At 44.8% G+C, this 71522-nt stretch overlaps 2 protein-coding genes, 1 long non-coding RNA gene and 1 other non-coding gene across 6 annotated transcripts; 2 read left to right on the top strand and 2 right to left on the bottom strand.

The window, feature by feature from the left end:
• Window positions 1-24977: 24977 nt before the first annotated feature.
• Window positions 24978-37977, bottom strand: C7H5orf15 (chromosome 7 C5orf15 homolog). The gene is made up of 3 exons (XM_027546504.1): window positions 37795-37977; window positions 28683-29206; window positions 24978-26452 (listed from the first exon to the last, which is right to left on the bottom strand). Exons 1-3 carry the CDS (start codon window positions 37931-37933, stop codon window positions 26321-26323), a joined length of 795 nt encoding a protein of 264 aa, XP_027402305.1. The 5' UTR covers window positions 37934-37977; the 3' UTR covers window positions 24978-26320.
• Window positions 26755-26826, top strand: TRNAC-GCA. The gene has a single exon. It is a non-coding gene; the product is annotated as a tRNA-Cys (tRNA).
• LOC113895373 lies at window positions 37881-41128 on the top strand. Its single transcript, XR_003511823.1, has 2 exons — window positions 37881-38141; window positions 40352-41128. It is a non-coding gene; the product is annotated as an uncharacterized LOC113895373 (long non-coding RNA).
• On the bottom strand, window positions 40800-66540 carry VDAC1 (voltage dependent anion channel 1). Of its 3 annotated transcripts, none has more exons than XM_027546501.1 (9): window positions 66425-66540; window positions 54976-55048; window positions 54388-54437; window positions 53334-53486; window positions 53186-53238; window positions 47083-47310; window positions 44374-44524; window positions 42662-42719; window positions 40800-41744 (listed from the first exon to the last, which is right to left on the bottom strand). In XM_027546501.1, the coding sequence occupies exons 2-9, from the start codon at window positions 55040-55042 to the stop codon at window positions 41653-41655; spliced, it is 852 nt and encodes a 283-aa protein (XP_027402302.1). In that variant the 5' UTR covers window positions 55043-55048; window positions 66425-66540; the 3' UTR covers window positions 40800-41652. The 3 variants fall into 3 exon arrangements, with proteins under 3 accessions (XP_027402302.1, XP_027402303.1, XP_027402304.1); XM_027546502.1 differs by having other exon boundaries at window positions 54976-55045; window positions 66425-66481; XM_027546503.1 differs by lacking the exon at window positions 66425-66540 and adding an exon at window positions 55141-55245.
• Between the last annotated feature and the right edge of the window lie 4982 nt (window positions 66541-71522).

Raw genomic sequence — 71522 nt, 5'->3', positions numbered from 1 at the left:
TTTGGCCACCTGATGCAAAGAACTGACCCATTGGAAAACACCCTGATGCTGGAAAAGATTGAAGGCAGGAGAAGGGGACGACAGAGGATGAGATGGTTGGATGGCATCACCAACTCAATGGACATGAGTTGAGCAGGCTCCAGGAGTTGGTGATGGACAGGGAGGCCTGGCATGCTGCAGTCTATGGGGTCACAAAGAGCTGGACGAAACTGAGCAACTGAACTGACCTGACCTCTTATCTAAACCTCTACCAATTTCTGATCTTGTTCTTTCCCAGTCCCTGACCATCCCGTCAAACTGTCGGCCACTGCCCATTAACTACAGTAGATTCACCCTTGTGAACACCTCTGAGCCCAGAGAAGATGGTCAGCCACAGGAGGTTCTCGAAGCTCTGTCCTCTTGGAGGATTTCTCTTCACCTCTTTCTTTCAGAGACATTCCTACCCTAGCAATCCTCTTCCACAACGTGCCAGCATATCCTGGAGACCCTTTAGCAAATGAGGCCCTTCTTTTTCTCTCATTCAAGTAGTTATAAAGAAACTCCCCCATTTGGCCATAGGTGTGGACTGAGGGAGAGAAGGCAATGCACTAAGAGCATCTGCTCACTTACTCATGTACCTTACCTGTACTTGCTGGTTTCCTCAGCAACCACTTCCACCTGAAGGACTGCTGCTATGGAAGCCCAGGCCATGGCTGTGGTCATATAGAACCCAGTGCATGACAGGTAGTTCAGGGTACATGTTCACTGACATTAGGAATTTAGTTTACCAGGGCCTGAGAGGAAATCGGGAGTCTTTTTCCAATGGAGAACAGTTATTTGCATTAAAAAGTATGGCTTTTTTTTGTTTTTTAATTCTAAGTGTCTCTGCCTTGATTATTATCCTTTTGGGGTTTACTAGAGTCTCTGTGAAGTGTCCTATTTACCACAGACACTTGCTAGGTCCTAAAGCCCAGTCTCAGAGCCTCTGTGCTGCTGCCTGGACCTCCTGCAGAGTCTTCTCTTGCTCTGGGCTCTGTGCAAAAAAAAAAAAAAAAACCTATAAATTAATAAATAGGTCCAAGTAGCACACTCAAATTTTTTTTCAAATGTTGTATATATTGCTTCCAAGATCTAAAGAGGCCCCTCAAGCATTGTGCCTCCTTAAAAGCAAGGGGCAACTTTCCTTTCACTTTGAAGAGTTTTCATGAGGTTAATCTCTCATCCTCTGGCCCATATGTGTCTTTCTAAGGGTTCTAAGATACTAAGTACTTCCTGCTTATTTGGTCCAATCAGCAAGCTGTCATCAGTGAAACATATCTGTGTGATGCTCTGTGGAATGCTATGATCAAGATCTCTACTATCTATATTATGGTAAGTAGCAGGGAAGATGACATAATCCTGAGATGACACTAGAAAGGTGCCCTGTTGGCAGTACCTGACAGGTAAAATCCAAAGTACCTGGCAGATCATACCAAGTACCAGGGGCTGTGTTGATTTGTTCCAATAAAAATGCCACAACTGGAATGGTGGCTGCAACCAGAATTACCAGCAAATCTACCTTTATGATCATCCATAGTAATTTTCCAAGATCCCCTTGCTTTCTGCATGGATCAAATATACGACCAGTTAAATGGGCATATGATAGAAACCACTGCCTCTACATCTTTCAAGACTTTTTGATGCTAATCTCTGAAATCCTCCCCCTACCCTCCACCAACCCCTCCAAGAATGCAATACTGGTTTTCCTACCATCCTTGCAGGAAAGGGAAACTGTATTAGCTATCACTTCACAGGTCAGGGAGCTAGTGTGATGATTCTGCCAATTGCTGAGTATACCTATGCCAATTACACATTTAGAGACCAAGGCAACATCACAGAGCAGGGCCATGGACCCGGTGTGAGATGAAGATTGTCCAAAACCTCACTGATCACCTGAACGTCATAAACCTTTTCTGTGACTGGTAGACTATAGCGACATGTTGAATCCCCAGGAATTAGCAAAGATTAAGTTTCAGTTTCATGAGAAACGCTGGACTGGAAGAAGCACAAGCTGGAATCAAGATTGCCAGGAGAAATATTAATAACCTCAGACATGCAGATGACACCACCCTTATGGCAGAAAGTGAAGAGGAACTAAAAAGCCTCTTGAGGAAAGTGAAAGTGGAGAGTGAAAAAGTTGGCTTAAAGCTCAACATTCAGAAAATGAAGATCATGGCATCCGGTCCCATCACTTCATGGGAAATAGATGGGGAAACAGTGGAAACAGTGTCAGAGTTTATTTTTTTGGGCTCCAAAATCACTGCAGATGGTGATTGCAGCCATGAAATTAAAAGACACTTACTCCTTGGAAGGAAAGTTATGACCAACCTAGATAGCATATTCAAAAGCAGAGACATTACTTTGCCAACAAAGGTCCGTCTAGTCAAGGCTATGGTTTTTCCTGTGGTCATGTATGGATGTGAGAGTTGGACTGTGAAGAAGGCTGAGTGCCAAAGAATTGATGCTTTTGAACTGTGGTGTTGGAGAAGACTCTTGAGAGTCCCTTGGACTGCAAGGAGATCCAACCAGTCCATTCTGAAGGAGATCAGCCCTGGGATTTCTTTGGAAGGAATGATGCTAAAGCTGAAACTCCAGTACTTTGGCCATCTCATGTGAAGAGTTGACTCATTGGAAAAGACTCTGATGCTGGGAGGGATTGGGGGCAGGAGGAGAAGGGGACAACAGAGGATGAGATGGCTGGATGGCATCACTGACTCGATGGACATGAGTCTGGGTGAACTCCGGGAGTTGGTGATGGACTGGGAGGCCTGGCGTGCTGCGATTCATGGGGTCGCAAAGAGTCGGACACGACTGAGCGACTGAACTGAAGTTTCAGTTTCAAGTTGCCCCCAAAGGATTACATATTTCCTTAGTCCACATCACCCCAGTAAATGGCTCTGGGTTCCCTTGGGGAAAGTACGGGAGCACAAGGCACTGCTGCAAATTTCTTCCTCAAAAGGACTAAGGATCCCTCTTCAGTCATGTAGTTTCAGGTATGTGACCTGGCATAGATCTGAAAAACTGTAAGAGAGACCATGGCTATTCATGGTGCGTTCTGCAGTCAGGCTTCTGGCCACTGGACCTCATTTTTCCTACTATGCAGAATAAGTAGTATTTGAGTATGCTGCCCATCTACTTCATCTCTAGGAGCACCATGATAGAGCAGCTATCAACCAAAATGTCCATGAACAAAATATTCTGATTAACATACTGAATATGTGGGAAAGAGGAAGACACCAGAGTCACGAATGCCATCTGGCATTGGCTTTCTCTGGTCCCAACTGATGTTGAAAGCTGGTGTTCTCTGGACACTACCTTCCTCTCATGAATGCTTTGTGGATTCTTTAGAGACCAACTTGGGAACATTTAGTTGCATTTTCCTTTAGATGTCTTCTGATTTCTTCCCTCCCTCAATCTGTGGGAATGTGTGGGTCTATCTGTCTCTAGGATTGCCTTCCCCTCCTAGTCTATCTTTTTAGACCAGCCCTCTGCCCCTATGCCCACGTCTGGTCTTTAAGAACATTTTCACATCAGTGGCCTTGATTGTGGCAAAAGCATTGTTGTTGCTGTTTGGTCACTAAGTCATATCTGACTCTTTGTAGCCCACCAGGCTCCTCTGTCCATGGGATTTCCCAGGCAAGAACACTGGAGTCGCCATTGGGAAGTTGCCATTTCCTTCTCCAGGGGATCTTCCTGATCCAGGGATTAAACCCATGTCTCCTCTGTTGGCAGGTGGATTCCTTACTACCGAGCCACCGGGGAAGCCCTGGCAGAAGCACAGCTCCAAATGTACCTCACAGCTCTCTCTCCCTCTCCTTCCTTCCCTTTCTCTCTCCCATGTCTTCTCCTTTCCTTGTGATTCCTCTTCACATCCACGCCTTCTATCTCACATTTAGACTCTTCAGGTGTCTATCCAGACCCCCAACTCCAGAGACCACACGGAGGTGATTTTCCTACAAGTGATCTTAGCAAAACCCCTCCTGCTAGACTTGCTGGGCTTGGGACCCAGGATGAAACTTAGATAGAAAACCCATTTCAACAACCTGCCACATATCCATAGATGATTACATAAGCATGAACTGTCTCTAGAATGATACACAAGAACAGTGATCATACAGGGGAGAGGAACAAGGGACAGAAGTGGGAAAGAAATTTAGTTTTCACTATTCACCATATTATACTATTTGAAAAAAAAAGTAAGATCATGGCATCCAGTCCCATTACTTCATGGCAAATAGAGGCAGAAAAAGTGGAAGCATTGTCCTGGGCTCCAAAATCACTGCAGATGGTGACTGCAGCCATGAAATTAAAAGATGCTCGCTCCTTGGAAGAAAATCTATGACAAATGTGGACAGCATATTACAAAGCAGAGACATCACTTTGCCAACAAAGGTCTGTATCGTCAAAGCTACAGTTTTTCCAGTAGTCATGTACAGATCTCAGAGTTGGTCCATTAAGAAGGCTGAGTGCCAAAGAATTGATGCTTTCAAACTGGTGCTGGAGAAGACTCTTGAGAGTCCCTTGGACTGCAAGGAGATCAAACCAATCAATCCTAAAGGAAATCAACCCTGAATATTCACTGGAAGGACTGATGCTGAAGTTGAGGCTGCAACACTTTGGCCACCTGATGTGAAGACTTGACTCATTGGAAGACTCTGATGCTGGGAAAGATTGAAGGCAGGAGGAGAAGGGTATGACAGAGGATGAGATGGCTAGATAGCATCACCAACTCAATGAACATGAATTTGAGCAAACTCTGGGAGATAATGGAGGATAGAGGAGCCTGGCATGCTACAGTCCATGGTGCTGCAAAGAGTCGGACATGACTTAGTGACTGAACAACTGTTGTTAATTAATCTTTCATGTAGATGACTTAGCAAATTTTTTAAATGCAAATTAACCTATCACATTTTAAAATAAAAAAATTTTTAAGTGACCTCCTTGCTTCTGATCTCACTGGACAGTCTTCTCAGACAGAGACATGCAGAGTCTCAACTCAGGAGCTATGTGGTCTTGGAGAAAGGTGCTAATGAACCAAAAAAAGCCCACTGTTGACTCGAGAGGGCCCCTGGCCCAGCTTCCCCATCTGCTAGGCACTTGCCTGGCCATCCTCCCTGAATTCCAGGGAGTCAATCCATCCATCACATCCAAGTGTGGCAGAACACCTTTCTCAAGCCTGAAGGGCACGGTCGTTCCTCCCTCCTCTGACTGTGCAGGGCAGGCGATGCTATACTTCCCAAGCTTCAGGGCCTCCAGATCACGCAAGTAGCTGGGATACTAAGGGGTCTGAAGCGTGTCTCCTGCTCCCCAGCCAGCCTCCTCTGAGCCTCGTCCCCCAGATTCTGCCTGAGCAACATCCTCCCTGAAAAACCTCTGACTGAACCTCTCCACACCTCCGAGTCTATCTTGCATCATGGGGACACTGTCGCCTCAGTTGCTCGGTCACGTCTGCCTCTTTGCGGCCCATGCACTGCAGCATGCCAGGCTTCCCTGTCCTTCACTGTCTCCTGGAGTCTGCACAGATTCACATCCATTGAGTCACTGATGCTATCTAACCATCTCATCTTCTGTCATCCTCATCTCCTTAACATTACAAATAGTATATAAAATACATGTATAATATCATATGTATATATATATAGCAGTTATATCATAAAGTCTCTTGTGAAAATTCAATTGAATAATCTATGTGAAGAACCTAGCTAGTGTTATAGTGGTCAAAACTGTCAGTTATCATTATTACCCTTATTACTATTATTATTTTAATACACAGAGTACACGAACAACCCCAACTCATCTACCAGGTAGGACACAAGTGCTCCTCAGTAGCAGCTCAGGCAGCGAAAGGCAAGTCTCTCAAAATGGACTTGGAGTGAACAGGCATGCACACAATTTCCTTGAACTCAAGCCCGTCTACAGTAAAAGCCAGTTTGGGTGGGGCCTGGTGGTACGGAGCAAGAGGTCTCAAGTGTGGGCACTGCCTTGAACGTGCAGACATTTTACCATTACAACACTTCCTGATTGATCTCTTCACTCTGGCTGCCAGGAGGTAGATGGTTGAGGGGTGGAGGGAGCAGGCTGTGATAGATTGGCATTTTCTTTTCACAGGGGCCTAGAGAATAGGCATGGGATTTGGAGAAGCTACAAAGATAACTCAGGGCGGCTTTGAACATCTGAACTGAAAGCACTTCTGAAGCCAAGAGGTTGGGCAGCGACACTGATCTTTAAGTTCATCAGAACTAATACCTCCGATGTGGGTTGTACTGAGGGACCCGGGATCTGAACTCCTCAGGGAAGTCAGCCAGGGATCTCCCAGCCCATCTTTGCAGGGGACCAGAGGGACAAAAATCCTTCCCAAAGCAATGAGTCAGCGTTCAGAGTCCGGAGCAGATCCTGGTGTTGGCAGACCTGTCAGTGGAGTCATTTCTGGGAGGTTCTTGCCTGTTCCTCAAGCAGGAGACAACGGCCAGAGCTGGGTCAACAGAAACTTCTCAGAGCAGAAGCCAGCTCATACGTTACGTTCTCACCGAGGTCTTCCACAAGTAAGAAAGGTCAGGCTGACACAACTACATCCCAGGCTATGAAAAAGATAGGGTTTTTTCACAGGCTTTTACCTGAGCAACCCTTGACAGCTAGAGATTTGCCTACTGAAACCAGTGCCCCATGTGGCCAATTGGTCTCTCAAAAGCAGTACCATCCACTAATGCGTATAACACATCTGGGGATCTGCACATCCTCAATCTCTAGCTCCTAACAAGTGGCTGTCTGATTTGGGAACCATCTGCATATCCCTAAGGAAGCAAGGTGTCAAGGACTTGCCATGGAATCAGCACAGTCCACTGAGGCCCAAGCCATCTCTCCAAGCTCCTGCCTGCCGTTTGCTCTCCTTGGAGTCAGTAGAGCTGCAGACCAAATACAGAATGACTTGACATTGAAACCAATAGACCCCAAGTGCCTGAGGCTGGAGGGAAAGGGGAGCGAGAGTTGCACAGCCTTTTACTCTGTCAGTCGGAGCCTTGGACCCACTGTCAAAGCCAGAAGCCCTCTTCCAGGATCTTCAGAAACTGAAGCTTCAGTTTTCCTGAGAACACAGGTGAAGGAGGGTCCCCTTTAAGGTGTAGTCACACTGCCCCCTGCTGGACAAAATGCAGAATGACAATAAGGCCAGCCACAGCCAGCGTTTGTAGACATCGGCCTACAAGAGTCAGCTGTGGGCAAGTCACCAGGTGTACAGTAAGGGCTCGATACATGTTAGTCATTGTTACCATAGCTGTTTAGTTTCTGTCATTGTTGTCAGTGTTGGCATACAGTAAGCACTCTGGGAAGTCAGAGTGGCCTGAGACGGGTGGTGAAGCAGGGGTCCAGAAGGACTTCAGATGTGTGGGAGTTAGAAGAGCTGAAGGGGGACCGTGAGCCAGGGCAAAGTTGGGATGCTTCAGGTGAGGCAGCGTGACATGCTCCACTTCCTGACCTTGCCTTGGCCATCTCAGTGACCAGAAGGACAGCTTCCGCAAGCGTGAGCCCTGCGTGCAGGGCCCCTCCTCGAGTTTAGAGAAGTGGCACACGCCTGCACACCATCACTTACGACACTGTTGCCTGCAACAGCACTTCCCACTCCAGGGACGGCCCGGCCCCAACCAGCCAGGGCAAGCACCTGTGGGTGCAGAGTCCCTCAACCCCTTTCCACGAGCAAACCCTCTGCAAACTCGGCTGTCCCCCGTACTACACACGTCAGCTGAGCTGACCCAGCGCAATCTGAGCTGTAGCAGACCAAAACTTCAAGTGAGCTAACATGACCTTGCTGTTTTCATTTCCATCAAGATAAGAAGATGCCAAGATAAGTAACTGTCAGAGTTAATACTTTAACAATGCAATAGGCCTTGTAATTAAAAATAAGCTGAAGGAGACCACAAAGTGATTGTAGTATTGTTTCAAGGGCCAATTATATTTTTTTTAAAAGCTGCCTCTCACTCTGATGGGAGAGTGAGAAGGGAGAAATTGAACTCATTAGGGCTGAGAGCAGTTCATGTACCATGAAAACCCAGTCCTCAAAGTCTGATCTATGGGAAAGCTTTGGATCCATTTGGCCAATACTGGCTCATAGCTCCATATATTTTTGCCATTCATTAATTTGTCATCTTTGGTTTTGTTTGTTTTTGTTTTGTTTGAGTCAGAACTGTGAACTCCCCCTTGTCTCCCTGTCCCCAACTCTCCTCCCCTTCTGGTACATTCCTGGAGAGTCCAAAGCTCCGTTTCTAAGCCTTGGTCCCATTACTCCCTGGTGATCATGGCTGGTGTTACCAAAGAGCTTACTTGTTTTGTACAACAGAGAAGGTTATGGAACAGGGTTCCCTTTCTTGACTAGCACTCACACCTCTTCTGAGAGAGAACTCGCAGGCGTTATAAACACCGCCCCGGAATGCGGCAACTGTGATTTCTGTCACCACCTAGAGGTGGTGCTGACTAGCTTCCCTCTGCTCCTCTGGGCGGTCTCCAGTTCCTGTTGTTCAGCTGTTCAGTCATGTCCTACTCTTTGCAACCCTATGGACTGCAGCCTGCCAGGCTTCCCTGTCCTTCACCATCTCCTGGAGCTTGCCCAAACTCATGTCCATTGAGTCAGTGATGCCATCCAACCATCTCATCCTCTGTCATCCCCTTCTCCTGCCTTCAATCTTTCCCAGCATCAGGGTCTTTTCCAATGAGTCAGCTCTTCGCATCAGGTGGCCAAAGTATTGGAGCTTCAACTTCAGCATCAGTCCTTCCAATGAATACTCAGGATTGATTTCCCTTAGGATTCACTGGTTTGATCTCCTTACAGTCCAAGGGTCAGAGCTCCTGAGTCAACCCCATTCCAGCCACAGGCTATATACCACATAGTCCACTTACTTCCACCTAGAGAACCTCCTCTAAGCTACCTTTTCCAGACCTAATTGTTTTATTTTTAAATCCATAAATTTCTATCACAATTAATTCTAACCATGATATTATAGACTTTTGTTTCCCTCACACACACAAAAAAATATCTGTTTCCTTAAAAATCTAAGCCTGCCTGTGGACAGACACCATGTTGGTAAGCAGCACCATCATGCCAGGACATTGGACATATGGGAAAAGGGGCTGTGCAGCCTGGTGGGAGGAGCAGAGAGAGAAGATGGGGAAACCAGGACAAGGAATGGTAAGGGTATTGTCCAGGCGCACAGGCCTGGGCAGCATCTGACCTCACACTGGAAGGTTTATCCACCAATGTGGCCAAGAGAGCCTCAAAACTACACCCAGTGGGCAAGAAAGCCCTGCCTGCCTTCCCTTACTCTACAGCTCCAGACCCGCTAAGCCAGAGGGCTCACAGAACATGACAAGGATGGAAGTCAGGGATGTATTTGTAAAACTAACAATAAGCAAGCCCAGAAATCATCTGTGGAAACATAGGAAGTCTCTGGAGTCTCAGGACCCTTAGATGCTGCAGAGACCTCCCTTCAACAGAAACTGAATTTTCAGAGAAAATATCAAGACATTATTTGAGGATGGAGATTCACTTATTCAAAGAACACACAAGCAATCCCACTGCTGGGCGTACACACTGAGGAAACCAGAAGGGAAAGAGACACGTGTACCCCAATGTTCATCGCAGCACTGTTTATAATAGCCAGGGCATGGAAGCAACCTAGATGTCCATCAGCAGATGAATGGATAAGAAAGCTGTGGTACATATACACAATGGAGTATTACTCAGCCATTAAAAAGAATACATTTGAATCAGTTCTAATGAGGTGGATGAAACTGGAGCCTATTATACAGAGTGAAGTAAGCCAGAAAGAAAAACACCAATACAGTATACTAACGCATATATATGGAATTTAGAAAGATGGTAACAATAACCCTGTGTACGAGACAGCAAAAGAGACACTGATGTATAGATCAGTCTTATGGACTCTGTTGGAGAGGGAGAGGGTGGGAAGATTTGGGAGAATGGCATTGAGACATGTATAATATCATGTATGAAACGAGTTGCCAGTCCAGGTTCGATGCACGATACTGGATGCTTGGGGCTGGTGCACTGGGACGACCCAGAGGGATGGTATGGGGAGGGAGGAGGGAGGAGGGTTCAGGATGGGGAACACACGTATACCTGTGGCGGATTCATTTCGATATTTGGCAAAACTAATACAATATTGTAAAGTTTAAAAATAAAAAAAAATAAAAAAAAAAAGAACACACAGATCCACAAATGTTCACCCTGGCCAATGGTCTCCCTGCTCCAGGGTGAGGCTAAATAGCACCTAAAATAGAGATTCCCTGTTTCTACCTGCCGGAAACCTACCTACAGACTGAGGGTCCTGAGAGGGCAAGAAGAGAGAGTCCAGTCCCAGGAGTAACTCAGAAATGGAGTCCAGGGATTCACACCTAATCCTACATGTGGGAGGAGGGGGTTGCCTCGAGCTCAGACATCTAATCCTTAGAGAAGAGAAGGGAAGTCAGGAATCCTCAACCCTCCAGAAAGACCAGAGTCCTCTCATGCCTTAAGCTGTGGAAACAGCTAGACACGGGCTCTGGAGAGACCTGCTCTAAGAGTATGTGGGTCCCCTAGAAGGCCAGAGGTCCACCTCAAAGCAATGCCCCAGCCTCCAAAAGGGCATCTCTGGGTCCCTTTCCAGAAAATAAATTCAGTCTGTATGTTCTTTCATTCAAATAGAAATATGGGGAAAATGAGTTTATTGCAAATTTTTTTTTTCCTCAATTTTCTTTGGAACCAAGATTTGACCCCAGGAGCCAACTCAAGCATCATATCCTGGATGAATCGTCCCCTTACCCTGCATCCCTGGCTTCCAACATAGGGCCTGGCTCAGTATAGGCGGTCATCAAGTGTCTGTTAAATGAATGAGTTGCCTGTGGGCTCCTGGAGCAGGGTGAAATGCCAAACTTTATACTTCGTTATAGGCGTAGCATGTCTCAGAGTAACTTCTCTGTTTTGGTGTTTGACTTGGCAGTGCCCCCTTCCTAATGGGCTGAAAGACATCCCTTGTGTGTCCTCCTCTGCTGAAACACGGTTTATGACATGGCTTTCTGCCTGCAGGCCCAAGGTCTGGAGTCTGGTCTGTGTGCTAATGACAAAGAAGCCAAATAGATTTTGAAAGTGTTGTGTTCCCATCCACCTTCAACCAGGTAACAGGACAACCTTAACTGCCTTGCTGCAAAAAGGGCAAGCTAATGTAGGCAGAACTGACTTCTCAATGAGAAATGAACACGCTCTTTATTTGCTGGCAGCAATGAGGTGGAGGACTTCCAGGGTCCAGGAGACTCTTGCCATCAATGCTCATATAGTAGAAGTCCCCTTGACTGAAGTACACTAAGGACAGGGAGACACAGGGCATCATATCTACTCACTGGCAGAGCCTAACAAGTGATTGTCCTATTGCTCAGAAACAATTGACCAAGGCAATGGATCAGAAGATTTGGCTCGCTCTGCCTGACATGTCTCAGCACTTTTGCCGACACATAACCCATTTCATCCAGGAAGAGGGAAAATGCTGCCTCTAACTATGATAAAGTAGATAATACCAGTCCAGTCGTCCCACCATAAACAAATATAAAACTGGAATACTTATTCGCTTGTTCATTCACTGATTTATTTCCCAATCATGTTTCAAAGAACTGGAGTCGAAACAGAACATAACAGTACTGCTTACTGAGCTGAAGAGGCAGAGATCAGAGTTTAGAGCAGCTAAGGCAACTATAATCTGAGAGGTAGGTCACTGAAAAGACGAGAGCTGTGGAACTTCCCTGGTGGTCCAGTGGCTAAGATCCCACACTCCCAATGCAGGGGGCCCAGGTTCGATCCCTGGTCAGGGAACTAGAGCCCACATGCTGTAACTAAGAGTTCCCACGCCATAACAAAAAGAGCTCACATGTCACAACTAAGATCCCACGAGCTGCAACTAAAAGCCAGCACAGACAAATAAATACATAAATATTTTTAAATAAATAACTTTATTCCTTGAGGAACTAGAAAAAGAAGAGCTGCTGCTGCTAAGCTGCTTCAGCCGTGTCCAACTCTGTGCGACCCCATAGACGGCAGCCCACCAGGCTCCCCCGTCCCTGGGATTCTCCAGGCAAGAACACTGGAGTGGGTTGCCATTTCCTTCTCCAATACATGAAAGTGAAAAGTGAAAGTGAAGTCGCTTAGTCGTGCCTGACTCTAGCAACCCCACGGACTGCAGCCCACCAGGCTCCTCCGTCCATGGGATTTTCTAGGAAAAAGTACTGGAGTGGGGTGCCATTGCCTTCTCCAAAAAGAAGAGCAAACGAGCCCAAAGCTAGGCAGAAGGAAAAAATAAAGATTAGGAAAGAGATAGAGAACAGAAAAATAATAGAATCAGGAAAACCAAAAGTTAGTTATTTGAAAAGATAACACAAAACTGACAAGCTTTTAGCTAGACTAATAAAGGGAAAAAGCAGGAACACACAAATTACCTAAATGATTCAAGATAAAACAGAAAAATTCTACAGATTTGTAACAAGTAATGAGACTGAATCAGTAATCAAAACCTTCTGACAGAAAAGGTCAGGACCAGATGGCTGCACTGGTGAATTCTACCACACATTTAAATAAGAACTAACACCAATCCTCTCAAATTCTTCCAAAAATAGAAGAGGAGGGAACACAGAATGAGAATGGCCTTTCATTCTATGAGGCCAGCCTTACCATGATGCTGAAATTAAATAAAAAATCACAAGAAAAAAAATTATAGACCAATACCCCTATGAATACAGATATAAAAATTCTCATCAAAATACTAGCAAACCAAACCCAACAGCATATTAACAGAATTATACTTCATGACCAAGTGGGATTTATCCCAGGAATGAAAGGGTGGTTCAACTATGAAAACCAATCAATGTGATATATCACATTAACAGAAAAAGGGGAGGGAGGGGAGGAAATCATCTTAATTGATGCAGAAAAGGCATTTGACAAAATGAAAGAACTTTTCATTATTTAAAAAACACTCAAAACCAGGACTAAGAGAGAACTTCCTTGACATGATAAAAAACATTTACAAAAAATATACAGCTAAAATCATCAGATTGGATCGGATCAGATCAGTCGCTCAGTCGTGTCCGACTCTTTGAGACCCCATGAATCGCAGCACGCCAGGCCTCCCTGTCCATTACCAACTCCCAGAGTTCACTCAGACTCACGTCCATCGAGTCAGTGATACCATCCAGCCATCTCATCCTCTGTTGTCCCCTTCTCCTCTTGCCCCCAATCCCTCTGAGCATCAGAGTCTTTTCCAATGAGTCAACTCTTCGCATGAGGTGGCCAAAGTACTGGAGTTTGAGCTTTAGCATCATTCCTTCCAAAGAAATCCGAGGGCTGATCTCCTTCAGAATGGACTGGTTAGATATCCTTGCAGTCCAAGGGACTCTCAAGAGTCTTCTCCAACACCACAGTTCAAAAGCTAAAATCATACTCAGTGGTAAAAGACTGATGCAGAATAAAACTAGAATACCCATGTTCACCAGTACTATTCAACATTCTACTGAAAGCTTCAGCCAGAGCTATTAGAAAACCAAAAGAAACAAACTACATTCAAATTAGAAAAGAAGAAGTGAAACTATATTTGCAAATGACATTATTCTACATATTGAAAATCCTGAAGAATCCATAGACAGCTACTAAAACTAATGAACAAGTTCAGGAAAGTTGCAGAGTACAAGATGAAAATACAAAAATTTGTTTCTATACACCACCAGTGAACAATCCAAAAATGAAATTAAGAAAGCAAATTCATTTACAATAGCATCTGACAGGATAAAATGCCTAGGAATAACTTTAATCTAGTAAAAGACGTATACACTGAAAATTTTAAACATTGCTGACAGAAATTTTAAAAGGCTTAAATGCAAAGACATCCTATGTCCATAGGGATAGCTTACGGTGAATGATGTCAGATTCAAGATCTCGAAAGAAGAAGATTTAGCTTCGGGACCAGGCTTGGTCACTTGATTCTCTGTCCCTTTTCATACTTTAATAAAACTCCCCTACACAAAAGCTCTTGAGTGATCAAGCCTGGTCCCTGGTCCCGAAGCTAAATCTTCTTCGGAGATCACAAATACGACATCGTTCTCCGTAAGCTATCATCTTGGGGGCTCGTCCGGGATCTTCAGGACAAGGTAAGAACACTTGGAGCTCTGGCCTCTCTGCTTTCTGAGGATACACATTTTCTGCTTTACTAACTCCACGGTGTGCTTGTGTGAATGAATGACCCTGCTCTGCGGTTTCACGGTGCCTCAGAATGACTGAAGGCAGACCCAAAGAGGGAAGCCTTGTTGGGGGGTTTATACCACCTGCCAACGCCAAGAGACACCCAACACCCCTGAGAAGGGAGCAGCCAGAAATGGGCGAAGTGTGTGCACCGAACTTTCCTTTCTGGGTCACCTATTCCTGGTCTCTTTGACCATTTTGTAACTGAGCAGGGAATTACAACTACTAACATAATCTGCTGGAGTATAGACATTCAAGGGACTTGTGATCCATGCTGTTATTGTGCACTTTTACTTAGACCCCATGTATGGAAGCGCTTAGCCTTGCTAGATTAGGCAAGCCTTGCTAGAAAGTTGCTAAGAGCACATTTGGGAACGAGGCGGAACTCTAGCTCTAGGAACATCTCTCAGGCTAGAGGTTACTCTCTTGGCTGCCTGCCTCAGGGGCCAGAGACCTGAAAGTGAATCTTTGTCACGGCTGTGTCTCCCATCTATGTGCATAGAAGCACTGCTGGTGACCATGAGGTTTTTGAGGACACAGACTGGGAATTGCAGGATCTTGTCAGATTGGAACTGCAATGGGCTTCTTCCTTTGGTAGCACTAGCTCTTGGCAGACCAGAGAAGGCTCCCTGATGGCTTCTGTCTCAACTCCTTAGATATTTCTTTTACGGAAGCTGTGGAAATGAACTGGAAGGGTTGGCCCTAGTAGCTTGAGGACAAAAATCACTCTTTCCTCGGCCAACCCTCCACAACCTCTTTTGCTATCATATATACTGGTGTGGTGACACTCAGAAGGGACATCTTGGTTGTTGTTCATCCCTTTATGACTCACCATTTCTACTGTGGTCAGGACTGTACTCAGGAATGTGTATAGGCACATGAAAGACAGATGCTTCCCCTAGTAGTACTAGCTTGGGAGGCATTCCAAAAAGATACTCTGCTCCACCCGGAGTGGCATCAGAAGAAAGGGCAGATCAAACAAAGGTCTTGGTGGCATGGAACTAAATCAATCCGAGATGCCATCAGGTCTACCCCTGGTACATCTCCACCCGGCCTCGGTGGTGGAAACAGGAGGGACGAGTAAGACACCTACATCGATAAGGGATGGACTAAGTCCGACCAGGGAAGGAAAGCTTCGGTGGAGAGTCTGTCTACACCCCCATCTAGAGCAGGGAAGGACACTTCCAGTGGAAAAAAGCCATGGCTGTGGATGCCACTTTTTTCTCTCTTACAGGTGGGAGCTAAAAGATCCAGAACCACTCCTTTAAAATGTATGTAAAAACTGGGACAAGTTTGATCCCTAGAATTTAAAAAGACACTCCTGATCTTCTTCTGTGATACTGAATGGCCACAGTATTCTTTGGAAGACAGGAAAGGCTGACCTGGTGAAGGATCTCAGTTATTACTGTTTTACAACTAGACCAGTTCTGCAGAAAACAAGAGAAATGGGTAGAAGTGCCATATGTGTTGCTCTTTGTCTCTCTGTGAGATGTGCCAGACTTAGGTCCTAAGGATGCAGGTTTGGGTGTGAAACCTTCAGCTCCCTCCTGTCCTCTTACTTTGCCCCTGTATCCAGGTCTCTCAACTGAACAGGCTGAGAATCAGGGCACCCTTCCAGGAGGGGTTGCCTCAGTCTCGGTAGAAATTAAAACAGTCCCAATTGCAGTCGAGACTATTTAGAGGAGCCAGAAAAGTACATAGAAGCCGTTACAGGACCAACTTTACTTAATGAGCTTACTTGAAGAGATATAATGTATGTCTTGGGATAGACACTGACTCCTGACTCAAAAACTTGAGTTTTGGAGGAAGCTACTATTTTGGAGACGAACGGCTTGAACGTGAGACAAGGGGAAAGAGGGAACATGAAATAGACCTCCTTCCTACTAGGAGCCAAGTGGTTCCAATAACAGAGCCACTTTGCCGGATGTATTCTCAAAGGACTTAAGCAAGTGCATGCTAAGACTTTAGACTATGCTAAGTTGGCTGACACAGAACAGGGAGAGAAGGAAACTCCTGGTAAATTCCTAGATAGACCATGGGAGGCTCTCCCCAGGTTTACTGATGTTGATCTTGAAAGTGCAGAGGAAGAAATGATCTTAAAACATGGATTTCTCACTCAGTTTCAGATATCTGCCATAAGTTATGAAAACAGGCGTTTGGACCAAATCAGTCATTAGAAAACTGTTGCAGCTGACTCAGACAGTATATTACGGTAGAGAATATGAGGAGGAAAACAGAGGCAAAAAAGAACCAGGCAAAAGACTGAAGCCCCAACAATAGCTGTTAGATCTGCTCTGAAACAGCCTGAAGAAAAATGCCCAGATGAAAAGGGATGGACTTGTTATTACTGTGGAAAGGAAGGGGCATCTCAAGCGGGATTGCCCTCAGGCATCTAAGTAGCCCCCCTCCCCCAGCTCCATGTCTGGTCTGCAAGGGTCCACACTGGAGAAGAGACTGCCCTCTGAGGTGTAGGCCCCAGGGGTTGGTCGGACTCTCAAGACAATCTGGACTGAAGGTGCCCAAGGGTCCCCACACAAGCTCCCATCCTAATTACACCTGAGGAACTCCAGGTATTAATAACTGTGGAGGGCCAATCAGTTGGCTTCTTTAGGACACTGGGGCAACTTTTTCTGTGCCCACTGAAGCCCCTGGTCTGCTTTCCTCCCAATCCACTACTGAAATGGGACTGTCTGGATGAGCCAAACACTATTATTTCAGTCATCCTTTAAGCTACAACTGGGGCTCTGTGCTATGTTCATGAGTTTCTAATCATGCCAGAGTCTCCCTCACCCCTTCTGGGGAGGGATATACTGAACAAGGTCCAGGCCTCTGTTTTCATGAATATGGAACCCACTCTTTTAACTGAACAAAATGTAAATCCTAAAATATGGGCTGATGGAAAAACTGTGGGTCGAGCACAAAATGCTGTTCCTGTCTTTATCAAGCTCAAAGACCCTCACCTATTTTCACATCAAAAGCAGAATCCCATTAAAGCCTGAGGTGTTAAGGAAGGGTTAAAACCCATCATTGAGAATTTAAAGAGAATTTTAATAGAAGGGGCTATTAATTCCCTGTTGATAGTCCATACAACACTCCTATTTGGGGTGTAAAAAAGTCAAATGATAAATGGAGACTTGTTCAAGAAAACAAATAATGTGTCTAATCCTTATACTTTATTCCTAAATGAGCCAAATATGACTTTAGACAATTGAGAGGATTCTTGAGCATTACAAGCTGTTGCTGCATTTGGACTCCAAGTTATGGGAAATTTGCCCAGCCTTTATATAAACTTTTAACTGAGACTCAGTAGGCCCAAACTGACAAGCTGGTTTGGTCCCCAGAGACACAAAAGGCTTTTAAGGCTCTTCAAACTGCTCTCTTACAGGCTCCAACTTTGAGCTTGTCCACAGGATCAGAGTTAAGTTTGTTACTGAAAAAAGGCTACGGCCACATTGCTTAAGGGTAATTGTTGCTATTATTTTACTAATGCCTATAGCTCATAAGTTTACTAATGGGTGAAATTTTACTGTACTGACTTCTCATGATGTAAGTGGGATCTTAAACTCTAAAGTTCAGAGTGACAATGGCTCCATCTTTAAAGCTGCTGTAACTCAAGGGATGTCAAAAGCTCTAGAATAGAGTATCACACTGTTCCTTGAGACGCCAATCTTTCGAAAAAGTTGAAAAGGCTAATGACATTATTAAAAGACATCCATGTAAGCTAACTCAGGAAACACAAGACAGTTGGTTTACAGTTCTACCCGTAGCTTTAATGAGGGCTCGAACTACCCCCTCCTCAAAAGAAGGGACTGTCTCTATGACAGACTGTTTTTGTGCACAGATATTGTCATAGATTCTGAAGCCTTAAAATTAACTATGTGACTCAGCTTTTAGTTTTTCAACAGACATTGCTGATGCTGCTGCTGCTGCTGCTAAGTCACTTCAGTCTTGTCGGACTCTGTGCGACCCCATAGACGGCAGCCTCCCAGGCTCCTCCACCCATGGAATTTTCCAGGCAAGAGTACTGGAGTGGGTTGCCATTGCCTTCTCAGTCAACAGACACTATCAGGAGGTTAACTCCTGACCCAGTCTTTGAGTCAAACAAGCCGCTGTTTGAGCCAGGACCCAAGATGGGCCTGAGAATCTAGGTGAGCTTGCTTCTGGTGACTCTGAAAGTCCTGAGCCTGCCGTTTGACCCTCAAGACACCTTCCTGTCCTGGGCTCCTTCCTACACCACATTCCACAATCGGTCTAATTGCTGGGTCTGCGGAGCACTCCCGTCCTCATCAATTGAAGACTTCCCATGGTGGGTTTCTCTGCTTCAGGGAAAGAACTTTCTTCAACTCTGTGATGACATCTAACAGTGCTAAGATGGACTGATATAACTATGGACACAATGTAACTTTTAATTTTAGGTTTTAACTTGGTTTAATGACTATTTTGCCTTATATCTGTAACTATAAAACGGGGTTTGTTTCTAACCGTCTGAAAGCTTTTAAGTTACAAACGGTTACAAGCTCCTATGAGTGCCACAACCTCCTCCAACTATTACTTGAGGCCTCTGGATCAGAGACCCTCAATATGAGGATTAGGAGAATATGTTGCCTCAACAATTTAGGGACAGCGCCTCATCACAGCAGGAAGTAGTTATGGGATGAAAACGACGCTCCTTTCCCTTGACAACATAATTCTCCTAAAAGAAAAGGGGGGGATGAAAGTCAATTCCTAGGCAGGTTGATAAGAAGTCCAGGGTCCCCAAGGAGGAGAAAGGGTCTGGGGCTCTCAAAGCAGAGATAGGGGTCTGGGGCTCTCAAGGAAGAGGAAAAGACAAACATCTTTTTTTTCCTCTACATTCCTTAGTCTTAGTCACACAAAACATCTTTTTCTTTAAGTCCTGAACTGATGATTACACAACAAACAACTCAGTTTAAACTCTGTACTAAGGATTATATAACAATGTATCCTGCTTGAGGACAGTTTCTCCTTCCTGAAAACCTTCTGGCTAATCCTGTTATCTTAAAATGTAAATTATGGGAGTGGGTCTAGTAAGATCTTTACAACCTTGAGACAGTCTTTTGATTTATTGTAATATTGTAATTTATTGTAATAATTTAAAAAGTATGTAACTCCCTTGCTAACACTAGCAAGAGGGGCACTCTCCATCCCCCTTCTGATGTCTATGTCAGAGGTTTTCTCTGTCCTTTTCATACTTTAATAAAACTCTGCTACACAAAAGCTCTTGAATGATCAAGCCTGGTCCCTGGTCCCAAAGTTAAATCTTCTTTGGAGATCACAAATCTAAGCTATCAGTAAGCTATCAGTAGGAAGACTTAACATTATTAAAATGTCTATTCTACTCAGAAGAAATGGAGTGGCCATCATGGTCAACAAGAGTCCGAAATGCAGTACTTGGATACAATCTCAAAAACGACAGAATGATCTCTGTTCGTTTCCAAGGCAAACCATTCAGTTTCACAGTAATCCAAGTCTATGCCCCAACCAGTAACGCTGAAGAAGCTGAAGCTGAACGGTTCTATGAAGACCTACAAGACCTTTTAGAACTAACACCCAAAAAAGATGTCCTTTTCATTATAGGGGACTGGAGTGCAAAAGTAGGAAGTCAAGAAACACCTGGAGTAACAGGCAAATTTGGCCTTGGAATACGGAATGAAGCAGGGCAAAAACTAATAGAGTTTTGCCAAGAAAATGCACTGGTCATAGCAAACACCCTCTTCCAACAATACAAGAGAAGACTCTACACATGGACATCACCAGAGGGTCAACACCAAAATCAGACTGATTATATTGTTTGCAGCCAAAGATGGAGAAGCTCTATACAGTCAACAAAAACAAGACCGGGAGCTGACTGTGGCTCAGATCATGAACTCATTACCAAATTCAGACTTAAATTGAAGAAAGTAGGGAAAACCACTAGACCATTCAGGTATGACCTAAATCAAATCCCTTATGATTATACAGTAGAAGTGAGAAATAGATTTAAGGGCCTAGATCTGATAGACAGAGTGCCCGATGAACTATGGAATGACGTTCGTGACATTGTACAGGAGACAGGGATCAAGACCATTCCCACAGAAAAGATATGCAAAAAAGCAAAATGGCTGTCTGGGGAGGCCTTACAAATAGCTGTGAAAAGAAGAGAAGCAAAAAGCAAAGGAGAAAAGGAAAGATATAAGCATCTGAATGCAGAGTTCCAAAGAATAGCAAGAAGAGATAAGAAAGCCTTCCTCAGCAATCAATGCAAAGAAATAGAGGAAAACAACAGAATGGGAAAGACTAGAGATCGCTTCAAGAAAATTAGAGATACCAAGGGAACATTTCATGCAAAGATGGGCTCGATAAAGGACAGAAATGGTATGGACCTAACAGAAGCAGAAGATATTAAGAAGAGGTGACACGAATACACAGAAGAACTGTACAAAAAAGATCTTCACAACCCAGATAATCACGATGGTGTGATCACTGACCTAGAGCCAGACATCCTGGAATGTGAAGTCAAGTGGGCCTTAGAAAGCATCACTACGAACAAAGCGAGCGGAGGTGATGGAATTCCAGTTGAGCTCTTTCAAATCCTGAAAGACGATGCTGTGAAAGTGCTGCACTCAATATGCCAGCAAATTTGGAAAACTCAGCCGTGGCCACAGGACTGGAAAAGGTCAGTTTTCATTCCAATCCCAAAGAAAGGCAATGCCAAAGAATGCTCAAAGTACCACACAATTGCACTCATCTCACATGCTAGTAAAGTAATGCTCAAAATTCTCCAAGCCAGGCTTCAGCAATATGTGAACCGTGAACTTCCAGATGTTCCAGCTGGTTTTAAAAAAGGCAGAGGAACCAGAGATCAAATTGCCAACATCCGCTGGATCATGGAAAAAGCAAGAGAGTTCCAGAAAAACATTTATTTCTGCTTTACTGACTATGCCAAAGCCTTTGACTGTGTGGATCACAATAAACTGTGGGAAATTTTGAAAGAGATGGGAATACCAGACCACCTGACCTGCCTCTTGAGAAATCTGTATGCAGGTCAGGAAGCAACAGTTAGAACTGGACATGGAACAACAGACTGGTTCCAAATACGAAAAGGAGTACGTCAAGGCTGTATGTTGTCACCCTGCTTATTTAACTTATATGCAGAGTACCTCATGAGAAACGCTGGGCTGGAAGAAGCACAAGCTGGAATCAAGATTGCCAGGAGAAATATCAATAACCTCAGATATGTAGATGACACCACCCTTATGGCAGAAAGTGAAGAGGAACTAAAAAGCCTCTTGATGAAAGTGAAAGTAGAGAGTGAAAAAGTTGGCTTAAAGCTCAACATTCAGAAAACTAAGATCATGGCATCTGGTCCCATCACTTCATGGGAAATAGATGGGGAAACAGTGGAAACAGTGTCAGACTTTATTTTTCTGGGCTCCAAAATCACTGCAGATGGTGACTGCAGCCATGAAATTAAAAGATACTTACTCCTTGGAGGGAAAGTTATGACCAACCTAGACAGCATATTGGAGAAGGCAATGGCACCCCACTCCAGTACTCTTGCCTGGAAAATCCCATGGACGGAGGAGCCTAGTAGGCTGCAGTCCATGGGGTCGCTAGAAGTTGGACACGACTAAGCGACTTCACTTTCACTTTTCACTCTCATGCATTGGAGAAGGAAATGGCAACCCGCTCCAGTGTTATTGCCTGGAGAATCCCAGGGACGGGGGAGCCTGGTGGGCTGCCGTCTATGTGGTCACACAGAGTCAGACACAACTGAAGCGACTTAGCAGCAGATAGCATATTGCAAAGCAGAGACATTACTTTGCCAACAAAGGTCCATCTAGTCAAGGCTATGGTTTTTCCAGTGGTCATGTATGGATGTGAGAGTTGGACTGTGAAGAAAGCTGAGTGCCGAAGAATTGATGCTTTTGAACTGTGGTGTTGGAGAAGACTCTTGAGAGTCCCTTGGACTGCAAGGAGATCCAACCAGTCCATTCTGAAGGAGATCAGCCCTGGGATTTCTTTGGAAGGAATGATGCTAAGGCTGAAACTCCAGTACTTTGGCCACTTCATGCAAAGAGTTGACTCATTGGAAAAGACTCTGATGCTGGGAGGGATTGGGGGCAGGAGGAGAAGTGGACAACAGAGGAGGAGATGGCTGGATGGCATCACCGACTCGATGGACACGAGTTTGGGTAAACTCCAAGAGTTGGTGATGGACAGGGAGGCCTGGCGTGCTGCGATTCATGGGGTCACAAAGAGTCGGAAACGACTGGGCGACTGAACTGAACTGAACTGGGGAAGCCAAATAAATAATGTTGTTTCATTGTTTTTCAGTGGCTCAATCATGTCAGACTCTGTGACCCCATGAACAGCAGCATGCCAGGGGGTGTCCTTCACTATCTCCTAGAGCTTGCTCAAATTTATGTCCACTGAGTCAGTGATGCCACCCAACGATCTCATCCTGTTGCCCACTTCTCCTCCTGCCTTCAATCTTTCCCAGCATCAAGGTATTTTCTAATGAGTCAGCTCTTTGTATCAGGTGGCCAAAGTATTGGAGCTTCAGCTTCAGCATCAGTCCTTCCAATGAATATTCAGGGTTGATTTTCTTTAGGATTGACCGGTTTCATCTCCTCACAGTCCAAGAGTACCTCAAGAGTCTTCTCCAGCACCACAATTCAAAATCATCAATTCTTTGGCACTCAGCTTTCTTTATGGTCCAACTCTCACATCTGTACACAACTACTGGAAAAACCACATAGCTTTGGTTATACAGATCTTTGTCAGCAGTGATGTCTCTGCTTTTTAATACACTGTCTAGATTTGTCATAGCTTTTCTTCCAAGGAGCAAGCATCTTATAATTTCATGGCTGCAGCCATTGTCCACAGTGATTTTGGAGCCCAAGAAAATAAAGTCTGACACTGTTTCCACTGTTTACCCATCTATTTGAAATGATGTGATGGAACCAGATGCCATGATCTTCATTTTTTGAATGTTGAGTTTGAAGCCAACTTTTTCACTCTCCTCTTTCACTTTCATCAAGAGGCTCTTTAGTTCCTCTTTACTTTCTGCCATTAGGGTGGTATCATCTGCATATCTGAGGTTATTGAAATTTCTCCCGGCAATCTTGATCCAAGCTTCTGAGTCATCCAGCCCAGCATTTCGCATGATGTACTCTGCATATAAGTTAAATAAGTGGGGTGACAATACAGCCTTGATGTTCTCCTTTCCCAGTTTGGAATCAGTCCATTGTTCCATGCCCGGTTCCAAATGTTGCTTCTTGACCTGTATACAGATTACTCAGGAGGCAGGTAACATGTTCTGGTATTCCCATCTCTTTAAATAATAAATATACATACATATTAAAAAGTAAACAAAGTTGAAAATCTTTAAAAACAAAGTCAAAACCCAGTCAAGACATGCTTGCCCTCCTGAGGGGCTTCTCTAGTGCTCCACTGGTTAAGAATCTGCAGGGAATACAGGTTCGATCCCTGGTCTGGGAAAATCCCACATGGTGCGTAGCAACTAAGCCAGTGTGCCACAACTCCAGAACCCAAGAGCCCATGCTCCACAACAAGAGAAGCCCTGCAACGAGAAGCCCACACAGTGCAACTAGAGAAAGAATACTCACAGCAACGAAAACCTAGAGCAGCCAAAAATAAATAAATCTTTAAAAAAAGAGACAGACATGGCTGCCGGCACAAATTCTAAATGTCTGCTTCTGCCTGCCCCACGACTTTCAACACATTCTTTTTCAGATAAGACAGAGAAACGGTAACTAAAGTGTTATCTATTACGCCATTAGTACCAACATTGGGAGCCATGCCTCTGGTCTCTCCAGAAACGATACTGAAAGACTACACCACATGTGAGTAGGATACATTGGTGCTCTAAGACTCAAATGTAGGTCTTCTTTGTGCCATTCATTTCTATTTATGCCTCCTCTGCCTCATTTAACCCAACAAACCAATTCCAATACAGAAATATTCACCACAATATTATTTCTGAGCCGAAACTGGAAATGATCTAAACAGTCAAGAGGAAAATAGTTAAATAAATTATGCAGCTATTAGATGTTTTTAAAAAATATTAATGACATAGAAAATGCTCATGATCTGTTAGGTAAAAAGCAAGATGCAAAACAATATGAAGTCAAGTTCATTTAAAAGTTGTTACCATACACATGTATGTCTGAATTATACACAGACTTATAGACCAGTGACTTGGGCGCCTTTGTAAGACACTGGAAGCATTTTTGATCAATGTACAATCTGATGCTCCAAGTCAGAGGCTATTTGATTGCAGCACTGGGACATAGGTAGCAAAGACTGTGCCATCAGGAAGCACCAAAGAACCCCAGATCCACTAAGGGGGGCAATCCTCTAGGACGGGAGAGGCTTCAACAGGAAGACAACAAGGAAGCAGGATGCCAGAAGTGCAGCACACTGATTTAGCTGCTTTACTTTCCTTTTCAATCCTACTTTGCTATGGTTTTCAATGAACCACAGTACATAGCCATAAACTAGATCTAAAGTAGGATCTAGAAATGTTATGTGGAATTCACAGAAGCAGAGTCCCAGTGCTAAAACAAAAGCAAGCTAATACATTTTCTTTTTTTTTCCTCCCAGAGATACACTACCCATCTATCACCACCCAGTGAAGGACGCATCATTAAAATGAAATGTGCTCATAAAATCATGAATTTATATCTTTGCCATTTATTTTTTAAAATCTTATTCAAAATATTAAATAATACAATTTCAGATATGAAAAAAATTACTGCAAGAACAGTTCAGGTGTACCTCCACTGTGCCTCCCTTCCTTACTGAAACAGTAAACGGTCCACCCAAGAGAAACGATGGACTGCCCTGCCCCTTCCATCTCTAACAAACAATATGCCCACTAGCTCACCTGGGTTTTGTGAGTGGCGTTTAACACATATTAGGGGTTATGTTTTCTAAAAAGTTGTTGTGACACCTGTAAGTCAATCATGTTTCAAATCATATATTTACATACTGATCAACTCCTTAAGATAGAAAGACAAGTCAAAATTAAATAAAGTAAGCAATTTCCAGTTGCTATTAAAAAAGAACAAGAAACCAAACAAGCACAAAGGGAGAAAGAGCCAGTGTACAGATACAGCCTTTATGTATACAAACAGGTATAATTTTCATTTGAAAGACCTAGATCCAATATTATTTAAATTACAATGTCTCCTAAAATTCATTCAAACTTACTATAAAAAATAAGCGAGTGAACAAATATGATATAATTTTAAACTCTGCCCCTTGCTTGAAAGCTTGGAGGAACCCGTGCTACAATCAATTGCTAAGTAAAAGCAATTGTACGTGTATTTAATATTTCACAACAATTTCTACCTCTAAATTTAATTCAGTAATTCAAAGCAAAAAAGCTATCTATAACATTTTATTTATGTCTACTGCAAACTGCAGAGTCTCTATTGCCAGAATTTTTAGACACATTTATTAATGTGCTACTTAAAATCGTGGTCAGAATGAGAATAAATTATACATAAATTATCCAAAAATATCCAAAGCAAAGAGTCCTGGAAGAAAAAAATGTTACTTATATGTAAAGCATTATTACATACATCCTTGTAGATTACAGTTTGACAGCACAAAGAAATGTGTGCTTAAGAAACAGTATTTGGATGGCAGAAAGAGAATCTGAGTCAGCAATACCAGATGTGTTAGAATTTATTATAAGTTTGGGATTTTTTTAAAGTAGCATTACTAACACTTCCAGAAGAAGTACAATAAAGAAATCTAAAACAATAAAAAACTAACAGGTAATGCTTAGCTCCACATTTTGGACACCTGATTGAATTTACCTCTAAAAATGTAGATAAAAAATTATATACTCCTTGTTTGTGATACTTAATTTCCAAAGCACCAAGGCAAAATAAAGAGAGGCCCACCTCTCATTTAAGTATGAATTGCCAATGGCAAACATCTGCACAATATCATATAAAAAGTCAAGCAAATAAAATTACATAATAAGCAAATGCAAATCACAGTGCTTTAAAATATATAATCATTGGTAATCTTCAGAGAAGGCATTGCTTCATTAACATTCTGGTCAAGACGATGATATTCCACTGTTTTGGAACAAAAACCATCACGCCATTTCCTGCTTTGAACCAGAAGGAAAATCTGAAATAAAACAAATCAGATATTCAAAAGAGAAAATAGAGGACATGCTAAGTTTTTATAACTGAAATATCTGTCTCCTAGGTTCCCAAACACAAAAGTAAAATGTCAACAACAAAAGGGCTATTTTGTTTTCCATCTTGTAAATAAGCTGAAACAGTGCTTTTTAAATTTTAATGTATACAGAAGTCCTTGTTAAAGACTGATTCCTGGCCTCTCTCTTCAGAGATGAGCTAATAGATAGCAGTGGAGTCCAGGAACCTACCTGTTTAACAAGTCCCTTAGGTGTTTAAGTCCCTAGGGCTTCCCTGGTGGCTCAGATGGTAAAGCGTCTGCCTGCAATGCAGGAGACCCAGGTTCAATCCCTGGGTCGGGAAGATCCCCTGGAGAAGGAAATGGCAACCCACTCCAGCACTCTTGCCTGGAAAATCCCATGGACGGGGAAGCTTGGTAGACTATAGCCCACAGGGTCGCAAAGAGTCAGACATGACTGAGCAACTTCACTTTCTTTCTTTAGGTGTTTGTAATAGAGATGGTCCCACACTGAACAGTGGAATAAAACATAACTGGCATTCAAAATTTCATCCACCTACAAATACCTACAGAGCTACTGAGAGACCACTAAACCACAAATAAACCAACTCAAAACCACAAATGAGTTATTAGAATCACTGATTGTCTAAGCTGGAAGGCATTCTGAAATTACCTTTGTATCATTTTGCAGGTGAGAAAATCAACGTCCTTAAGGGGAAGTGGGTGCTAGGAATCACAAAGCAAGTTACAACAAAGTCAAGAACTGAGATTTCCTGACCAGTAAGTATTAAAAAGGACACTGTGTTTGATTTCCCTTTAAGTATTTAAAAAGTTTAACTATTTAGCTCAGGGACTGCAGAGCGCCCAGATGAACCCTCACACTAAATTATCCATAGAGTCCTATTTATGCCTCCTCTGCCTCATGTAATCCAACAAACCAATTTTAGTACAGCAATGTTCATCATATTATTGTTTCTGGATCAAAAATTGAAAACCATCTAAATACTCAACAGGAAAAAGTTAAATTACGTAGCTATTAAATCATGTTTTTAAAGAATATTAATGATATGAAAAGTGCTCATGATTTGTTAGGTAAAAGGCAAGATATAAAACTCTATAGGAAATCAAGTTCATTTAAAAATTATTAGCATACACATATATATCTGAATTATACACACATTTACAGGCCAGAAATATACCAAAATGTTAATAATGCTCAGCTTTGCGTAGTAGCTTACATTTTCTTTTCTATATTTTTCTGTGTCCCTAAAAAAGACATCTAATACTTTAACAACCAGGGGAAAAAGTTATCAAAATAACATTAAGTTCAATGTAAATACATTAGAAGTCCTAAATTAACATCTCTCTCCACAAGTACTCCCAATGAAGTAGCAATGCCAAATTAAGACATAAAATCTTAAAAAAAAAAATGATCGGGCTTTGGTTTTGCTCAAAATCAATTGGCTTCTTTTTTTTAAAAGCACATGTAGTAGGCTTCCCTGATAGCTCAGTTGGTAAAGAATCCACCTGCAAAGCAGGAGAAAGTGAAAGTGAAGTCGCTCAGTCGTGTCCGACTCTTTGTGACCCCATGGACTGCAGCCTCCCAGGCTCCTCCATCCATGGGATTTTCCAGGCAAGAGTACTGGAGTGGGTTGCCATTTCCTTCTCCAGGGGATCTTCCCGACTCAGGGATTGAACCCGGGTCTCCCACATTGCAGGCGGACGCTTTTACCCTCTAAGCCACCAGGGAAGCCCCAGGTTTAATTCCTGGGTTGGGAAGATCCACTGGAGAAGGGATAGGCTACCCACTCCAATATTCCTGGACTTCCCTTGTGGTTCAAATGGTAAAGAATCCACCTGCAATGTGGAAAACCTGGGTTCGATCCCTGGAGAAAGGAAAGGCTACCCACTCTGGTACTCTGGCCTGGAGAATTTCATGGACTGTATAGTCCATGGGGTCACAAAGAGTCAGACATGACTGAGCAACTTTCACTCACTCACTCACATGCAGTAAAGCATTCTGTCATTTGTTAAAATCCACAACGACATACAAGCTGATGAGATATCACAGTATTTTACCATCAACTGAAACCTGATTAAAAGAGGAAAAAAGACCTCTGAATAAGCAAAAGCATTAATAAGAAGTATGACTGAGATAACAGAGGGCAACTAGAGGGGGTGAAAAAAAGCTCAAACTTACCTTCCTTTTGTTGTGATATGTAATATAAACAATAGCAATACAAAAAGCAAAAATAATAAGGTGGAAAAAGAAATGGCTATCTTCCTCTTCTATACTTGAGGGTGGGGTTTTAAAAGGTCTCTCTGACTGCTCAATTTCCACGTAGCCCCTGTTTTCTTCCAAGGCTTCACTGGACTCATCATCCCGGGGGCTGGTGGTCCAGTCATAGTCTGGTTCTCCATAATCCCCGTTGTCCAGAGTGTCTTTGGCAGTGGACGGAGAACTGTTCAGTGTGAGAAGATCCTCCTCCTCTATGCTAGGATCTTCATTGTTATCAACCTCTTGGGACAGAGCAGTAGTAGGCAAGGGATGAGGGGACACGGACGCCACTCCACTTCTTTCTGTACTAGTTGTGGGAGGGAGAGTGGTGCTGATTTGGGAAGTAGAAGGTGTGGTTTGGTTTTCATTTGTTAAAGCATTCATATGTGGAGTAGAAACATCTGACGTGAGTACAGGCTGGCTCAATGACTCAATCTGTGATCGAACTAAAATAAGTAAAGAAAGAAATGTTACACTGAAATCTCCTAATTTATCTCCACCAAGCTAAAAGGAAATACACCTGTATTTTTCACTAAGCTAGGATTAGTCACCTTTCTGTTCTGCAGGTACTGAAATCCAACGTTTGTGAAATTAGAACAGAGGGCACAAGCTCTGTGTGGACTTTGCCATTGTGACCTAAAGTCAGACCCCTCTCTATTCTTTCTTTTTCTTATGGTGGCAGGCTATGAAATGCAACAGGTCTCCTATGCTGCTTAAGTTCTTACTATCTGGCAAGGCAACTGTTATCTGATGAATATTTCATTTTCTATTTTTCATTTTTTTATTTCATTTTAAATGCAACACCCAAATCCAGATGTACCTGTTATGCTGTCAGCAATTATACTGTGTTTTCCCAGCCTGTTCACCCTTCTTAGTAGACCATCCACAGCTTGCTCTGTCCTCAAATTTCTAAAACCTTTTCTGTTGTCCTCATTGTCAAAGGCTCATATAACTTCCTGACTTCTCTTAGAAAAATGAAGCCCTCAAAAGAGAAGGTCCACAAACTACCAGAACTCTAGGCTCATAAGTCCAACTGTCTACCTGACATGTCTGCTTAGATTTGTCATTCAAACTAACACGTTCAAAATGAAATTCTGACTTTCACTGCTAGGAAGATGGAGTAAATGTATTTTTCCCTATTCTTCCCACTAAAAACAAATAAAACTCTTCCTATTACATATAAAATAACACAATTGTGAAAGGTGGAAAGAATAAGGCAGAGCGATCAGAGACCTCAGGACCTGAGAAACAACCCAGAGTTGACTATCCTGAACTTTCTTTTTACCTCATGTATTCCAGACTTGGAGCTGAAGAATCCAGTAACCTGGAAACACCCAGGAGTATGGACAAAACGGGCCCCCAAAAAAGCCTGCTCTCTCGCCAGAAGATCAGGAGAGAGGCAGCCTAGCAAGAAAGAGAACTTTTAGACGACTGCTCTTACTCTCTCCAAACAAAGAGCACCACTCTCCACTCACACTTACAGCAGCAAAGACCAAGTGGGGAACCTAGATTATCACCCTGACCAAGCTGCAATGAGGTGCCCCTTTGCATCCATAAAAGGATGTGTCTGAGGAGGCCTATGCTATGCTATGCTAAGTCACTTCAGTCGTGTCCGACTCTGTGTGACCCCATAGACAGCAGCCCACCAGGCTCCCCCGTCCCTGGGATTCTCCAGGCAAGAACACTGGAGTGGGTTGCCATTTCCTTCTCCAATACATGAAAGTGAAAAGTGAAAGTGAAGTTGCTCAGTCGTGTCCGACTCGTAGCGACCCCATGGACTGCAGCCTACCAGGCTCCTCCACCCATGGGATTTTCCAGGCAAGAGTACTGGAGTGGGGTGCCATTGCCTTCTCTGCTGAGGAGGCCTAGTGGACAGTCAAGACTTTAGCCATGGCCCCGTAGTAACGAGGCTGTCCCCACCAACATGTCAGCGCAGGCCACAAGAGGAGCCGAAACTCCCACCTCTGCCCAGAGCTGCCAGAACCACCACTGCCCTTAAGGCTCAACACAGATCAAGTAGAGCCCCTAGATTTCTAGCTCTAACTGCAAGTAATGTGCATCGACCCCCACCTCCCCGTCAGAGCAATGTCATAAAAAGCAACTAAAAGAGAAAGTTTAAGACCAGAATCTTAAAAACACAAAGTACCCCAACTTACCACATATGGAATACATAATTTGACTAGCCCTTTAACTATTAAAGAAACTGAATTGTTAATTTTAAAATTCCCCAAAATTAAATATCCTTGCCCACATAAGAATGGAGAATTCACTGGAAAATGTCACTGGAGAATTCTACCAAATGTTTAATGTAGAGTTAACACCAATTCTATACAACCTCCTCCAGAGACCTGCATAGGGAACGAACACCTCATGATTCCTTTTATGAAGCTCCTAAAACCAAAACCAAAGACACCACAGAAAAAGAAAATTACATATTGGTATCCTTCCTGAACAGAAATGCAAAAATTCTTAACAAAATACTAACAAATAGAAACCAGCAATATAAAGTTCCCTGGTGACCTAGTGGTTAGGATTCCAAGCTTTCACTGCCCAGGTTCAATCCCTGGCTGGGAAACTGAGACACCGCAAACCACATGGAACAGCCAAAAAAAAAAGAAAAAAGAAATCACCAATATATAAAACGATACTCCATGATTAGTAAGGTTTATTTCAGAGATGCAAGATCGCCTCAATACTCAAAAATCAATGTAATCTAACAAGCTAAATTAACCTTGGCCTAAGTCTCACACCTTTTGCAAAAATTAACTAAAAAATGGATCACAAGTTTAAATGTAAAACTACACAGATTTTAGGGGCTTGCCTGGTGGTTTACTGGATAAGAATCCACCTCCCAATGCAGGGGACATGGGTTCAATCCCTGGTCCAGGAAGATCCCACGTGCCGTGGAGCAACTAAGCCCATGCGCCTGGAGCCTGTGCTCCACAAGAGAAGCCCACACACCACAACCAGAGAAAGCCCTCATGCAGCAACGAAGACCCAACACTACCAAAGTTTAAGTAAATTAATTAAAATAATAATTTTTTTTAAACTACACAGATTTTAGAAAAAGACCTCCAACAAAATCTTCAGAATCGTGGACTAGATAAATTCTTAGACCAAAAACACAATACAGAAAAGGAAAAATTCATAAATTGGATTCCGTCGAAATTTTAAAACTTTTGTTCAGTAAAAGACTTTTGTGAGGAAGAAAAGACAAGCTACCAAGTGGAAGAAGTATTTGTAAGCCCCATAGCCAACAAAGGACTAATATCTAGAATACATGAAGAATTATGACAACTCAAAAGTGAAAAAGCAAACAATCATTAGAACATGGACAAAAGACATAAAGAGACATTTCACCAAAAAGAGTATACAGATGGCAAACAAGCACATGAAAAGATGTTAACCACTGCTGCTGCTAAGTCGCTTCATTCGTGTCCAACTCTGTGCAACCCCATAGACGGCAGCCCACCAGGCTCCGCCGTCCCTGGGATTCTCCAGGCAAGAACACTGGAGTGGGTTGCCATTTCCTTCTCCAATGCATGGGATTTTCCACTGGAGTGGGATGCCATTGCCTTCTCCCTTAGCAAAATGCAAATTAAATCTCAATGAGATATCACCATACACCTATCAGAATGGCTGAAATAAAAAATAATGACCATGTCAAATGCTGGCAAGGATGCAGGGTAACAAGATCACTCACATGTTGCTGTGGTTACATAACATGTGACAACCATTTCAGAAAACAGTTTGGCAGTTTCTTAAACTAAATGTGCAACTACCACCTGACCCAGCAGTTACAGTCCTGGGCATTCATCCTAGAGAAATGAATTTTTATGTTCACATAAAAATCTCTGCATAAATATTTATAGCAGCCTTATTCACAATAGCCAAAAACTGGAAACAACTCAGATGTCCTTCAATAGATGAAGGGTTAAACAAGTGTAGTACACATACATGCCAAGGAACATTACTCAGCAATAAAAAGGAACAAACTACTCATACATGAAACAACTCAGATGATTCTCCCAAGATTATACTAGGTAAACCCAGCCAACTCCCAAAAGCTACACATGATATGATTCCATACATCACGTTATACTAGGTAAAACCGCCAACTCCCAAAAGCTACACATGATATGATTCCATACAGCACATTCACAAAATGATAAGATTATAGAAATAAAAAAGATTAGTGGTTGCCAGGAATTCAGGAGGGAGTAGGGATAGGGAAAAAGCGAGGGTGACTTTTAAAAGAGCCACAGAAAAAATCCTAATGGTGATGGAAATGCTCTGTATCTTGACTGTATCAATATCAGTGTCTGGTTGTGGTACTGCACTACAGTTTTGCAGGATACTATCACTGAGAAAAACTGGGTAAAGGGTACACAGAATTTCTGTCTTTTATTTTTTACAACTGCAAGTGAATTTACAATTATTTCAAGATGAAAAGGTTAAAGACATGAATTTTTACTCCCCACTCTGAAAAGACAAACAAACAACAACAACAAAAAAAAAGCCCTGCTCTATGTAGTCTCACTCTCAGTTATGACAACTCCATTTTTCTGTTGTTCAAGCCTAAAGCCTTGCAGTCATTATTTTAACACTCCACATCCAATCTGTCACCCTACCTTCAAAAGATATGAAGAATTTGAAGAGTTTTCACCTCTCCATTGCTACTGCCTAATCCAAGCCATCATCTCACCCAGATTATTACAGTAGTCTTCTAAATGATCTGCCTGCTTCTACCATAATCCCCAGTGTCCACTCTCAACGTAACAGCCAGAGTCACCCTGTAAAACCTTATGTTAAATGATGTTACGGCCCTGCTTAAAACTACCTAGTAGCTCTCAGCTCTCTCAAAAGTGAAATTCAAAGCCTTTATAATAGCCTATAAGCTCCTATATGATCTGGTCCCCATTATCTCAATGCTATTACCTCTTACTAATCTTCCAAACTATTCTATCCCCACTGCCTACTTAACAGATAGCAGGCATTCAATAAACACTTACTGAACATGCTCTTGACCCAACTCTCACCACAAATCCTACACTGCTTCCCAAGTAGTGTTTCTGTACCTGCTGCTGCTGCTGCTGCATCGCTTCAGTCGTGTCCAACTCTGTGCGGACTACACCCTCTCAAAAGCCTTTCTCATAGTTCTTAGCCAGGTAAAACCCCACTCACTCTTCTAAGGATATCTCCAACATCACCCTATCTGTTGTTATAACTCCAATACCTAGCATCAGGTAGGATTCCACCGGGGAAGCTCCAGGTAGGAGTAGAGTTAATAAATATTGTTCAAGGAGTAAAAATGTGGAAAACAGGACTTCCCTGGTGGCCCAGTGGTTAAGATTCTGTGCTTCCACTGCAGGGGGCACGGGCTGAACCCTGGTTGGGAAACTGAGATCTAACACGCCCTGCAGTGCATCCAAACAATAAAAACACTAGACGTTACATCCAAGAAAACAAACTTGGAATTCATCTGAAACATTTGATGTAAATTAGACCAACCTTCTGCACCACCACTCCTTCAAAGAAAAGAGGCTGATCCAGTCAGCTATGACGTGTATTCAGAACAAAGTGGTAACTCTGACTTCACCGATTTACTTGTTCAAGCTTATATATATATATATAATTTTAAATTTCTAAATATATGTTCCATCTCTATCCTTCCCTATTTGATATTACCTCTCTAGTTAAAAGTTAACTTTTTAAAAATTAAAAGTTTTTAATTGCTCTCTACTGGTCCCTTTTTAAAAACTTCCTTACACTGTATCAATATTTCTGATAATTCATTCACACATTGAATTCTGAGAAAAAAATGCCTTAAAAATTGAATACATTACATATTAAATAAATTAAGGCAACATCTGGGAGCAATATGATGGCAGAATGTAGAAAGTAGGCATTTTTGAAATAGCATGGCAGACTTGGTCTTACAGTGAGTATCCCATAATCCAAAATAACGCTTACATTAGTTTTTTTAAACTCTTCAAAACGAACACATAAAACTAAAAAAGTCTCAGAGATTGCCAAGAATACACCCAAGCAAGCACTGAAAGTTTAAGAAATCTAACAGGGAACAAGTTTAAATAAAACTGATATGGCAACTTTCTAACATTCTATGGTTACTTGAAGTTTGAAACTCAATACATTCTAGCTAGACTTTCATTTTCTTCTGACAAGAGTAACTGTTTTGAAATCACTCTACCCTAAGGCACACCTACAAAGAACATTTGTATTAGCCAAAGTTCTACACATGCTACACTGTCCTGCAAGGAGCTGCCTCCCTTTAATAGCACATGTCAGAAGATTTTCAACCATCTCTTAAAAAGTTGTTTTTTCTGAAACTATAGTTACCAGCTACATATACCCCTAAACCATATATCTTAAGCATTCCAGCAAGAAATATAAATGTTTATACGTCAGTTTTTTCTTAGATGATTAATGACCAAAACAACCATACTACTTAAGTACTTTAGTAACAGGAATACTTGCATCAACAAGAAAAATCCCCCTTATTTACTAGCTATGAAAGGACCTTGGGAAAATGAACCACAGTCCCTCCCCAGACTTACAAACACTTCTGGGAGGGTGGTCCACACACTCTCAGTCCTGCTGGGGAAACCCAAGTAAGTAACCACAGCACTGCAGCAGAGGAATGTATGGCTAGACAGCTCCGCTGGCAAATAGGTGAACACTATCCCATTCATACTGTTTTCCATCTGAACTTAGAAAAGATTTAGGCCTAAGAAGGATTGTGCCTTGGCCTGAAAATAAAAAGGAGCTACCACACAAGATACTGCTTAAATGGATTATAAATTCTTATTAGTGCATTTGTTCCTCCCAAGTCTCAGAACATGGTTTACAGGTTTCATTTCTCAATAAGGCCTTCAATATCTTGATTAACAATGTAACATTTCTAAGAAAAGGAATACTTAATCATGCAGCATTATTTAAAACAGCCAAGATACAGAAACAACCAAGGAGCTCATGAATCAATGAATGGATAAAGAATTGAGGTATATATACTGGATGAATTATCATTGAGAAATAAGAGAATGGAATCTTGCCATCTGCAACAACGTGAGTGGATATTCAGGGCATTACACTGAAGTGCAATAAGTCAGTAAGAGAAAGACAAATATCATGATTTCATTTACATGTGGCATTTTAAAAACAAAACAAAAAAGCTAAACTCATAGATACAGAAAACAAAATGGTGGGGGAGGCAGGGGGAGAGAGTGGAGGTGAAGGGAATCAAAAGATACAAACTTCCAGTCATAAATTAAATAAGGCATGCAGATGCAATGTACAGCATGGTGACCATAATGAATAATACTGCATACTGGAAAGTTGCTAAGAAAGTAAATCTTCAGAGTCCTCATCATAAGAAAAAAAACTGTTGTTAACGATGCAGGGTGCTGGATGGCACCTAGACTTCCTGTGGTGATCTCAGTGTATATAAACATCAAATCATTATGCTGTACACCTGAAACTAATATGTCAATCATGACTCAAAAAACTAAAAAAGAAATACTTAAATCCTATAGATCCATCAAAATGAAGCAGGGCTATCTAGGACACAGAGGGACACAGAGAAGGGGGACTACGTTTACAGAGAATCTCAACTTGTCCCAGAACTCCTGTCCTCCTAAGCCCCTCAGAAGTCCAATACTCTAGCATTCTGGCTCTTTACCAAGCACGATGGGGTCGCTAAGAGTCGGGCACGACTGGGCGACTTCACTTTCACTTTTCACTCTCACGCATTGGAGAAGGAAATGGCAACCCACTCCAGTGTTCTTGCCTGGAGAATCCCAGGGACAGAGGAGCCTAGTGGGCTGCCGTCTATGGGGTCCCACAGAGTCGGACACGACTGAAGCGACTTAGCAGCAGCAGCAGCAGAACCTCCCAGTCCTCAGAGAGGCAACAGTACTCAAAGATAGTTCTTTTCCCTTTTGCTCTCCAAAATATTCCATCAGCTCAGTCCAATCACTACCCCTACCCACCTTCGTCTTTACGGCTGATCTCACTGTCCCTTGGCCCAGCTAAACCCCCGGGCACCCACCCCTGACCTTGGGACTCTCTCTGGATATCACACCTTCTAAACTCTTCAGCACATGTTCCCTCTGTCCTCTCTTTTAGACCCTCATAACTCCCATCTCTATAAAGAAAAAGAATAATTAAAGAAAAAAAAGCTGTGTGCCATCCCAGTTCCACAAGAATCCAGCCATTAACCATTGCAAGTGCCCATCACAGTGGGCCTGAGGGGAATTCAGGATAGAGAAAAACAGGATGAAGTATTCTGCCTTGGATATACGGGTCCTATCTAAGGAAATGCCTCTTTAAGGAAAAACTTCAATAACCCCAGATTCCTGTGTCTTCCCATATAGAGAAAAGCACTAAAATTATAACCTTCAGATCTGTTGTTATTAGCAATAATCTTTTGATGTTCGACTACATGTCCCAGCAAAAAAAAAAAAAAAAAAATCATACATATTCTGGCTCCTCTCTTGACCTCTTCGAACAATTGCTCAGAACTGAAAAGCTGGCTCCACCCGCTACAACCTTTAGTAAGACATTGAATAAACTCAACTCACAGCTCTTACAGTTGTGCGTTTTTTGTGTTTTCGTTTTGTTTTGTTTTGTTTTGTTTTGTTACTCCACACCTCCAGGGAATTTTGGAGACCGTATCACAGCCATTCTCTGTAGCAACCCATTCTTTAAGACTCTCTAGACACCACGGCCACTCCTCCTTCCCCGCCCATCTACACACTCGCTCCCCGGGTCCCCGGAGCTTTCAAGCCCACTTCTGAGGCCTCTTAAAGACCCTACCTTCACAGACCCCTTCAGCCTCCCTTACCACAGACCTTCAGACAGCCTCGCCAGGGCTGAAGAGACCCTGCCCCTCTAGATACCACCACCTGCTCCGGACACTCGGAATCGCCCGTTCCCTGGCCGGGCCCGTCTTGGCGTTCCGCGCCGGGGCCCGCCCCGTCTTCCCGCGCCCGCCCTGCCGCCGCGCCCCCTTTACCACTGGGCATGATGGCGGATGCAAGCAGGAGGGCCAGGACCAGCGGCCGCGCCAGCCCTCCGGGGACCTGGACACCTGGCCTGGGCAGCAGATTTGCTTGCTCCGCGCCGCTCATCCTCCTCCGGGCGGCGGCAGCCATAACGGTCTCGGTTACGAGCCTGCGCGGTTGCTAGGCTCTGCGTCGTGACGTCAGACACTGCGTAAAGCATCGCGGCGTCCGTAGGCGTTTGCGTCCCAGCGTGATGACGCTGCGGCCAGGAATGGAGCTCTGGAAACGAGAAAGGCACAGCGGGATTTGGGGCAAGGGGGAGCACCTCAAAGTCGGCTGCAAACTACGGATGTAATTTGTAAGGTGTGAAGAGGGTCAGAGCAAGCCTCTCCCTCCCACGTGATGAGCTACTATACAGCTAATTGTTTTAGAACATTTTTAGAAGTATTCAACTTCGTAATAGAGTGATCCCAAAAGAGAAGTAACTGCCCTCCCACTCCCAAAGGCAAAGGAAACATAAATATGAAGAGTGGGTGGTGGAATTTTAGGTTCATGTTTTATTTTTTACCTTTCCCCATAACCATTTATTACTTCAACAAATACTTAGCACCTCTCCATATTTCAGTATACAGCACTGAAAGAAACTCCCCACCTTTGTGGAATTTCTTTTCTTGTGAGGGAGACTATAGTGTAAAATACCTACTATATATAATGATAAGGGTATTATGAAGGAAAAGCAGAGAAGTGAGCTAGGAAAGAGGAGTAAGCTTCTATTTTTAAATCCTGTAACTTAAAACTCCTAGTATATGAAAATGCAAATTTAGCAGCTTCCAGGAAGTTCCCTTAAGGCCCCAGCCATAATGCTGTGGTCTGTATGTTCTGTGAAAATGTTTTCTTAATAAATGTATATAGGCTTCAGGTCATAAAATTACATTTGATTGATTTGCAGGAAAATCATGTCATGAAACAAGACATTCATTTTACCCCACAGCTTCTCCACTCTGGTCTCCATGATTCCCTAAGAAGCTTACTCCTCCCCCATATACAGTTGAGCTGCCTCTCTGAGGAGAGAGGGCCTGTGTTCTGAATCTGGTTTCCCTTAACATTTATCTGGCCCTGGTGACCGCTCAGAAACACACAGACTCTGTGTTGTTAAGAAAACTAAAAGGTCATTCATCTATTCATTTCCCCAAGCCAGCCACAAGCCCAAATAGACTGAATGGTACCCTTACTGCAAAACTTTCAGGGTAGCCAGGGTTCAAAGTCCTCCCAAGTTCCCTAGAGCTTTCCCTCTGTGAGTACAAAAACCATCACTCAGTTTTACAAATAAGTCTCAATTCTAGTGTCTGCATGTTGGGAGATTCAGGCTTAAACAGGCCTTTTTCCTGTAATAAACATACCTTCAGTCCTCTTTTTTGTCCCCTTTGTTCCTTTGTCCCTGTGCTAGATTGTTCCAATTCTCCTACTGGTGTATCATGAACTCAGGGCATTTTGCACAATATTCTGACATGCTGCATGCAACAGACAATATATAAATAGAAAATATTCCCTCAGCCCTTTGTACCTTTCAAAATATCATTACTGTACCTGGCATCTGACTGGATGTACCCAACAAGCTTTATGCACCACAGTCTCTGAACACATTTAACAAAGTTCTCTTTGAAATAGCTGCAGGTCTTTATGAACCTGATGAAATATGACAAATACTGAGGCCAGCAGGTTTGGGGTGACCAGTTTGCTAAAAGTAAATCTGATACCTGTTTGGAATTGCCACTTCCAAACATCCATAAAAAGGAATTCTGCCTAAAACCATTTATCGCTTAATAGGAAAAAAGTTTACATTTGATGAAGCTGAGTAATACACATGCAGAGCTACTATTCTATTCATGTTTTGTAATTGCTTTAAGTCCACAAGTTATTTTTAAATACATATGGCAGAATCCATCCCCAGTGATCCATACCTTTATATGATCCCCTGCCTTTGGGAGGGACAGGTGAATGTGAGCTAGCACTCCTGTGATTAGGCTATGCTATGTGGACAGTTGACTTTAATGGGAGACTATTCTCAGTGGACATGATTTAATCAGGCGAGCCCTTGAAAGGATTAGGACACTATAAAAGAGTTATGGGGATGTAATGTACAGCACAGCGACCATAATTAATGGTCTTAAAACTTCTCATCAGGGACTTCCCTGGTGGTCCAGTGGTTAAGACTCTGAACTCCCAATGGAGGGGGCATGGGTTTGATCCCTGGTTGGGGAACTAAGATCCCACATGCTATGTGTCCAATAAATAAATAAAAACATTTTAAAAAAAAGAAAACTCATCACAAGCAAAAAACAATTCTGTACAAGTAATGGATGTTAACTGGACATCCAGGTATGGTGACTATTTCACAATGCATACAAATATCAAATCATTTGTTGTACACCTGAAACTAACATAATGTTATATGCCAATTATATCTTAATTTTAAAAATAAAATTTTTTAAGAATTAGGTGTTTGGGTTCTTCTGGAGGAAATAAGAAGTGTGGCAAGGATTTGCTGGTGAAATTTTTCTGTTCCAGCTGTTCCAGCTTTCAAAATGGAGAAGACCACGTGGCAAGGAATGCAGATGGTCTGTATTTGCTGAAGCAGCCCCTAGCTGATGGCCGGCAAAGAAATATCAGTAGAAACCACTGTCTTACAACTAAAGGAAACTGAATTCTGCTACAACCATATGTGCCTAGAAGAAGACCCCAAGCCTAAGATGAAGACACAGTTCGCCTGACTTCCTAATTTCACCACTGTGAGAATCTTAAGAGAGCCCAGGTACCTAGTGCTTGGACTTCTGACCGACAGACCTGTGAAATAAGTAAGTATTGTTTTAAGCCACTAAATTTGTGGTAATTTGTTATGCAGCAATAGAAAATTAAAAATATCACATATACATAACCACAGCAAGAAGCTGAAAAACATGACAAACATATGCCCTGTTTATTTACACTTTTATTAATAAAGACAACCAAAAAAGGATAAGGTTTCAATATTTTATTCAAGTTTTATTTTAAGTGATGTTAATTACAGCATTTGAAGGGGAGAATCTAATTCCACACAAAATGGAACTCTAAAATGTACCCATTAAACTGCTAAAAAATAAACTTTAGTGGCGAGAATACAACAGAAGTCCAATTTAGATTCTGAGTGTTGTCACCATGTGATTACAGTCACAGAGACTCTTCCCAGCTTGCAGCTGGGGCTCTTAGAAGCTATTTCATACTCTGGTGCAAGGGCAAAAAAACCACAACGTGAGAGGGAATTAAGTCCTGAATTATTGGCTTCATCACAACTTCTCCACCCCAAAATGGCACAAAAGAAACAGCTACCACACCCTGCAGACTACTTTTTGTGTAAAAGAGGTGATGGATGGAGGTGGAAAAAGTCCCTGCCTAAAAAAGTCCCTTTCAGATAAGTTTGTACACACCATCAAACAAAGAGCCTCTCCTCAATCAATTAGGGGAGGAAACCAAGGTTCAATTCTCAGGAAGTTACAATTTCATTCAGTTACTCAATAGGAATTTACAAAGTGCCTGCAAATTATCAGCTTCCACTTGGCGCCATTTCTAGGTAAAAAAGAAACCTGACATCTCTAATGGGGCCAGCAAGCTCCCCACCAAGTCTACAGCTGAAAGGACCTTTTTTGAAATTGGGTTTCTTCTGTACCTCTGAAAGGGTAACACCCTAAAGCTGAATCATCTTTAACCTGGAAGTCTAACATGATATTTAGCAATACTTGCATCCCAGACATACAACATTAAAAGGTACACTAAATTCTGAAGGTAGCTATGCTGCAAAATAGTTTAAAATTAAACGATTGTACAATAGTCATTTATGCTTGAAACTCCAGTCCTAGACCAAGCTTGTGGCCACCAGCATTGACGTTCTTGCCATCCAGCAGAGCCGAGAGTGTCAGTTTGATACCTGCAGGAGAAATCAGGGAGAGGAAAGGAAGAGAGAGGTAAAAAAGAAAGGAGAAGAAAGGTTAGCTCAGGAGGGTCACTGCAGCACACTGGAGACACCACATCAGGTTCAAAACCTGTTCCAGCAGTGTGTGATCAGCAGGAGCAAAACCACAGGGCCCTCAATCCCTGTTACTCAACACCATCTGACTAATGACTAGGCAGCCTAGGATGAGCTGATAATAATGATTCTTCCACAGCTCACCCAAAGCCACTTAAGGGACTCTGCTTTCCTCTATCCTCTCAATATCCCTGCTATAGTCAGCACCATGCAGTAAACTTCTTTAGCAAAAGCCCCCTGAAACAAAACCCTAGCCATGAATCAGACTCCAAGGTCTTAGGCTCCCACTCACAGCATGGATACATACATACACACATACACAACTAAATGCTATTTTCTCTAGAATAGCTTGATTCTGCCATCATGTAATCTTAGATCTCCAGAATTCAAAGCCCCAATTTAATCAAACTAACCTCAAGGTGGTATTATTTCCTATAGCTGTAACATTAATTCGATGGACTGACCTAGCTAACTTTGCAGAAGAAACCTGCAAACCAGTTTTACAATGAGGATGATCGATAGGCTGGTTTTATGAACTTGCTGGAAATAAGTATCAAGTATTAGGTATACACTGGGACAAAGAATGGAAGAAAATAACTAAAAATGTAATATATGTTAGCCTTGGCCTTTTTTCTCCTACTTATCACCTCTCCTGTTCTCCAAATGTTTTATAATGACAGCACTCCTTTATAAACATTCAACTATAAAATGTGATATACACTCATTTACAATGTTCTGTACAGTTATTTATAAGCAATTAACCTAAAGCAGCAAAACCAGCACCACATTTTAAGACAGCTAATCTCACCAATACATACCTGGCTTTAGGGTCTGAGTATATCCTAATCCTATCAGGCTGGAGTTGTTCACTTTAGCCTAGTCAAGGAAAAGGTAAGAGTGAAAATGTTAAATACTTCATGTTACCGTCTCCGAACTGAATAAGAGCTTTTTAACCAACCAACTCTGGATTTCAGCATCAAATTCTATTTTTTCATGACCTCTTTGTTTACAGGATTCATTAAATTCAATATGAAATATATTAAGTTTAGGAACTACGTCTCAGAAAGTAACACAAAGAGATAACACCATTTTCAATTAAAGGGAAGTTATTATTTACATTTGATTCCTTATGGTATGTGACCCAATTCCATTTATACTGAGTATATCTGTATTTTTAAGTTAGAGCAGGTGAGAACACCTTCATTTGTGGCCAGAGACCTAAAAGACTTTCTTGTATAAAAGAGTTCTTCAAGATCTACTTGTTGGGATAAGGAGATACAGAGCAAATATCTGATGAGGTTATGAAGCTTTTGTTAAGTGGCAGAACATTGTTTGAATTTTCTCTTCATGAAAAACAGAAACAAAAACCATAATGACATGAAGGAAATGCAGCACAGACAAGCCTGAATATTTGGAGCAAAAGAATTCCTGAAGAATGACTTAAATCTTATACTTAGTGAGTGCTGATTAATAATCAATAAAGCAAGTGAGTCAATAATAATTTTCCCCTTATTCTCCTGCCTGAGTTGTAGGGAAATCTGGGCCTCTCCCTGACCCCTTTCTGGGAAATGAGAGGTCAGCAGAGCAAGCTCAGGCTGTGAGAACATCGAGTCCTGGCGAAAGCGAGAGCTACCAGGGTGCGTGTTTTCCCGCTCACATGCTGTTTTTAGACCTGGCATCTCCCACAGAAGAAAAGAGGAAGGAAGGCCTCCAGGCAGGCAGTGCCCCATCTAGCTGTTCCATTTTGCCCATGCCATCCAAATAACATGGCCCCTTTTCCTTTGTTTTAAAGTGCCTAAACTTAAAGAAGCCAAATTCAGTTCCTATCTCAGGAGACTGTAAATTACACAGCCAGCCCAGAAAGCGTCCTGCAACATGAGATTTCCTCATTTCACCCCAAAAGGGCTACAGCTGGCAGCGCCCTGTGACAACAGAGATGAGTTCAACAAGATGTAATGCAAAAACTGCAGCAACCCAAGGGTCCACGAGCTATGCTACAGGGGTCTGCAAGATAAGAGGCCAATCAGTCAGTACGAGGACCTGATTTCTTAATGTGCAGTACGGGAGCAGGGCAAGAGAATGAAAAGTGAGGGGGAAAGGAACATTTAAAACCTTGGGTTCAAGGTTTACCATCTGCGGCATGGACTAGGGACTGGTTAGAGAAGGAGGCTCCACAGCAAGGCACTCTGGGTCAAACACAAACCCCAGCACTTACCAACTCCTGCCCTTGGGGAAGTCACTCAGCTGCTCTGAGCTTTCAGTTCCTCATTTGTGAAAACATGGATGGCACCTATCTCAAGTGGGTGGTATAAGAACTAAATACAGTAATTCACATGTAATAGGCTCCATACAGTGTTTGGCACCCACAGGAAGTACAGTAAGTACTATTACTCTCATTGTTTTACTCATGGTAAACCCTTTCACAGTGAGAAAAATCACCATCTGAAGCATGGAACTCCATCAGCCCAAGAGGATTCCAACTAAGGGATCAGGTGGGGTCTCAGCAATGCATGATTCCACAGGCACCCACCGAGAAGCAGGCATCAGGGTCAATCTGGTACTTGGCTGCTATTCCAAAGCGAGTGTTGCTGTTTCCTGCGGTCCAGGCCAGATTAACAGCGGTCTCCAACTTCTTGTTCACCTTCTGATAAATGGAGCCACCAAACTCTGTTCCATCATTTCTGCAATAAGCACAGCACAGATACCAAGCAGCTTAGCAAGGGGGGCTGAGCTGGGCAAAGCCAACTAAGTCTTAACAGAGGATGGGAATGTTGTAAATGGTCTGAACTGATCACAAAACAGGCACCAAATTACAGGAAGCCTGATAGGAATGGCACAGACACCAGGGTTGGGAAGGTTCACAGAAGGTAAAAGCTATCTCAGACATCACTGGGAACATGCAAGGCAGCTCAGTCAACTACTCGGGCTGCATGGAACTTGAAGTTTGCTTCCAAAATATTCTTTAAAATAAAAATGGTGACTAGGGCAATGGGATTGTGAATTCTAAGTGAGTTCTTCCTTCAGCTGCTAAAGTTATTGCATTTATGAAATGCTGTATTATAAACATAGAATCAAGAACAAAGCCAGAAATGGTAACAAAGTCCAGACCATTCATACTCCTCAGAAGGCAGCCTATAGCCAGTGCTTAGCACCAGCAGCTGCACCCACTGCTGAGGATGCACGGCCAGTAGGAGGAACAGCAATTACAAAAGAACTTAACCTATAATTGAGGCCCGTTGGCCAATGCATACTGTTGACCCATGCTGCCACACCTATAGTCTTGGTGAGCCCTGAAAAGGAGCAACTTGCCATATTATAAAATGTTTCTGTCTTTCAAACATGGAATGAAACCCAGCAGGCCAAACTGTTTCCTCTCTTCGCAGCCTCTAGGAATACCCTCTTCCCCTCCCTGACATTTTTAATATAAAAATACAATGTCAAAATTCTGCTCCATCATTTTGGGTGTCTCCAGTGGAAACGGCACTGGAAACTGTTAAGGCAGAGTCCAGCAAAGAGCCTAGAACTCACTAACCCAACAAAAAAATTGTTGCTGTTTCATTACAAACTCTGCTCTTCACTAATACACGCTCCTAAAGTAGATGCTCACAGAACACATTCTAAGTTCTTAAGTTCTCCCCTGACATTCAGCCAGTCAGACACTGTGATTCCAAAAAGTACAGGAAGAGCCGACACCACCTGATTCATAGGGAATCTAACTTCTTCAGAAGGTTAGTATGCTATAAAACAGCAGCTTGTCAAACACAATAGAGTCTGGAGTGACTGTGGTATAACGCAAAGAGGGAAATTTTCTTGGGCTTAAATGTGTTTAAATGTTAGATTTCTCAATGCATTCTAAAACCAGCAACACTGCCTTCCTGTACTGAACTCTTAAAACCATAGACAGAGGGGAACTCGCTGTACAGAATTCATCTGTATGAAGCATACAGAATATCTGTTACACATCTGGGCCTCTGCAAGACCACGGCAACCCAAACTAGCTGTGTCAGTTCCAAAATGAACCATGTCCACTTATTGAAAGCCTTGAGGCTCAGATAAGAAAAACAGCTAACAGTCATCGTTCTTCCTAGAACTGTACAATTTCCCAGTTCCAAACCAAGGAAGCACTTTCCGAATCAGCCAAAATTCTCAATTAAAAAATACTTCTATGCTTGTGATATTTTTCCTGTGACTATCCTGCATGTTATCTTTTTTAAATTTACATTTTTTTTTTACCTTTTTTGAGTTTTTACTTCTGTGAGTTTTTATAGACAAACTTGTGTGGCCAGGATATAGAACAGTCCCACAGTCAAACTCCCCTGTGTGCCTCTTTGTATAACACCCTCCCTGTTCCCCTCTCAACCACTGGGCTGTCCATCTCTATAGTTTTCCTTTGACGTTTTAGTTTTAAAAGACTCACATTTTATTAATTTTTTATACTAATATACATCTTAATGTTAATTTATTATAAAAAAGACTCAAATTTTTTATTAATAGAAATGTTACTAGTTTAGACACAAATACCATTTACTTTGTAAATTTTAAGTCACTTCTTTAGTGACCTCTAGTGGAAAGAAAGAAATCTGGTAAAGTCGTACCCAACTTATACCACTCATTAGTTTCTTGGATCTACAGAGATATCATGGATGAAATTTTTGTTTCCCTCCAATCTAAATCAGTACTCTACTTCAACCCTCAAGTTTGATTACAAAGGGTCCTCTCTAACCTACTCTGTAATATTCTCTTCCCTTCACAATACTGTCCAGTTAATAAACTTTTAAATGGACTGCCATGCAGAGAAGACAGTATTTAACTGAGACAGTCATCTCCTAATTTGTCTCCCATGCCAACATTCCATTCAGTACAGCAAGCTGGTTCTCAGGCAGTATACAGAGAAAGAGAGAGAGGGCTACAACTCCCCACCCCCATCCTATTAACTAAAATGAAAAGACCGCCAGTGTCCGTAACACTGCAGGGAAGGGATGCTCCTGTGGACTGACATCACGCTCTTGCCATAACTGATCAGTCTTTCTGTGTGCACCAGGGGCAACATTTTACTCTCCACAGAATAGGAAGAACCTACATCACCTCGGGAAATGGGTAAGTGAGAAATAAGAAAAACAGCAGCAGGCCATTTGGCTCATCTGATTCCAACAAACTCACTTCACAGTAATTAAAAATTGCGCTTAGAAAAAAATCATGAACAACAATCCCCAGACTGCACACACTCATGTACACTTACACATTAGTGTGAAGCTGGAACTCATCGGTCTTGTAGCCAACTGCAAAGTTGCTCTGAGTCACTCGAGACTTTGCAGTCTCAAAATTCATCTGGTAGCCAGCCAGCCAACCTTCATAACCCAGCACCAGAGCGCCCCGGATGGAAGGACCAGCTATGTCAAAATCCACATCGCAGCCCAGGTTGATATGTTCCCGCTTGTACCCTGTCTTGATTTTAGCATTTTTTTTCCTGGAGGAAAAGAAATCATATTAAAATCAGAAGTTAACTCATTTCATGACAACCACGCTAGAATACACATTTTAAAAAACTAATCCCTATTTGAATAGGGGGGTAGGAAGGCAAAGCAGGGCCCCAGATCTCCTTAAGCAGCTGTTGCAACCTCTCTTCAACCAAAATCCAAAATAATGCAGAAATGCCACCTTAATGAAGTGAAAACACAGGCTTGTAAAAGAAACACTAAGTGATTTTTACTAGCATCTCCCTATGCTTAATGTAGTGACCTACACAGGCATTCATTAGGTAGAGTGTCACCATGTAATTATGAAACAGACGCATCCTTGCGATTTTCCACATCTGTTGAGGAAAAAAAAAAAAATCTGTCATGAAGCTAGCTATCTAAACAGCAGCTCCTTTTCAACAATTTTCTTTTTTGGTCACATCCCACAGGATGTGGGATCTTAGTTCCCCAGCCAGGGATTGAACCTGGGGCCCCAGCAGTGAGTGCACCAAGTCCTAACCATTGATTGGATCACCAGGGAAGTCCCTAAACAGCAGCTTTTACTATGTGGCTCACTTAGTAAATAAATAAATACTAGATCCCTTCTAAGTAAATTCAACAGGTGGCTTTTAATTCAGTATCCATGCTATTCCAATGAGTATAGATTTCAGAGAATCAGGTAGAGAGGTAGAACCTGGGTTCCTGCAGTCATAAGGGGCCAGGAAGCCTTTGTAGTCTGGACAAGACCCCAGATTTGCATGTATGACCAGATCAGTGCCTCCCTTCCCTATTTCACAAGACCCAGCATTTCTCAGGAAGTGCAGGTGAGTTGTGTCACCTGCAAATACATTATCATCATGCCTTTTACCAAAAATCAGCATTAGAGACAAGATCATATCTATCCAATAAAATTGACTATTTCCACCAGATAGTTTCTGTCATTCAACTGCAAAATGAACATCTTCCACAACAAGAACACTTCCAGTGGAGACCACAGGAGAAAGCAGGTATGCTTCAAGGATCAAGAACCACATAGCCCTGTCCACCCCAACTTCATTCATACTGAGATTAAAGCTTTACCTCCAACACCCAGACTGTGGGCCCTAAATACCATTCCCTCCTAAAAGGAACCAACACTCCTCAGAAAACTGCAGATTACAGGTTGAGGCAGGAAAGGTGCAGGATGAGCTTGATGGGAGCTATCAAAGAACTTGATGTTGGAGCAAAAGGATTGAGAACTAACGTGAAGAGGCTCCCAAGGGCTTCAAACATGGGACAGTATGAGCAATGGATCGAAGTGTATCAAATGTTTCAACCTATGAACTCAAGACACATACACATTGGTCATCTTTAGAGACTAGTGGACCAATGTGTTTTGAAAACAGTTAATAAAAAAGGCACCAAACATGTAACCCACCTTTCCTATACTAACTATACGGCAAGATAACCAGAGTTGATGAGAAGTTTTTCTTTATTGAAATATTCCAGCTAAAAAAAATGAAGCAAAGATAAAGGTAGAAATATCACCAATTTGTAACCCCTTGAGTAGATCATGAATGGCACTAACATACAAAGAGAAAAACCAAACTTCTGTGTGCATCCTTATGGAAGCATATTTCAGCACCACACGCGCCCAGTGGACTCTAAATGTGATGAAGCCTCTAGACTTAGCAATCCACAGGAAATGTGGGGGACAGGGGGACAAGTTAAACAACACCACAGAATATAAACAGCAAAATTTATGCATAATTCTAGAAAACAAATGATCTCATTTAAACAAATAAATCTCAAGGGGAAAAAAAAAAAACAAGATTCTTAAAAACTAAGATTAAGGGGCCATATGAACCAATCTTTTATGTATAGACAATTTTTGATTCTATAAAAAAGTTTCATGAAATCAGCTAAATCTGAAGAGACAATATGAAGAAATTATGATTAATTTTCACAACGTAATATCGTGGTTATGCTTTCTTCAAAACGAATCTTATTTAAAGATACATATTACAATATACACAGATAAAATTATGTGATATCTGTTATTCAAAATAATCTGAGGGTAGGAGGGATTGATTATGGATGTATAAATTAAACATGACTGGCCATGGGATGATAATTATTAAAAGCTCGGTGATGAAAACATGATGAAGGTATAATATACTTTTTGGCATTCGTTTGCATGTTTGAAATTTTCAGTAATAAAAAGTGTAAAGATTAAACACTCCAAGTTTCAATGAGTCAAAATTTCAGAGATCACAGGTGAAAATAAAACTAACAGCCTTCCCTAGTGACAGTGAAACTTGCAACTTTTGTTCAAGTTGCCTCTGGGCATTCTCGCAAGCTTTGAAGAAAAGGAGTGCCAGCCAAACTCTCTCTCTCTCAGTAAGAAAAGGGGCTTCCCTGATGGTCCAGTGGTTAAGACTCCATGCTCCCAACGCAGGGGGAACATGTTCGATCCTTGGTCAAGGAACTAAGATCTTGCAAGCTGCACGGGGTAGCCAAAAGGAAAAAAAGAAAACAAACCTATTTAGGTCTGCCTGCTCTTTAGAGGAAGAAACCTGGGTTATGATGATGTACCTAACTGGCACCAAACAGGGTAGGGTAACTGATGGAAAAAACAGCTGCTCAGAGGCTGACATTTAGAAAGAGGGAGAAACCAAGACATGGACATAGCAGGCATCTTCTGACCACAGGGAAAACGCGGCTGCTGACACAAAATACAACACCTGTGACGGGGGCTCTGACCAAGGGTGTGGACCAGCCGCGGTGGACAGTTACAAGGTGCCTCCACGTATCACCTCCATGGATTCTGGCCAGAGGCACCAGGTCCCAGGGAATGCGCACTGCTGGGGCGGTGACTCAGGCTTCTCTCCAGGCTTGGCTCTAGGCAGCATTCCACACCTTTGGACATTTTCCCCTTTCAGATATTACTGGGATTCTTTTGAAGCTATTTAAACAATGGTGCTAATTTGACAAGCACTTGAGAGGTATACTCTGCTGCTGCTGCTAAGTCACTTCAGTCGTGTCCGACTCTGTGCGACCCCATAGACGGCAGCCACCAGGCTCCCCCGTCCCTGGGATTCTCCAGGCAAGAACACTGGAGTGGGTTGCCATTTCCTTCTCCAATGCATGAAAGTGGAAAGTGAAAGTGAAGTCGCTCAGTCGTATCTGACTCTTAGCAACCCCATGGACTGCAGCCTACCAGGCTCCTCCATCCATGGGACTTTCCAGGCAAGAGTACTGGAGTGGGGTGCCATCGCCTTCTCCGGAGAGGTATACTCTAAGCTGTGGTTAATGAGCTGGCTTTATATGTGGCAGGTACCAGTGTCCTGATGAGGTCGTCTGCAGCCTCATCCGGCTGTGGTGATGTTTAGCTCCTTAAAGGAAGCCAGGATGCTTTCCCAGGCTGTACCCCTCAGACACTTGGAAAGACAGCTTTCATTTCCAATCTTCACCAAGTCATCAAAACCTTCCTCAAATACCCAATAGCAATGAGTACATCTTGTGCCCACAGTCTTGGTTTCTAAACACCATTCCTCAATAAAAGGAACCAAAGCTTCTTGGAGAAACGGCTGATAGCAGGACTAGAAAAGGACAAGGACATTTTCTGAAGAAGTATTCATGACAGGGGCTTGTCAAAAACACACAGGACGTCAACTTGAAGGCACTCCCAATGGCCATACCTGGGACAGCATGAGAAACTAAATTATAGTACTGATTATAAACTGTACAGTAAAATAAATGTCTAAGAATCCATACTGATACAAATAACTGATCAAATAAATAAAAGGTGGTGAAGGAAGAACTCTTCTTCACAGTAAAATCTCAATAAATGTAGAAGGGATGATGGGAACAGAAAATCACCATTTGCCAAACATAATTGTTATAGGCCAGAATCACTAATGGATGCTAATACTTGTTGAGTCAAAGTATAAAAAATAAAATATCTGCATGGTCTCAAAGCATCTCCCAGACAAGACACTTGTTAATTATAAAGAGAAAAAAATTAGTTTTACAGCTAAATCTGCAAACACCACTTTAATCAAGTGACCCAAGTACCATCACCAGTAAGGAGGCACATTAACATATACCTCCTGATGTTATACACCAAGATGGAGAGAACACAACATGATGTCTGTGGTTGTCACAAATGCATAACCTGCGTTTAACCATGAGAAAACATCAGACAAATTCAAACCGAAGGATTCTACAAAATAATTGGCCAATTATCTTTCAAAGTGACAAAATCATAAAAGATAAAGACTATGCCCCAGGTTAGAAGAGACAAAGGAGACTTTGCAATTAAAAGCAATGTAGTATCCTGAACTAGATCATGAACGAGAAATAAGACATCAGAAGGACACAAGATTAGCTAACAAATCTCCTGGTCTGATAATTATATGAGATATTAACATTAGGAGAAGGCAAGTAAAGAATATAAGAGGATTCTGTACACTATTTGTGCAACATTTTTATATATGTTAAGTATAAAAATAGTTAAATATGCAAATAAAAAAACTTTTCAGTTATGTATATATTACCGCAAGTCCTAGAGACATCTCTGCAAACTCCGCAAAGGCAGTGAGAAAACCCTTTACAAATTCCAAAGTGTGCCACCTCAGGGCAGCAAGCAAAGTCCTAAACAGAAAATTCAGGCATGTGGGCACATCCTCCAGCCCTCATGCTATCAGTGTCTCTCTGGATAACTTCTCCCATCACGGTGCCTGGGGGAAGCAGACAAGCAGGAAGGCCATGCTCCTGCAGGAGAAACTCCAGTAGAGATGAGAACAAGGTAAATTCAGCTCCTGGCCAATAATCTTCAGACCACCCATAATCAAGTTATAAAAAGACTACAACCTAGAGGCAGGATCCCAATGTGCCCAGTCCTTGTGGTCACCCTGCACAGGGTCTGAACTCGGGAGAGTCTCCCTCTAATAAATATTCATTGGAAGAAGAAAAAGGAAGGAGAGAGAGAAGAAAATAACATGAAATGGCAAAAAATGGAATTCAGAATGCCACTGAACCACACACCTAAAAGATGGTTGAGGCAGTAAATTTTATGTGCATTTTACCATAATTTTTAAAAACTAAAAAAACTAGGAAATGAAATTCAATACACGCCCTTGAGGCTTATCATCAGTGTGCAAAACAACCTTCCCAGATCTAAAAGACCCAACTGCTGAGTGGAAAAACACAAGAGTGTGTTCTGGAGGAGAACAACTCCCTCAGCCACTATGAAAAGCTCCAGGAGCTGAGGCAGACCAACACATCCTCTTGCCTCCCGTGCTGTGCCATGCTTAGTCACCAAATCACGTCCGACTCTTTGCACTCTCATGGACTGTAGCCCACCAGGCTTCTCTGTCCATGAGATTCTCCAGACAAGAATACTGGAATAGGCTGCCATTTTCCTCCTGCAGGGGATCTTCCTGATCCAGGGAGCGAACCTGCATCTTGTGTCTCCTGCACTGCAGCACTGATGGCTCATTACCTGCTGAGCCATCAGGGAAGACCCAGGTCCTCATTAACCAGCAAGCCTAATCTGCCTGTGGCTGGAGGGCCTGAAGCAGAAAAGCGCAGCCTCAGGAGCCACCTTGCAATTAAGCCCACACACTCTCAGTGTCCCTAAGTAGGAAGCTGGGGAAAGGGCTCTCCAGCCTGAAAAAAATGAGGCTAGCAACAGTGACCCATTAGCCCCTGCTTCCAAACACTGCCCTATAGCCTTGGCCTCTTAACATTACAAGCAGCCTCACTCACAAGGAATCGAGCATCACTGGACCAGAAGTCCTGCAGCCTCCTCAGCTGAGGCCAGGAAAACAATAACAAACAGCACAGAATGAACCTTACTATAAAACACTGCTAAGTGTCCTTAAGAAAACATGAAATTCTTACCCAGTGTTTGGTGAGAAGGATGAATCGAAGGTCAGCTTCAGGCCACGTGCAAGCTGAACAGAAAAGAAATTCACCAACAGGTTTAGTCACAAGACAGGCCAGCAGATGTCACTTGATAAAACTGCGTCTTTCCACAGGTGAGCATTACCTGATCTTCCACAGTAATTTCCGTGCCCAGCGTGTTGTCAGTGTTCCATTTCTCTGTAAACGTCAGACCATATTCAGTCCATCTGTACTTGGTTTCCAGGCTGCCCGTCACTTTGGTGGTCTCGGTGTTGGCTGAACCTGAGCTCGTAAATTCCTTTAAAGAAGACAGTCACAGCCTGCATGCCAGCACTTCATTCTGCATCACTCCACCCCTAAATGGACTGCACTTTCCTTTATGCAAGAGGTGAGACCCTGAATGTGTGGGTGCCAAAGCTCCATCTATAATTCAATTAGATATTTAAAGTGTCAAAAAGGCTTCCCCGGTGGCTCAGTGGTAAAGAATCCACCTGCCAATATAGGAGATGCGAATTCTATCCTTGGATTGGAAAGATTCCCTGGAGAAGGAAATAGCAACCTATTCTGGTATTCTTGCCTAGGAAATCCCAAGGACAGAGGAGCCTGGTGGGCTACAGTCCATGGGGTCGCAGAGTTGGACACGACTTTGCAACTAAACAACTATTTAAAGATGGAATCCGCTAACTAAAGGAATCTTACGGAGAATTCTATATCAGGAGACAGCTTCCTTCCTCCCCTGCAAGTCTTCAGTCTGGACAGGAAGGCATCCTGTCCTCCTTCCAGCCTGTCTCCAGGCTCACACAGAGAAAAATCTTTGAGCTAAAGCGGACATCGCAGTAATTCTACCCAAAACTTCTTCCTGCCGACAATCACCACATGCACAATCTAAAAGAAACTACTAATTTTTTTCTTTTAATAATCATGTGGTATGGAACACAGGTCAATTTTGAAATAAGATACATAAGGAAAAATAAATCACAGGCCTGCCTCATATTCCTATGAGTAGTAATAGATGCTGAATTGGGGACCTAGTAGCTTGGTTCCCCTGGACCACCCATTCCACAGAAGATGCAATAAATGTGACAACCACAAGTTGCCACAATCAGAAAAGTTCCTTTGTTTGCCACTCAGATGGAAGTTATTTATTATTTACTGATCTACAATAAATATCCATACTCCATGTGGGCCAGACAACTTACCAGTCCATTCTCAGATTTTGTTTTCAGATCAAGTTTTATTAAGCCAAATCCTAAAGAAAGAACATGGTCACTGTTAATAGATTAAATAACTCAAGAGCAGCATCTCTGCCTCCCTTAGGAAATCTTAAAAATGCCATGAGTGTAGAGGGTACCAGTCTCCACTGCTGCCTGCCTCTGTGGGTGGAGCTTGGTTGCCATGGAGCCTGGTTGCCACGGAACAGTGGCAGATAGAACAGGCACAGCCCCACCTGCAGTCCCAGCGGAGTCTGAGAAAAAGGTGTGTGACAGCGTGAGCACCAGCCTAAGGACAGGCTAAATTTAGAAGCTGCAGTCCACCGCAGCGGCACCCAGACCTGCTCCCGCCCGGGAGAGGAAACAGGAAGGTCCACTTGTCTGAGCAATTTGCTAGCCTACCTGGACTGGGTGCACGACCAAAACTGCGTGACTAGCCACAGAAGGCTTATCCTTTTTCCCTGACATGAAGGTTCTAAGAGCTGACTGACCCAGCTCTCTCAAACTGTGACGGGTAGAATACCAAACAAGCAAACCCAGTCTCTGAGCTGAAAGGCCACTCCATGCAACACTCACCATAGCCCTTGGTGAAGACATCCCTGGCAGATTTGCCAAGATCAGCATACGTGGGAGGCACAGCCATCTTCTGCTATAATAAAAGAATCACCATAATAAACACCCTGGAAATTACAGATATTCATTTTCCACCAATAAAAATCATCAGCACTGACTTCCAGGTACCTTTTTCCCCCAGGTGTGTGCCGTCTCCTGCTTCTTGTGCGGCCAGAAGTGGAAACACCCAGTAGGTTTTTACTGACAGCAGACCAGTCTGACCTTGGAGACCTCTTCTCCTAGGTATTCCCAGGATTAAGCACAGGCCCAGAATATGGCAGGAGTCAGTCAGTATTTGCTAAATGAATTGATTGTCAAAGACACACTCCCATGAGCCAGCTACTTTACTGAACTGCAGGACTCTTGCCAATAAGACATTATCTCCTTACAAAATATTGACTGCTAGGACATTAAATACACTGAATAGAAATCAGGGCTTTTCAGAGTATCATATTTTCCAGACAATTCTGATTTCATTCATTCAACAAACATTTATGGAGTACCTACTATGTGTCAGAATGGACTCAACATTTCATAAAACATTTGTATTTTATGGGAACCCACTTTTAGAGTATCATATTCCTCACAGAGGAAAGAGTAAAACCTACCTACCTAACTAGGCAACTTTTTCCCATGGAAGGAAATGCAAACACATCCCTCCCAAATTTAATTCGAACAAACATCTACTTAGTGCCAATGTGACTTTATTTTTAAAACTATCAAAGTACTACTTGGGATTGATGTATATCACTATGTCAGTCAACAAGCATTTATTAAACACCTCAGTGTTCAAGGAAGGCAAGAACTTCAAATAGTCCTCACCCTAAGGACCAGGCTGTGTTGCTGGGAGCCTCCGCATTGACACATTATGTACCCAGAATTAAGACTCTAATCTGGATGGCACACACCCCGTGCTCCACCCAGGAGGAGAGGGGAACGGGAGAAAGCATTATCTTCTGCATCTTCTTCATCTCCAAAATTGTTAGCCTCAACTGCCCAAAACTTCAAGTAACCCAAAGATGTATCTATTTTAAATACAGGACACCTAAATTACCAAACTGGAACTGCATACACCCATGTAAAGTCACATACAAATGTACCCACATAAATAAACATCCACAGGGCATGTTCCTGGTTCAGTGGGAAACCAATGAAAAGTGGTCCAAGTGACCCCAGGGGAGCAGGATCACAAGTGCAAGTTCAGCCTGACCAAAGCCTTAACTTCAAAGACTCTGCAGGGAGCACACAGAACCAATGAGCATAATGTTTAAAAACAAACAAACCTGTAAGCCTCCACAATTTAAATGCTAAAACTGTGGTCCAAGTCCTAGTTTACTTTTTTTCAGAGGTTTTGCTAGCTCTGTCCCAGCTCCCTTTTGTATCAGAGCAGAGAGGAGCAGCCCAGTAAGCTGTTTACGTGATCCTATTTTTGTTGCTGTTGTTATTTCTCGCACATGATCAGGCTGGAACCAAAGGCAACTCAGTCCACATTAGGATCAGGGCACAAAGAACATGGGGGAAGACCCATTTTAGGCGGCTTCGACTGGTTTTTTCCCAAGTCTGCAGACTCCCCTCTCCCAACCCGTTCCCCTTTCACCCCAAACGAACCCCGTAGGCACACCCCACCCCCCAGGGACAGACCAGGAAACCAACTACCAGGCCCTCCCTGCTTTAGCCCACAGATGGGCCTGGGCCCCTCCTAGGAGAAGGAAACAACCAGGGATTGAAGGCTGAGGTAACAGAGCCCCAAGGAGACATGCAGAATGTCTCAGCAAAGGGCCCCAAACATTCTGCACACACACCAGCACTGACAGTTATCAGTGGACACAGGACCCCTCTTCAGTGCTGTCCCCTTCCCACCTGGGCCACAAACTCAGCCCCAGCCAGGTGACAGAGAGAACAGTCCATACCAACATCTCCAGGTCAGCTAAGACCCCCTGTACCTCAGGGGTCAGGGCCTTCCCAAGTACCCTCTCCTCGCTCCAGGACCCACCTCACCAGGCACACGCAGCTTTCACATCTGGACTGGTCCATCCCTCAGGAAAGAGGCAGAACACTCATCATTTAATGCTCCCCAAATGCCCTTGCTTATCCCTAATCCCCAAAACTGAAAAGCAAAGCCACCTGTCAAAACACACTCCACCCACAGCAAAAATCACCCTAAAGTGGCCACTAAGGAGATTACCATCCAGGACAAGAGAGGTGGGATGGCGAAGCAAGCGCTCATAAGACCAGGCTCTCCTTGCGTCCCCAGCGCAGCAGCTGGCAGGGAGGGTGCACAGGAGCCACGGGCTGAGTGGAGCCAAACCCGCTCCTCAGCCTGAGGCAACACCGCCAAGGAGGGCATGACCCTGACGCCCTCTTCACCAAAGGCTCCCTACAACTGTGTGGCTGTAGCTCCCGCTTCTGCTCTTCCTGCAGTCTTCCTTTCTGCCTACCTCTTGTCTCTTGCTGCACTTATCTGACAGGACTGAAGCAGTTCCGCCTGTTTGAGCTCAGCCTTCTTACAGCGGCAAACAGCACCCAACACAGTCCTCAGCACCTGCTTCAAAAACAATCTCACTGTAGAAATAATGATTGCCACCCGTGCTTTCTCAGGCCAGGACTAGATGGGGAGGGAACTCAGAGTCCTGCTTTCTCACTTAACAGCCTGCCTGCACTGACTCGCCGGCTGAACCCTGGTCCTGGCCCCTCCCGCCGCCTGGATCGGTTCCAGACCACTCCCCATCGTCTCTGCAGCATCCGTCCAAGTGTCTTCAGAAAAGGGAACCATCAAGTGCTGCTGGTGAGGGTGTAAACTGGCGCAGCCACTGCGGAAAACAGTATGGAGATTCTTAGAAATATCACATGATCCAGCAATTCTACTTCCAGTATTTATCCAAAGGATACAAAAACACTAATCCGTTAAGACATATGCACTCCTATCCTCGTCGCTGCACTACTTACAACAGCCAAGAAATGGAAACAGCCTACATGCCCATCAGCAACTGAATGGATACTGAAGATGTGGCACGTGTGTGTATGTATGTGTCTGTGTGTGCATCCACACGCACGTGACATAATACTACTCAGCCATTGGAAAAAAAAAGATGAAATCTGGCCATTTATGACAACATGGATGGACCTTGAGGGTATCATGCTAAATTAAATAAGTCAGACGGAGAAGACTTTTATGTAACCTCCATCTTGGAGGGACATATCCTCTTTGAATCCCCTATGATTTCACTCATATGTGGAGTGCAAAAAAAAGAGACAAAAATAAATGAACCCAAACAAACACAGGGCAGTGGTTACCAGAAGGGAAAAGGATGGTGGGTGGGCGCGGGGGGTGAGGGTGAAGGATCAACTATATGGTGACAGATAGGAACTAAATTCTTGGTGGTGAGCACACCGCAGTGGATACAGAAGTAGGAATATATGGTTGTACACGTGAAACACAGACTGTTATAAGAGGCTCAGCTTCCAGAGACTGAGCATAAAACAGGATATTCTGACATGGGCAGGCAGCCAGCCTTGGACAGACGGAAATCAGAAGGGGAAGGCAAGACCCCAGGTCTCTACCTGGGTGATGGCTTCAAGGCAAAGCCTGGGAGCTTGGTTCCCAAAGATAAGTGGGAAGCAAGAAATGGCCAGGTCAGGCTGAGCAGACCTGCCTGTAGTCACTGATGACTTTGAGAAAGACAAATAAGTCACACCAGAAGACAGGAATCGCTGGTTCCCCTCCACTGCCTGCCAGCCTACCTACCCAACACTCCTTGGCTGACCTTGAACAGATTATGCAAGCTCCACTCCAACTGAGGAATGAAAAGCCAGCCCATACTGGAAGCTCAGAGGGGAGAGATGGTATATCGCCCAGCATGGTCTGCATAACAGTTATGTAACCTCCATCATGGGGGGACATATCCTCCTGGACTCATGAGCTACATGACAGTGACAGCTTCTCTGCTCCCAGTGCCCCACTACCCCTACAAAATGCACACCTACCCCCAGATCACAGCACAGAACTCAAAGCATCCCAGAGCCTGGCATGTGCACATTTATCCAAAATACGGAAAAGGCTATGTGTACAAACATGCCAAGGCCTAGTAAATGGCAGGTATTCAGCATAAATGTCTGTTTAATGAGTAAATGTGCAGCAAGCATCAAAGTATTTTTACAGCAGAAAAGAAAGGAAACAGTATCTGATAACAGGGACTAAGTGAACAATGTAACCAGGAGGCAGGAGCTCCCTCCATGGGGAAGCTGCAGCACCGCCACAGGTGGGGGCAGGCGCGTGCTCAGAGGGACTCTGCAGGGGGCGACATGGGCTCCATCACCTCGGCTGGACTTTTCTGGTGGGTGGGGGTGGCTGCCAGGGGTGGACCCAAGTCATGTCTAAGTCTTTGCAACCCCACGGACTGTAGCCCGCCAGGCTCTTCTATCCATGGGATTCTCCAGGCAAAAATACTGGAGTGGGGGCTTCCCAGGTGGCTCAGTGGTAAAGAATCCACCTGCCAATGTAGGAGACACAGGAGACATGGGTTCGATCCCTGATCTGGGAAAATCCCACATGCTATAGAGCAACTAAGCTTGTGTGCCTCAACTATTGAACTTGTGCTCTTGAGCTCAGGAACCACAGCTATTGAACCCACGTGCCATGACTACTGAAGCCTGTGCGCCCAGAGTGTGTGCTCTACAACAAGAAGCCGCAGCATGGAAAAGCCTGTGCCCCCCCAACTACAGGGCCGCCCCCTCTCATGGCAACTAGAGGAAAGCCCATGCAGCAACAAAGAGCCAGTGCAGCCAAAATATAAATAAATAAAAATTATTATTTTTTTTTTTAAAAGAATTCTGGAGTGGGTTGCCATGTCCTGCTCCAGGAGATCTTCCTGACCCAGGGATCGAACCAGTGTTTCCTGCCTTGCAGGTGGATTCTTCACCGCTGAGCCACCCAGCAAGCCCACCACGGATGTTGGGGAGACCCACAACTAACATGCCCCATCCTCACAATGTCCTAAGGAAAGCTGAACTCAAGCTGAGGAGACCAACCAAGCGCCTTCAGAAGACAGCACTGCCACTGCTAACCTCAGAACCAAGCATGGACTTTATTCAAAGGGCTTCAAGGAGCCACATTATAGAGATGACACATCTGTGTTTGGGAAGCTCACTCAACCAACAGATTAGCAGAAATATAAACGACAGTATCTACTGCTGGTGAAAACGCTCACTCCCATTCTCGCCAAGTAGGAGAGTATAGTACAGTCCAGTCCCCGAGGAGCCCATTGCTGGCAGCGCCCAAGTGGACATGCAGTAATTCCAGTGGCAATTCTACTGCTAGGAACACACTTGCAGGGCACCCAATGCTCGCGAGGATGCCCACTGCAGGGTTATTTTTAACACAGTACCCAGAAGCAACCTAAATGTCCACCAACAGAGAAACAAATGAATAAAAATTACAGTGCTTGCAAACTAAGGAACACCGTGTGGTAATCAAAAAGAATGAGGGAGATTTCCACATGGTGGCACAGAAAGCCCCTAACAGGTCAATGAAAAATGCAAGTCACAGAATATGTATAATTCCACGTGACTGAAGGAAAATTTACTGTAGCTACCTTGGAGCTGCTTCTAGAACAGAAAAAAAGGGGCTTAGGAAAGGAGTGAGATGAAAATAGCATTTTCATTTTTGATTCTATTTAATCACTTAAGTTGTCTGGGCACTTGATAATTTTTTTCTAAGCTAGGAACAGAAAATTTAAAAACCTAACAAATATGTCTGAAATGAAGCCACGCAGCATTCACGATGCCACAAGTCACACTGCAAAAGGCTGCTGCAGCAGAAGTACCAGAAGGAAAAGCTCTCTTAGTGTCTATACTGGTTCCAGGAACGGACTGAAATCACAGAGGTGGCAGGGCTAACAGGTAAGGCCTGTGGGGGGCACATTCAACCCTCAGGTGACCAGCTGTAGTTTTGGCCACCCTGCCCAGAAGGCAGGAGGAGGGCAGAGCTCCCTAACTTCAGTGTGCGTGACTCGCCTGAGGCACTGACTCAGAAGCCTCCTTCCCCCCCACAGCAGCCTTTCACTGCTTATCACACAGGCAGGGCAGCCCTCAGATGCCATGGAGAAGAGTGGGCTGGCTCCCCGCACCACACCCACCAGAATCCCCCACTTTGAAGTATGCTCTTTTCTCCGCAGAAGCTCCCTTGGAAGGATCCAGGCAGCAGAGCCTTGATGCCCTCAGAGAGCCAATGACCACTGCAGTGGCCGATACAGAGAGCGGGGTGGCCACGGGTCCAAAGGGCTCAGGCAGGAACAGCTGAGAGCAAGTCTTCTGAACACAGGTAACACCCAGTGAGTCAAGAGACGGTATTTTCAATGACAAGGGTATACGAGGACTAGGATCTAAACATCAAGAGCCACCTGCCGTGGAATTTCTCCACTCATCTGCGTACCCAGGTAGCAGGGCACAGTGACTAATGGAAGGGGCTACGAGACTGGCAGAGGTTCCAGCTGTGTGACTTTGGACAAGCCACTTGTACGCCTAGGGTCTCATTTTGCTCATCTCTAAAATGGGGCTAACAGAGTCTTTCTGCTGCCATTGTTGCAAGGATTGAGTAAGGCAAACAGAACACGTAGAATTGTCTGACACACGGTGAGTACTTGATAAATGGTAGTGAAATGGTAGTGTGGCCACAGGCCACTATTCTTGATATTCTCTGTTTGCCCCGCCAGATGCACTTTCCTCCTCCATCCTAATCTGTGCCCCAAGAACTGATCATGCGGCTGTGGGGTAGGCTCAGCCAATAGGGAGTACCAGCAGAAGATGGGAGAGTGAAGTTGGGGTATTCATCTCCCCAACGTCATCCCTCCCTGTTGGGCCTCAGGTGGGCAGTGACTTCCCTCTACTCAAGGCCACATCTCCTGCCAAAGGGCCCCCTCCTGGTTCTAAAGGACCCAGAGGCCCACACTCCCTCTCAGGTCCCCACACTCTGTCCACACCTTTGCAAATGATCCGTTCATCATTCTTTCTTTAATTACGCCATGGGACTGTACATCTGATTCCCGCAGGTCCTGAATCCACACACAATCATCACCATCAGCATCACCATCTTTGGTTCCCCTTAGGAAGGGAGACTTGTACAAAAGCCTTTGGCTCTGCTCTTTCTTTTTCCTTTTTTTAATATTTATTTATTTGGCTGCTCTGGGTCTTAGTTGTGGCACTCAGGATCTTCGATCTTCCTTGTGGCGTGGGGGATCTTTAGTTGCAGCATGTGAGATCTAGTTTCCTTACCAGTGATCGAACCCGGGCGCCCTGCATTGGGAGCACGGAGTCTTAGCCAGTAGACCACCAGAGAAGTCGCAGCTCTGCTATTTCTACCGCCATTCTAGGCAATCTGTGACGGCAGAACTGGGCCAGCCTGTAAGAGGAGCATCAGACCAGCCAGGGATTAGAGCAAAAGCAACTCCTCCAAACTCTGGGGACCAGGAAAAGAAACTTCTCCACAAGGAGGCAAGAGCTGCTCTGAAAACCAACACGTGAGGCCAACACCACCATCGCTACACCCCTACCCCTCACTTTCTCACCAGAAGAGGCAGCCCAGGAGAATGGCTTTGACTGGATCTCCGGGATGCTGGCAAAGCAATGCCCGGGCTCGGGGAGGTCTGCGCTCTCAGTGCAGCTGTCCTCCTCCCCCCACCCTTCCAAGAGTGTCTCACAGAGGGCAGCCAGGCTTTCCAGGCGTTGCTTCTATTTTAAAACACCCTGGAAGTGGGGCCACCACCGGCACAACCTTCCACAAGCCTCAAGAGAATGTAGCTGACTTAGGGACACCCTGCCTGCCCACCCATCCATCAAGAGAAGGAGACCTGGGCTGGCAGGCAGCACGCCAAGGTCTGGGTCCCAGGAGCCCCTGGGGCTCCTGCCTGAGCAGGAGGTTTGCTGCCTGGCTTGCCCCAGTGGGGATAAAACAGTGCTTGGGCAGGTAGACTCGGGAGTCCAGCACACCTGAGTTCCAATTCTACTCCACCACCACTCTCTCATTCTTAGATCTTAGGCAGGTCATAACCTATCTGCATCTCCTTTCTCTTCAGTTCCAGTGCAGGGTAAGAGTACTTGACTCAGCAGCCTCTCAAGGACTAAATGAGATTGCTGGTATAAAGCACTTCGTACAGCAGCAACTTAGTACAGAAACAACTAAACAACAACACAGTAGTTGGTACCCAGAAAACACGTAACAGGTACAGGTAGTATTTATTTAAGATTGTCATTTTATATGTTTCCTATCATAATTACAGCTGCTGGGCAGGTTGCCAAAAGGTCATCCTCAATCACAGGGTCCAGACTCCTCCCCAACCATAATGAGGCATTGTTTAGCTGAATACTGTCCAGCCAGGTCCTGGAAGAATGCCTCCCTCCTCATCCCAAGAAAAAACTGACCCTTCTCCTGGCAAACACCCTGAGCCACTGCCCTTGCAATAAACAGAGTGACTCCACTGACTGCTGCTCACTGACAGCTGGCCTACACCCACTCAGGTACACACTCACTCTGATCAGTGTGTAAAAGAGTAACACTTCCCCTCTGAACAGCAAGGTCCACCTTTCAAAAGGCAAGCAAATCTATTAGCTGCTCAGTGGCACCTTGGAGCGGCAGCTGCAGAGTGAAAGCACCAGGACTCGGGGCTGGCCAGCCCAGACCCTGAATTCCAACGCATTCCCACTGAGCTGTGTAACCTTGAGACGGTTATCTCACCACTCTGTGTCAAGCCTCCTGACCCACGAAATGGAAACAACAGTACTCCTCCCCTAGGGCTCGGAGGGCAGCGGATTCAACATCATAGTTCATGTGTCAACCGGCCAGGAGGGTGCTGAGCAGGCCCTCAGTAAAGAATGGCTGAAACGATCATCATCACACTCTTACAGCAGAGAAACAGGAACCAGCAAGTAACTCGGCCTGTACTAGACCCTGCGGCTCACATCAGAGCTGTGTTGCACGAGCTCAGTCTGCTCCCCAGGACTCTTTCCAGCATAGTTCCAGGTAAAGAGCTAAGATTCCCACTCAGCCTCAGCCCTGGGAGAGCAGGCAGTGAAATGGAAGCTTGTGCCCAAGTGCAACTGAGGGGCGACCAGAGTGGAGCCCAAGGCTGCCCTGAGCACCCTGAGGGGCTGCCTGCAGGCTTGGGCTGACTCTCAGGCACATGTGCCTCTCTTACCAAAGATGTCACTCCTTCAGAAATCCCCATTGACAGCAAAGTGGACTTTGGAAGCATCTTACCAGCAAAGGTAGGGGTGAATATCCCCCATGACCACCAGCTTGGAGGTGGTTGTCCACATCTGCCTAGCATCCAATGGGGCCAGAGACCCACAGACAACTCCCCACTCCCGGTCCTCCCCTGAGCTTCTCTGTTTATCTACAAACAGCCCATGCCTACAGAATAGCAGAAATAAAGTAATCAACTGGGAACAGCCTCCAACCCCAGGGTCAAGCACTTTATTTAGGACAACTCCATCAGAAGCCTCTGACCCACTCACCATCAGAGAGGGAAGAGGCACCAGGCCCACGGGCTTTAGGAGAATCCTCTTCACCAATGTCACCCTCCCCTACAAGCCAGAAACGCCAGTTCAACAAGCTTCCCAAAGGACTTGGAAAGTCGCAGGAGGATAACATGTTCGAAGAAATTATTTCAAATTAGGAAAGAGTTTTGCCTCTCACAACTCTAGGGCTGGACACACTGCTGTAGCTCCTTAATTATTTGTGACTCTGCTAGGCAAGGCTATCTTCTGGAAGTGAATGAGATGTGTGTCCCTCAAAGAGGATGTCCATGACCAAGGGACTGTGGGCTGGGCCTGCAGCCACTATATATAACCGTTCAATAATCCCACAAATATTGATACTGAGTGAGCACCTACTACCAGTCACACGTTGGAATGGTAAAAAAAACTATGCTTCTGTCAAAAGGGTGGGTCTACAAGAGTACATTTACCCCCAGAGACCCTTCTCAAGTACCTACTACTGCCAAGTGGCACCACTCCAAGCACTGAAAACAAAGCTGCATCAGGCTTAAGTCTGACCCTGTAGGAACTCAGTTCAGAGCTGGGATGGAAAGAAGGCAGACGCTGGGCAATGTGCCCTGGTCTTACCAACAGCATATTTAGGCAAAGGAGGAGCTCATTTCCCTATTTCCCCGGAGAGGGGAGGCGGTTCGGCAGCTCCAGGCCTCAGGTGGAACACGCTTAGGCTCAGCCCAAGTCTGCAGCCACATTCAACTTCCTGCTCCAGCCTGACCTTGGCTGTCTGTAAACTTAAAGGCTTTTCGATGAATTATCCTGAAAGTTACTCAATGCCTGGCACACAAATGTGTAATAATAATGCTTAAAATAATAGGGGCTACCTTTATTGAACCCTTTCCAGAGCACCACGTGGCACAAAACAGTCTGCAGGGGTTGGGCTAGATTCCACCAAAAAGCCTCAAGGGTAAGTGTCAAGGTTTCCTCCAAGGCCTTCTCCATATCAGGCACCGTTCCGCACACTGGAAGTTAATCAACTCATTCTTCCCAAAAACCCAATGAAGAAGAGGGATGATTGCTCCATTCTACAGATGAAAAAACTGAAGTTTGGTTTCTTCCCCACTGTGTGACCTTGGACAAGTCACTAATGCTGTCGGCCTCAAATCCGAAGGACTAGGAACCAGTTTCCTGAATCCACCACTACATTCGGTGAATGAATGAGCCATCGAATTAGACAGGAGTTTCTCCTAAGGCCAAGGAGACCACTGGGCTCCCCGCGGGACCTCCTTTTCCAACGCCTAACCTTCTACCCAGGTCCCAGCTCCGGCCCTGGTCGCCGCGGCCTAACTCGACCGTCAGCCTCCCGTTCCTCCCGAAAGGCGCTGGCACGCGCGTACAGTGCTGGAGGCCAGTGTCTCCGGGCGTGGACCCGACAGGGCGTGCAGGGCCGGACCGCGGGACCACGATCGAGGCTCAGTATGGCTTGCACAGGTCCGTGAGCCCGGCCCGGCGAACGCAGGTGGCGGGCTGGCCCCTGCCCGACCCGCGCTGGCGGGATCGAGGGCCAGAGGGCGCCTCCGAGGAAGGTCACCTAGACCGGCGGCCGGCCGGGCCTCCACGCGGCAGCCCGTGCCCTTCCGCCCGCAGGTCCCCGCTGGCTCTGGTCCCCAGCCGCAGGCGCCTCGGGATGTCTGGCCTCCCGCTCCCGCGCCCGGGCCGGCTCGCCGCCCGCCCGCCCGCCCCGCGCGGCCTGCACTGCCCGCTGCTGACCCGCCAGGCCCGCACGGGCCGCTCCCGCTCCCCGCCCCGGCCGGGCCCTAGGCCCCTCGCCCTCGCCCGCTCCGCGCACCGTCTCCTTCCCCACCTCCCCGGGGGTCGGCCCGCGACCCAGGGCGCAGGCAAAGCCCGGGCCCCTCTCCACTGCGCCTACCTCAGAAGCGTTGGCAGTGGGCTCCGCGGCGGCTACGGCGGAGGCTGCAGCGTGAGGAACGGAGCGAGCGGCGGGGCCGAGGGCGGGGCGGCGCGGACGGCGGCGGCGCAGACCCGCCCCGACCCAGCGCGCCCGGCCCGCGAGCTCCGCCCCCTGGGCCCTCCCGGGACACCGCCCGGGTCCGGCCGGAGTCCGCGTCCAGCTCCCGAGCCGCGTGCCGACCTTTCAGGCACCGCCACCCCAGCCAGGGCCTGCAGCGGATGCTGTGCCCACGGGCGTGAGCGGGAACGCGTGATTGCCTGCGCGCGCCCGGGCACAGGGCGGCGGGACGGCGTGGGACTGACGTGCTCAGGGCTGTGTGCGTGCGCGGGGACAAGCTTGTCGCCGCCCGCGCCGGCCGTCCCTGCTGGAAATCTCGCCTGGTTGAAGGATTCGGAGAGGGAGGGAGGGGTCCTCCGGTTAGCTAAGCAGTGGCCGAGGTCCTCTGCACCAACAGAAGACGCGGGGCTCTGGGCCTCCTGCTCGGCCTCAGGGCTGGGAGACAACACCCCCCTCCCCCGGGACTTGATATGGCGGGGGGCGCTGGACCACGGCCTGGCCTGGGTGGAAGAAGTGACCCCCAGGTCCCCCACCTCTCGCCAGCAGAGCCCGCGCGGGCTGTTAAAGCGGGTTCCGAGACCCTGAAGGCAGTTACAGCTCTGGCCAGAGTAATGGGCGCCCGAGGCGGCGCAGATACAGAGTAGCGCCCACGAAGGCAGCTCCTCGGCTCTTGGCTCCCAGCTCCTGACACAATGTTTCAGGCGCCTCCGACCCCGCTTCTTGCCTCTCTAGGTTCGCAGATCCGGATCCCGACAGGGGCTTGGAACCCAGCGCGCCGAGAAAACCCCCGTGCGCCGAGCATGCACTCAAGATGGGCAGACGATTTAAACCGATCGCATTGAGAAATGAAAATCTCGTTTTGCAAGAATGTCCTCTGCTGAGTCCAATGGCGCGCGGACTAGCTGAGGGCTCCTCGCACAGCCCTTGTCCGGACAGGGCCTGCCTCCCCTCCCGGCGTGGTTAAAGAGTGCGCAGTCTCCCTACCAGGCCTGCGAGACCCACCCCTAGCGGACTTCGAGAATTAATGAATTCCTAGCCAGATGAAAATTCTGCACATCCTTCGCCTTCAGCCAGCAGACGTTCTCCAAGGCTTGAGGTGTCCCGGGCCCCCCTGGAGGCGGCGCCAGTCTATAGAATCAGGACACTCGCCCACAAGCAACTGTGGCACAGATTAAAGGAGTAGGCAACTGGGGCGTGGGGAAAGGCAATCAGGTCAGGCTGCTGCAAAGAGGCGGCAGCTTCAATGCGGCTTCCAAGTGGCAAGTGGTGTTAGTTACATCGTCCTGGGGTGTTGAGAAAGAAGGCAGCTTAGGCAGGGGGCTGGGGGCGGGGGTGGGAGTGTGGAGAAGAACAGAGCGCCCTGGCCCCTTTAGGGGCTAAGGTCTTATTGAAAATATGAGGAGGAGTTCCTGGACCCCTTGAGGTGCTGGAGAATAGAAGACCGATGCCACAACTCTCCCCAGGCCCATGATCTGTTCCATGATTGATTGGGGACTCTGGGCTCCCCAGCCTGGCCGTCCCCACCTCCACAGCCCACTCCTGGAAGAGGGGCTGACAGAGAAAGCCTCTGAGTCACCCACCAGTGCAGTGAGGCAGAGTTGAGGACAAGAAGACTTTAGGGAGGTAGGCAGGACCAGACTCTGAAAAGACAGGGCTTCAGAAACCTCACCTGAGCTAGGAGCAGCTGCCTGCCCAGGGTCAGTAAAGCCCAGGTGTGACATTTGAATCAAATGTCCAAGGTGCTCCTCCCCTCCAGCACCTCCCTGTCAATCCTCCTTCCATGACCTTTGGCCTGGGGAGATTGCCCCATGCTTCTGGGGCTCCTCTAAGTACTGCTGCTGCTACTGCTAAGTCACTTAAGTCGTGTCCAGCTCTGTGCGACCCCATAGACGGCAGCCCACCAGGCTCCCCTGCCCCTGGGATTCTCCAGGCAAGAACACTGGAGTGGGTTGCCACTTCCTTCTCCAATCCATAAAGTGAAAAATGAAAGTGAAGTCGCTCAGTCATGTCCAACTCTTAGTGACCCCATGGACCGCAGCCCACCAGCCTCCTCCATCCATGGGATTTTCCAGGCAAGAGTACTGGAGTGGGGTGCCATTGCCACCTGAGTGCCCTTTGAGTCACATACTACTGGCTGTGTGACCCTGAGCAAGAGGTCTAGTCTCTCAGTTTCAACTTTAGAGGGTCGTTGCTCATGTATGAATGTGAGAGTTAGGGATGACAGAGGATGAGATGGTTGGATGGCATCACCAACTCACTGGACATAAGTTTGAGCAAGCTCCAGGAGTTGGTGATGGACAGGGAAGCCTGGTGTGCTGCAGTCCGTGGGATCTCAAAGAGTCGGACATGACTGAGTGACTGACTGTGAGTTTAAAATGGGAGACATAGAAGTAAACACTCAGAAAACTGAAGGAATAAGGCTGGTCACAGAAGCCCTCAGGTCCAAGTGTTGACCCTTTCCCACCGTAGTCCTGACAGAAGAGCTAAGTAAAGGTAGCCTGTCCTACCAGACTCACCACACTGCCAAGAGCCACTCTGCCAGCCCACCTCCACTCCTTCTGCCACAGCTGATTGGGATGGGGATGGGCACCAAGAGTGGCCAATCAGGTCCTCTCTTGCAAACTAGATCAAGTCTAAACATTATCCTTTGGAGGAATGACCCTTCTCTTCCTCCTTTGAGTTGTTGTTCAGTTGCTAAGTCATGTCCAACTCTTCTGGACCCCATGGACTGTGGCATGCCAGGCTCCTGTGTCCTCCAGTGTCTCCTGGAGTTTGCTCAGATTCATGTCCATTGAATCCATGATGCTATCTAACCATCTCTTGCTCTGTTGCCCCCTTCTCCTCCTGCCTTCAATCATTCTGAACTGAGCGTCAGGGTCTTTTCCAATGAGTTGGTTCTTCACATCAGATGGCCAAAGTATTGAGGCTTCAGATTCAGCATCAGTCCTTTCAAAGAATATTCAGTCTTGATTTCCTTCAGGATTGACTGGTTTGATCTCCTTGAAATCAAAGGGACTCTCAGGGGTCTTCCCCAGCACCACAGTTCAAAAGCATCAATTCATTGGTGCTCTGCCTTCTTTATGATCCAACTCTAACATCCATACATGACTACTGGAAAAACCATAGCTTTGATTGTACAGACTTTGTCAGCAAAGTGATATCTCTGCTTTTTAATAGCCACTGAACAACAGCAACAACAACAGAGTGAGAGAAGGTGATAGAACAATAGAAACAGAGATCGATGAGAAAGAGAAGCCAGAAGATGCTACAGGGCTGGCTTTGAAGATATAAGAAGAGGCCATGAGCCATGTGATGCAGGCAGCCTGGAGAAGCTGGAAAAGGCAAGGAAATGGATTCTTCCCTTAGGACCTCTAGAAGGAACCAGCCCTGCTGATACCTTAACTTTAGGCCAGTGAGACTGATTTTGGACTTCTGACCTCTAGAAATGTAAAATAATAAATCTCAATTATTTTAAGCCTCTAAACCTATGACAGTTTGTTATGATGGCAATAGGAGACTAATGCATGAACCCCTGGAAGACCATATTAAAAATGATTTATCGGAATGCTGTCTTAGCTCAGGCTGCTATATGTAACAGAAGACCAGGTGGCTTAAACAAGAGCCATTTACTCCTCACAGTTCTGGAGACTGGAAATCTGACATCGAGGTGTTAGCATGCCCAGGTTCTTGCTAAGAGCCTTCTGCCTAGTTATGTCCCTGCAGGGTGTTCCTTGGTATGCGGAAGCAAAGATCCTGTGTCTCCTCTCCTTTTCATCAGGGCATGAATCCCATTGTGGGGGCCCACCCTATTGACCTAATCACCTCTCTAAGGCCACTCCCCCCAAGACCTTTCAAATTGGTGATTAGGGTTTCAACAACTGAATTGGCAGAGGCAGAGGTGGTGGGAGCATGGAGCACAAACATGCCGTCCATAATAAATGGCAAGATTCCAAGTGACTTTCTCTTTTACGTTCTCTACTTTCCAACTTTTAAACAATGTGGTAAACATATAAAAATCAAACAACAATAAAAAGAGGCAGGGACTCCTGCTATATAAAGCTAATTGCACTTTGGAGCACAGACCTTCCTACCCTTGTGTGGCCAACCCAGGCCTCTATCCAGGCCCTGCGCTGGTACTTGCCCGGTCCCCTACGAGGGACACCAGTGTGTGTGCCTGTGCACATGGGTGTGGGCTGTGGGGGTGGGAGTGAGGGTTGTGAGTAGGATGGACGTGTCCTGGAATCCTACCAGAGACCTCTGAGCTAAGAGAAGCAAGAGTTTCTCCTCTGCTCAGTGTGTGCTGGCCCCTTAGAGAGATGAAGAATACCAGGGGGAATTCAGCTAGGGCCCTCTTTTATTGCAAGGGCTAGGAAACCCTTTCCCAGACCCCACCAGTGAGTGGACACATCTGCTTTTCCCTAAAGGCAGAAAAGGAGCTGCCTCTTCCCCAGCACTCGCATACTTACATTCACTGAAAGAGGGTCTGGGGTTTGATGAAGAATTTCCTGATGAAGAATTTCCAGTTTCTTTTTTTTTCTTTTGAGAGAAGTCTCTGTGCCAGCAACTTAAACCAAGCGTTGCTCTTTCTTTTTTTTTAAAAAAATTATTTATTTACTTTTAGTCGCGCTGGGTCTTCATTACTGTGCATAGGCTTTCCCTAGTTGTGATGAGCGGGCTTCTCATTGCAGTGGCTTCTCTTGTTGCAGAGCACAGGCTCCAGGGTGCGAGGGCTCGGTAGCATGGGTTTAGTTGCCCCACAGGATGTGGAATCTTCCCGGACCAGGGATGGAACCTGTGTTCCCTGCATTGGCAGGCAGATTCTTATCCACTGTACCACCAGGGAAGTCCCGCAATTTCTACATCACAGACTCTGCTAACAGGCACAACTTGGTTGCTTTTTGGTTTTGTTTTTATTTAAATCGTGAATGAGGTCAAATGTAGTTTAAATGGTTTTGTATCTGACACCAACCTGGTAGGGCTGCCCAGAGGTGCTGGCTTC

Source organism: Bos indicus x Bos taurus, chromosome 7, assembly GCF_003369695.1.
Source record: "Bos indicus x Bos taurus breed Angus x Brahman F1 hybrid chromosome 7, Bos_hybrid_MaternalHap_v2.0, whole genome shotgun sequence".
In the NCBI taxonomy this organism is placed as follows: Eukaryota; Metazoa; Chordata; class Mammalia; order Artiodactyla; family Bovidae; genus Bos; species Bos indicus x Bos taurus.
The sequence above is the reverse complement of the archived record's forward strand: the minus strand, read 5'-3'. Positions and strand labels throughout refer to the sequence as shown.

What these genes read in the sequence shown, in the direction of transcription:
- C7H5orf15 (XM_027546504.1), bottom strand. Translation starts at nt 37,933, where the DNA reads ATGGCTGCCGCCGCCCGGAGGAGGATGAGCGGCGCGGAGCAAGCAAAT. An exon ending in ATCCGCCATCATGCCCAGTG is followed by an intron (nt 29,207 to 37,794) that starts GTAAAGGGGGCG and finishes TACTTATTTTAG; the next exon opens with TTCGATCACAGATTGAGTCA. An exon ending in CATATCACAACAAAAGGAAG is followed by an intron (nt 26,453 to 28,682) that starts GTAAGTTTGAGC and finishes GTTTTATTTCAG; the next exon opens with ATTTTCCTTCTGGTTCAAAG.
- VDAC1 (XM_027546501.1), bottom strand. Translation starts at nt 55,042, where the DNA reads ATGGCTGTGCCTCCCACGTATGCTGATCTTGGCAAATCTGCCAGGGAT. An exon ending in TCCTTCTCACCAAACACTGG is followed by an intron (nt 47,311 to 53,185) that starts GTAAGAATTTCA and finishes CTTTTCCTCCAG; the next exon opens with GAAAAAAAATGCTAAAATCA. An exon ending in TACTCAGACCCTAAAGCCAG is followed by an intron (nt 41,745 to 42,661) that starts GTATGTATTGGT and finishes TTTCTCCTGCAG; the next exon opens with GTATCAAACTGACACTCTCG.